At 34.7% G+C, this 60,948-nt stretch overlaps 6 protein-coding genes and 1 long non-coding RNA gene across 17 annotated transcripts in view; 3 read left to right on the top strand and 4 right to left on the bottom strand.

The window, feature by feature from the left end:
• The first annotated feature begins 234 nt into the window (after positions 1-234).
• Positions 235-984, top strand: LOC125777738 (uncharacterized). The gene has a single exon (XM_049453116.1). It carries the CDS (start codon positions 286-288, stop codon positions 907-909), a length of 624 nt encoding a protein of 207 aa, XP_049309073.1. The 5' UTR covers positions 235-285; the 3' UTR covers positions 910-984.
• An 8,242-nt stretch (positions 985-9,226) lies between these two features.
• On the bottom strand, positions 9,227-10,402 carry LOC105225366 (isochorismatase domain-containing protein 1). Of its 2 annotated transcripts, XM_011203789.4 has the most exons (4): positions 10,245-10,402; positions 9,991-10,118; positions 9,730-9,939; positions 9,227-9,600 (listed from the first exon to the last, which is right to left on the bottom strand). In XM_011203789.4, exons 2-4 carry the CDS (start codon positions 10,111-10,113, stop codon positions 9,310-9,312), a joined length of 624 nt encoding a protein of 207 aa, XP_011202091.1. In that variant the 5' UTR covers positions 10,114-10,118; positions 10,245-10,402; the 3' UTR covers positions 9,227-9,309. The 2 variants fall into 2 exon arrangements, with proteins under 2 accessions (XP_011202091.1, XP_011202090.1); XM_011203788.4 differs by having other exon boundaries at positions 9,991-10,386.
• A 1,436-nt stretch (positions 10,403-11,838) lies between these two features.
• On the bottom strand, positions 11,839-18,522 carry LOC125777674 (uncharacterized). 2 transcript variants are annotated; one of them, XR_007422341.1, is made up of 3 exons: positions 14,111-18,522; positions 13,858-14,020; positions 11,839-13,804 (listed from the first exon to the last, which is right to left on the bottom strand). It is a non-coding gene; the product is annotated as an uncharacterized LOC125777674 (long non-coding RNA). The 2 variants fall into 2 exon arrangements; XR_007422342.1 differs by having other exon boundaries at positions 13,867-14,020; positions 14,111-18,521.
• A 12,493-nt stretch (positions 18,523-31,015) lies between these two features.
• On the bottom strand, positions 31,016-33,982 carry LOC125777326 (piggyBac transposable element-derived protein 3-like). Its single transcript, XM_049451842.1, has 2 exons — positions 31,712-33,982; positions 31,016-31,635 (listed from the first exon to the last, which is right to left on the bottom strand). The coding sequence occupies exon 1, from the start codon at positions 33,376-33,378 to the stop codon at positions 31,897-31,899; it is 1,482 nt and encodes a 493-aa protein (XP_049307799.1). The 5' UTR covers positions 33,379-33,982; the 3' UTR covers positions 31,016-31,635; positions 31,712-31,896.
• Positions 33,983-35,013: 1,031 nt separating this feature from the next.
• LOC105225360 (leucine-rich repeat neuronal protein 4) lies at positions 35,014-36,665 on the top strand. Its single transcript, XM_011203780.4, is given in 2 exon segments — positions 35,014-35,538; positions 35,541-36,665. Coding segments are annotated over 2 exon segments (1,401 nt in total). The 5' UTR covers positions 35,014-35,088; the 3' UTR covers positions 36,492-36,665.
• An 8,711-nt stretch (positions 36,666-45,376) lies between these two features.
• The window catches only part of LOC105225365 (uncharacterized), an 86,951-nt gene continuing 71,379 nt past the window's right edge, over positions 45,377-60,948 (top strand). For 2 of the 9 annotated variants that reach the window (XM_019989918.3, XM_029549824.2), the window contains exon 1: positions 47,434-47,915. The gene's annotated coding sequence lies outside the window, so the exon portion shown is untranslated. The other 7 variants (XM_049453112.1, XM_049453111.1, XM_029549830.2 and 4 more) reach the window with 6 other exon arrangements.
• The window catches only part of LOC105225363 (uncharacterized), a 14,836-nt gene continuing 12,096 nt past the window's right edge, over positions 58,209-60,948 (bottom strand). The window contains exons 6-8 of the mRNA XM_011203783.4: positions 59,225-59,732; positions 58,505-59,171; positions 58,209-58,432 (exon numbers count right to left, since the gene is read on the bottom strand). Of these exons, the coding sequence (XP_011202085.2) occupies positions 58,263-58,432; positions 58,505-59,171; positions 59,225-59,732 (1,345 nt within the window). The 3' untranslated portion in view covers positions 58,209-58,262. The remainder of the gene's footprint in view (positions 58,433-58,504; positions 59,172-59,224; positions 59,733-60,948) is intronic.

The raw sequence follows: 60,948 nt of genomic DNA, 5'->3' as shown, positions 1-60,948 counted from the left end.
CATTCAAGTGTAAAAACATCTCTGAATAATGAAATGTAATAGATAATGTGACTATCACTTACAGAATAGCAATATCGTCTCAAGGCCCAAAAATTATCTCAACTTAAAATCTCAAATTTAGAGACTTGAGACTGTATCACAGTACAGAAAAGTTTCTGCTTATGGACGGGCTTTAAGGTGTATATCCAACAGGTTCAAAGAAAAATTCGTTAATCGGTTCGTTTGATATCGATAACTTTTTACACATTTATTTTGCTATCCGCATTTGTAAAAGAAGATTTGATAATGGAAAGTAATCCGTTTAGGCAAAAGCCTGTATTTCACAAGAAAGACAAACAGTTTGGAGTGTCTCGGAATAAAGTTGATACTCGGGGTAAATTGAACAAGAAGGAGAAAGAATGGGGTATACAAAAATTTACGCCAGTTGTGAAAACTCAATTACCAACCCCATGGTCAACCTTCAAGAACGAAATAATTCAGAAACAGCAAGAGGAGGCAAAATTACTAAACAATCCAAACATGGAAAGTGAAGAAGCCAGGCAGTTTTTGAAGAAACGAGATCAAAATTTTCGACGTTCGGAAATAGCTGAAGGCCGAAAAGAAGACATCAAATGGGAAGACTTTAGTGAAAAAGCACATAAGAAGAGCAGCGAAAAAAGAAGGCGTAGAAAACAAATTAAGAAAATCCAAAGAAATAAGGATAAATCTCCTTTATCGCAAAATTCCTTTCCTGTAGTGGACGAAGCAATTTTAAACAACTTTGACAGCAAAAAACTTACTTCCCACCAGAATAACAGAATTCGGAAAATGATTACCAAAACTACGTATTTGGCCCGAGGAGCACCAATTGAATCAGTAGTGAATGATTTGAAACGACGAGGGCTTAAGCCTACGAAAAAACTTGTGTGATGCATATTAAGTTAAGAATGATTTCCTTTTGTTACATTTATAAATACGCAACTTATGTTACTAAGTTAACCCGTATTCGTTTAATTATTTTGAAAAATATGTCTGCGTGTCTAAAAAAGTGTCGTTAGGTTTAAAAATATATGAGTAAGAAAGATCGGGTCGGCTTTAGTATACGATCCCACGATTTCAGGGTTAAAAGTGGTATGGTTAGATAGATCTGATGCTCCAGATTAAGAAAATATATAATTGTTGCCGCCGCAAACTTATAGTTTTCGAGATATTTGCATTTAAAGTTGAAAATTTTGCAAATTTTATCTTGCAATTTCTCGATTTCTAGTAATTATTTATTTCATATTATGCACTTTTTATGCACTTATACTTCATTACATTGTTTCTACATATTTATTTTTTAGTATTTATTTAGTTATTTGCTTAAAATAAGCATTTTATATTTTACACAAATTTCATTACATGCACAATAACAAAAGTATTCCGTGTTGACAGATAATAAGTGCTGCCATAATTACACATTTATCAAACGAATAAAAATGAATCAAAATGAATAAAAAATAAGATTATACCCCAAATACATAAATCATTGCTCCTTTTCTTCATACATCATAATTTTTGATCGGGCAGGCCACCAACGCAAAAAGGAGTTTTATTCAAAAAAAAACCTGACACACCCCGGTGTTGGATCGGCCAGGGTTATTTTTTTTGAAGCGCGGCCGAAGGCCGCCAATGCAGAAAGAAGAGGGACGCGAATGGACTAATGTTTACCCTGTTTTACCTTTGTTGTGTTGCAAATAATCATTATGATCCTTTTATTAAATTATTAGATTAAACATACTTATACGCCTTAAAACTTTTCTTATTACAATGGAAAATTTATTTCAGATGGTATTTGTTTTCTGCGTTTGAGTTTTTATTATCCATTCTTATTCGCTTGATAAATGTGTAATTATGGCAATCACTTATTATCTGTCAACACGGAATACTTTTGTTATTGTGCATGGAATGAAAATTGTGTAAAATATAAAATGCTTATTTTAAGCAAATAACTAAATAATTACTAAAAAATAAATATGTAGAAACAATGTAATGAAGTGTAAGTGCATAAAAAGTGCATAATATGAAGTAAATAATTTCTAGAAATCGAGAAATTGCAAGATAAAATTTGCAAAATTTTCAACTTTAAATGCAAATATCTCGAAAACTATAAGTTTGCGGCGGCAACAAATATATATTTTCTTAATCTGGCGCATCAGCCATATTGAACCATATCACTTTTAACCCTGAAATCGTGGGATCGTATACTAAAGTTTCCCCGAAAGATCTATGTATTATGTAACCGGACATTTCATACTCCTATTACAAGAATCAATGCCGGTTTAATACCCTCTGATGTTAACAACACTTTATTTTAATGAGGGTCGTAACCGTGTTGTCAAACCGTACGGTCGCATTTTTATTTTTCTCTCGCTAGTGCTGCTGTTGAGCATCTTCATTCTAGCGGTCTCTGTGTTATAACGCTACTTTACAGTTGTGCACAAATAACTTTTTTACTGTTAATTTCTCGTTGTGTTTATTTCTTATTATTAACTTGTGCTACATTCATACATTTTTGCATACATAAGAAGTAATATTTTCACAATGCCCCCTGGGGCCAACAATCTGGGTGGTGATAATAGGTTTGCCCTATTATCCTCAGCCCAGAAGACTAAAAGAAAAAAGCCTGAACAAACACCTTGGACCCATTTCCGGAACCCCCCATAACAAAGAAGGATGACCCCAAATACCTCGTCATTAAGTCGCGGGATGCCAGTAAACCTATTACTTCCATCTCCTGCTTCGCGATTTATAAAGCTATTTAATCTTATCAGTAAAGATATTAACAACGTCTCGTCACTTCGCGATGGCAGCCTACTCCTTGTAAAAAATCAAAAAACTGCTGATAAATTCCTTTCTACTAAGAATCTACCCGGTGCAGGTGCTGTTGAAGTTGCTCTTCATGGCACCCTTAACTCAGTCAAGGGCACAATTTATGCCCCCTTTATTTGCCAACTTAGCGACGATGAAATAATTGAAGGTCTCAAGGAACAAGGTGTCTCTGCAGTCCACAAGTTTAACAAAATAGTTAAAGGCGTTCGTGTACCTACTGGTGCCGTATTATTAACATTCAATAAATATACACTTAATAACAGAATTGATGTAGCCTGGAGAACCCTAGATGTCCGTCCGTACTACCCTAATCCTATGCGCTGCAAAACTTGTCAGCTATTAGGACACACCGCTAAACACTGCGTTAAAACTCCTTCCTGTGTCATTTGCAACCTTCCTCCTAACCACTCTCCCCCTTCTGATTGCACCAGAGTTTACTGCGCAGGTGAACACCCCTCGTCCTCAAATCCTTGCCCTAAATTTATTCAATCGAAAGAAATATTAAAAATTAAAACTATACACAAATGCACCATGCGTGACGCCATTACATGTATAAATATCAACTTCCTTCCACCCCATCCCCCTTCTCCTTCTCCAACGTGGCAAAAATGCAAACTAACAGTGATATAAATACAAATTCAAAAAACCCTAATAACAAAGATAATACTTCAATATCAAAAAACTCTAACCTCAATAATAACGCAACAACAACAAAAGCTAACAACGATTCATCCTCCACCAACAATCCATTGCATCACATAGAACTTCCAGAAACTTCAAAGAACCCCTCTTCTATACCCTCCATCCTTGAATTCTTCCCCCTCCCCATCTTTCTCTCCACTTTCCCACATCTCATCGCCCTCCTCACACACCTTATCTCCCCTGGCATCTTTTGCCATCTCTCCTCTTGCTCATAACACCTATACAACTTCCTCCTCATTTCATCTCCGTCACCCTCGTTAATGGAGCAATAACTTCCCATAACCTCACATTATTATTTTTTCTTTATCTTTCTATCCATGTTATCCATCCTTCAGTGGAATATCAACGGATACTTAAATAATTACATCGAACTCGAACCTTTATAAACTCATCATTATTTGTGCCTATTCCCCTCCTAATGAATCTTTCACTTTAAGTGATTTCAAAAGTTCACTAGTGAAATCAATTCCTCTTCTAACCCAAGAAAGATTGGGCTTACATAAGGAGACTGTCTGGTTTAACCTCCTTTTTTCCGATTTCTCTCCTCAATTCCCCTCGTGGCAATCTACTATATCCGCAAGATATAGCCTTAGAATTTGCGCTTCAAAATCAGTACAATTTTATCTGACTTCCCTAATATCAGTCACCAAATCTATCTGATGATTTAGTATTTTCTAAAATCTTATCCCTCTTATTCCATTGGTCCGGTTCTTCGGGCACGTCAATTTCTTCCTCTAACATTCCTCCTCATTGCAATACACCCACACTTACCGTTAATAATATAAATTTAATCTGTACAGATAGTTTTAAGTTCCTAGGCTTAATATTAGACTCTAAGTATTAATTTAAGCAACATTGTCAATATGTATGAAAAATACTATTTGTTACCAACATCTCCGATAAAAAACATATTGCCTGAATCTTGATTGCCTTTTTTAAAAGACAATATGGAAGACAGCTTATACTTATAAACTCTATCAACAATGATGATCCTGTTCAGCTTTTAATGAACCCAACTATTATCCCACCAGTCAGCCGAAAGCCTATGATGCTAGTGCTGCGTACTTTAGTTTATATAATAATTTGTTTATTATGTAAGCTTTAATAAAATAAAATAAAAAAAATAAAATGAGGGTGTAACCGAACATTTTATTCTCTCAAAACTTGCAAGGCCTTCAGGTATTGTCGAAACTACATACAGTGAAAAAAAATGGGACAATGGAATATTTTTTATAGCAAAAGAAACAACTAGTGGGGCAATAAAAATAATTGAATTTATCGTAAACATATTTACAAAATTAATACTTTTAATATTTTGTTTGATATCCTTTGGCATCAATAACAGCCTGAAGTCTTCTATTCATAAAATTTACCATATTTCTGGTTAGAAATATTAGACCAAATGTCCTGAATTGCAATCAGGTCGTTTCTGTTATGCATAGGTCTTTTTCCTAGTTCAGTTTCTATATGGGCGCACAAATGCTCTATCGGATTTAGATCCGTACTTTGCGGTGGGTGTGGTGTCTATTTTTTCACATTATAAAACAGCCACTCCTTGACCACCGCTGAGTGTCTAGGATCGTTATCATGCACCAGATAAAAACTACGTGGCGGATACAATATCGTTGCAGTTTCGGGCAAGTGTTGTTTCAAAATATCTAAATGCCGTGATTCATACAACACACGCAAAGTTCCTGGCCTTTTAGCTGCCATTGCTTCCCAAACCATAGTCCTACCCCCACCATATTTCCTTGTGGGTATAGACAAAACGAAACAACAAAATTTTGATTGATCGCAAAAGCAACGGAGACCTAGAATGCTTGAGGCTTTTTCCTATATTCCTTGGCGTAATTGAAACCTTTCTTTATATTTGTATTTTTTCGCGGTTTAAACCGCAACCAGTTGCTTCAGAGTATTACAGTTTTGTTGAACTAACGGTTACTTCTTTTCTGGCGTAGACACCGCTTACCTTATTATAGCCAAGTTAACAAAAGCGCGCCACTCGTGTCTTCTTTTTTTTTGGCAGTTTGATGCATCGCTCATCGTTCCATCAAATTCGATATTCGCCGTGGCCAACACGAAAAGGACCATAAATCTTTCGCAGAACCTTTCTCTCCAAAACAAGTATCGTCGACTAATCAGATGTTATCATCATCCATGCCTCTGTACCATATACTTATACTTGTTAATGCTGATTCCAAGATAGACGAAATAGTCTACAACTTGGAAGTTATGACTGTCAACAGTGACGCGAGTGCGACGACTGTTTGTTTGATGACTGGAGATATTTCGGTTTTATCGACAATTGAGTCCGTGTGTAAGCTGTACCCTATATTAAATTAAACTTTTTCAAGTAAGCTTGCTGATTTGATCGAAACAAATTACGTTGACATACATATTTGAAACCGTACAGAAAAAATTCTTCTCATGTTGAACTCACTTACCGACTCGATCAAATTCCATTGAAATTGAAAAAAAGTTACAGCTGTTCGAAAATGAGTGAAAATAATGAAGAAATTTGCTATATTTTGAAATTTTTGTATAAAAAAGGAAAAATGCCACGCAAGCCACCAATGGAATTTGTACATTTACAGAGACGATGCTGTATCAGTTCCTGTAGCACAACAATGGTTCGCTCGCTTCCGTTCTAGAATTTCGGTTTAAACTGACGAAAGTTTTATACTGATGGAATAATGTCTCTTGCGGAAAAATGACAAAAAGTGGTCGACCAAAATGGTAGATATTTATTTATTAATTTATTATTATAAATAAATATAAAAAAATAAGTTGAAGTTTGATTAGAAATAAGAAAATACTCTTCGACTACCCAATATATCCGTTGAAAAGCGTAAGGCGTTTGTAAAAATTTATGTGATTAAATTGCTAAAGACGTCGTAAATAAAGTTTAATGTGTATTTTAGAGATAAGAGATAAAACAATTTAACAAAAATCAAATTGAAGTATACATGTGCCTAAGGCATTTTCATTCATTTTGCAGGTTTGGATTGATTTTAAGTTTGCAATTAAATATCTGAAATAGGGGTGTCTCCCCCAGCAACTTTAAGTCCACTGGAAAAGGAGCTAAGCATTATACATACATGTATTGAAGGATTAAAGGGCGTTCAAAAATTTTACATGTTTTTCAGTAACTGCAGAAAATTTTTCGAATGGGATCCGAAGTGAGAGAACAATTTATACAATTTAAAAAGCGGCAGCTGCAAATTACTCTCAACAATTCCTCATGCCATAGACTTTGTATACCCAAATAAACACAGCGGCAATGCTTAGGATTGAAACATTCGATTTTGACAGCGGGTTAAAAATTAATTTTTTTAATTTATCTTAAAAATTTCTTGACGCACGATGTTTAATGCTTGTAAAATTGTAATTCGTTTTGCATCTTACTTCTATTGTACTAATTTTCGAATTTGCGTGAGAATTGACGTGCCCTTTTTATTTTTGTTGTTTATTTAAGGATGCCGCGTCGGCGTTAATGCTTTTATTTAGGTATGCCAGTAACACAGATACTGATGAATCCTGTATACAACCTCGTCTTTTGTATCGTGTTGATAAAACAGCTCACTTTTGGTAAAGCAGGTTATCGACGGTATCAATGATCTCCTAAAAGTTTCCGATCGAAAATTATTTTGATGTTTGATTTTTAATGAAAATAAGTAAGCCTATGGCCCATAAGTTATCGCTTGCACAGATTTACAGTCAGACATAATTCAACACATCCTGTACTCCTGATCATTTGTATAAATATGTATGTATGTATGTATATACAATTCTATATTTATCTTGATTGGTTTTAGATGATACAAACAACTGTTAGGTAAAAAACTAGAGTATAACATGTGAGTTTATAAAAATATGCAGTAATTAGTTACATATGTATGTATGTACATTTAAGTACATATAATAGGTGCTCTATTTCCTTGACTAATTTTTGTCCACGCAAATAATTAAATATACATACTTATGTATTGATATAAACCTAATCGTTTAATATACATACATACATATATCAGGAGTCATCTATAGTGTATTAAAAATTAATAATTTTAAATTTAGCTATTGGATGACTTTAAACCAGTTCACAGAGTAGAAATATGGGTTTGTATATGCATATGTATGTTCATACATACATATGTACATATGTATCCATACATATCTTGATTTTTAATAATATTCAGATTATACATAATTTGCGCAACGATGATAACGATTTTCAGTTGATCTTGCCAACTAAGAGGAATAACACCTATTGATTTGAAAAATGCTTAAATATTCGTATGTAAGTAAAATTTTTGAAAAATGTTAAAGGTATTTTTTCAAGACTTCAGTTAGTGCGTTATATTTTGTCGATTAATGTATTTACACTTATGCACATATACATACATACATATATGTATTATATTTAAAGGTTTTGCTACTAGTTTTCGTGGGGGCTGTAGCCGCTAATGAGGAAGATGTCCAGGCAGAGTTAAAATCGAATTACCGCGAAATTGATGCTCAAGGACATTTCAACTATGGGTATGAGGCAACCAATGGAGTGGAAGCTAAAGTACATGGCGATGTTAATGGAATTCAGGGTGAATATTTTCTTCCTGGTGAAAATGGTGAGAAGGTACGGGTAACTTATACAGCCGATTCAACTGGTTTTCATCCAAACATTGAGAAGAGCCCTTGAAAGTAGATTTTCAATAGATTTTATTTCAAAACAAATATATTCTATAAATTTTTTATATACACATTTATCTTATATAACTTGAAAGTTTTTATATTGTAGATATTTACATATATCACATAATGAAAATGTACAAATACTTATGTGTACGTATACTATATAAATCGGTTATTTGGATAATGATGATTGCAATACACACAATGTATAAATGCGTATACATATATTGGTACTGTTAAAAGTATTCAAAGTACTTTATATTCGTTCATACACATTGCATATATAGGATCAATGAGTTTCTGAGAGTACAGGTTTTGTTTTTATTAACCGGCGAGCGAAAAATGCCCAAGCATTTGCTAAAGTCAATCTACCAACTATTTTGTATGGTGGCTAATTTATTAGAGTAGAAATACTTATAGTCGAAAAAATTCGTTTCATAAGACCCGGTTTTTTATTGAAAATTATATTAAAATGCTGATTTCATCTTACATTTCGTTACATTTCTTATAAATATAAAAACCTCTGGTTTGCTCATTTAAATTAGGAAAAATTAAACAGGGTGATATCCCCGTTACTTGTATATTTCGACCGAAGCCCACTCAGCCACCAGAGGGAATTCCCATTACCTTATGTGTTCGAAAGTAAGCAAATGTTTCACGAATCTTTTCCGCTTCTTCTTTGCTAGGACTTCATAAACGAGTACAGACTGGATCTTAATATCACCAACTGTCAGCAACCACATTTAGTCGTTAAAAATGACAACTTTCACTTAATAACAGAATATTTATTTTAAACAAGGTCAGATGTTTTCGTACTTCGGCACTTTCTTTGTGACCGTCGAGATCTTGCAGTAATAAAACACCGATCAATATAAAAGTTAGAGTTCAACAGGTTCTTTCCAAGCTTAGGAAAATTAATTAGGTATTTTCTGATATCCTTTTTGGCAGTGTTAAGAATCTGAAGGAATATTTCCAAAGAATATCACAATTTGATAAATTTAAACACATATTTTTATTACTAAATAACAAGGCAACACATGATATTTAGTGCTGATGAGAGTTCGGTGAAATTTATAGTTTAGAACCAGAGGAACTTGAAAACCCATACTTAGCCAATTGCATATCCAATGATGGCGGATTTACTAGTTTTCGAATCACATTAAATTTTGGGTTGTTTTTATCGCGCAGCAAATTAAAAATTATGCTCTCACTAGTGGTAATTACGCAACCAGCTTCACGTAAGCGATCTAATGCCAAATCTCGATCCTGATTCAGACGGGAAGTGCAACAATCGGCTACAATATAAACATTAATACCGCAGCTTAAGAAATCGATTGCAGTTTGTTCGATACATACATGAGACTGGAATAAAAAAAAAGAAATGTACATAAGAGTGAAGGCAGTTTTAACTTTGAAACAACTTTCACAAGGTGGATCTTGTGTTGTTAATGAATACGCATACACAAATGCCTCCGAAAACTGGAATTTTACCTCCAACCCATAGAGTACAACATCACAAGGCTTCTCTCCGTATATTGTTTTTATTTTATTTTCCAATTCTGGTACAAGCATACTGAACTGGGTTTTACTTATAATAGCTGCAGCATGCGATATATCTAAATCAGGAACAGTTTTTCCAAGCTTTTCCGGAAATTGTTCTGACACTATAAGAGGAATTTCAAATTCTTTACCGGCTTTTGTCTGCAAACAAAACTTTTATTATTAAATCAAAGGTCAAACCAGGTTTCTTACCAATTTGTTAGCATTCGTCACTAACCCCTCGAATAGTGGAATTACTGGTCGGAATTTCTCTTGGATATCACAGAGAAGGAATAGAGTTTTTTTGGGATTGAGAAAACGTAAACGATGCGCCATATTTACTGAATTTAAATTATAAATTTAACAAATAGTTGGAGGCAAAATTGCAATAAAAGTTGATTTTACGTAAGGACAAAATATATATTTTATTTAACATGTAAATCAACTATGACTATAACACTTCTAACCTCCTCTACCGTGCTTCTAACTATTTATGGCGATAAACTATATGAGATATCTAAATAAACTTTTTAAGAAACTAAATTCTTAAACTTCGAACCAGAAACCATCGCACATAAATAAACATCAGCTGTTTAATTTGTTAAATGCTTTCAAAAATTCCTTTGTCATTCACAATTACGGAGTATCTCGGTAGGCAATAGATGTTGTCTAGATAACTCTTTTATTTCATCATTACTGGCATTATTGTGGAAATAAATTTTTCATCAGTGCTGTGAATTTGTAGTTAAAGAAAATCATCATATTTCTCTTTTTAAGGTTGGGTTGCAGCTCTCACGTTATTGCTCAAGAAAAAATTCCTTATTTCTTGAATTATAGACAAGTAAATTTCTTGACCATTTTTTAAGCGTTTTTTATATGAAGTTTTTACATTTCTTGAGAGCTGGAAACTACCCTTTAGTCATGACATTGTGCAGTTAATATTATATTGTCACTTTTCTTCAGTCTACATTTTGTAATTTTAAACAACAATATTATCCTAAGGGCATACAAGTTCTTGCTGAAGATAAAGTACTCGTCTGCTTCGTCTTTCTTATACTATGTTCGGAACGGCATTGAAAACATTTTGAAAACAAGTATGGTGTGGAATGTAAGTCGTTCGGACCGACAATTTGTGTTTTCGATGAGCTTTCACTGACAACTATCAATACGTAGATTCTCTTGCTCTTGCAAGATGACACAAAATGCAAAAATCCTATACCGAAATATGCAAGGCCAAGAGAGCACCCATTGCAGAATCTAGTGTTGTTGTTGTTTTAGCGGTTAGCTAATCCCCGTTAGGATGGTAAGGGTTGTTTGAGTTGTCATCGAGATCATCTAACGGTAGGCCCAAGAAACGTGCTGTTTCGACGGGGTCGGACCAAAGGTGGCCAGTATCATGCGGAGACTCGTTGCATGCAGGACATACATTAGGTATGTCGGGGTCGATTCTGGATAAGTAGGAGTTTAACCTGCTACAATATCCAGAACGAAGTTGCGCTATATGATGGCACGAAAATACATGGGTTTTAGTCTGACATATTTTACAGCCATTGCAAATAAATTTGTGCGTGTGTTTGTTGTGCCGTTGCGCCAAATTCTGCAATTCGTGCACCCTGCACGGGTTTTGCAAGAGAAAGAGAATCCTTCTAATCTGACAATATCAAGTGACAGTTGTATTTGTATATGGAATGTAAACAAATATCAAGTGATTAAACTAGAGCAGGCACCGATTTAATGAGTGGAATGTAAGTTTTCAAGTAGTTTTCTGCAAAAATTGTGTTTTCGTTTGACAGATTTTACATGGACGAAAACACAAGTTTTCGTGCGAAAACCAGTTTTTCCCATGAAAACATGTTTTCAATGTCGGTCCGAACATCGTATTACTCACCATTCAAACACAAAGTTGACAGATATATTTCGACTGCAGTTGACAAATTTCATACACGTTCTTTCAATCGAAATTGTTAAATTTATTTCAAATCAAACCAGAAATTGCGAAATGCACTGTAGGATATCATTCAGACTATTAAAATCTGACGAAATATTTCGCGAAACGTGGTAGCTGAACTTGTTCTCTTTTTTAGTTTGTAAACTAAGTCCTTTATAGGTCCCTCGCCGACATATTTTGAAATTCCGACTAACACTATCGATAGCATAAAGCTGTTGTTCCCACGGCAGTCGGGTCTACGTAACCAGAACCGGATTTTTATCTGGCTAAGGACTGTCAACTCGGCATAATTTTGCACATTTTTGGGTATGGTTCTGAAATCTAAAAGAATTAATAAAAAAGCCTTATTCTCGCGCCCTCACAAAAATCACCACCCCCGCTATTGTGAGGTTTTCCCTATGCTGATTTGATGTGAAAGCAAGCCTCACAATGCAAAATCGGTTTGTTAATTTCAAAATTTTTAAAGAAATTTGCAATTATTTTATTGACTGAAAGGAGGAACTATTCTTCCAAAAGAGTTATCTGTTACAAATATTTGTCTATTAAGGGTAGTTCCAGCTCTTAAGAAATGTAAAAACTTCATTTAAAAAACGCTTAAGAAATGTATGCAGCTCTAAAGAAATCTAAAATCAATAAAATGTGAATATGGCAATGCTAGTTTTGCATTGAAATCAACAACTGTTTCTTGAAGGAAATTTAAAGTAATCGTTAAATTCATGCTAAATTAGTTGAAATCATTGTTATGAAGTATCAACCAGATTATTTAAATCGCAATGAAAATATTTATATATATATGTACTTACACACAAAAGTATATTTTCTTTGTTTAATTTCTCTTGCTCTTCTAATGTGCATCAATCACAATGCATAACCTGCTATCAAAATTACTTGACTACAGAAGACTACAAGAAATAAGGAATTTATTTGTTGAGTATTTACTTGAGAACTGGAAAGGGACCTGTACAATAAATATTTAACTTACGGAGTTTTTACATTTCCTCCTAAGTACAAGCATGAATAAAAAGCCATATGTTTGTTTAAATAGTTATTTGTAAATATGTATGTATTTAATACATTTACGAATAAAAATACATTTATGTTTAAATAATACTGTTGCGAATTTACTCCTTGCTAGTTTTACTTTACTGGGTTCGTATCTCTGGATTGACAAATGAAACCAAAAGCCGTTTAATTCACTTCAACTAAATCTCTTTATTTTACAACTCGTCTACACTATAGCAGTTTACTCTTAGCACTGGTTGATTACGTTGGCGCTGCCACGGCTTATATAGCCACGCACTTCTCGCTGATGCCGACGTGTCCTTCTAGAATATTGCGTCTGGAAATTACCAGAACATAATGCTATACGGCGCCAGACGCAAGCAGACAGCCGCGGCGCCAGACTCAGCAATTGTTTAAGTAGTGCGGCGCCAGATGTCTATTGTTTCGACAAGCAGACAGCCGCGGCGCCAGATGTCTACAACAAGACAAATGCTATTCCATATACCTACAGCTATTGTTCATAATAAGGGATGCATATAGCAATACAAATACAAATAAATACTACTTTTGTAACACTATTAAGAGGGTCGCAAGTAGTGTCCCACCGATGCCCAATTTTTGGCCGATGTCGATGCCATTTTATTAAAAAACTACATGAATATTATTATGTTAATGGACAAATCTATTTAGTTACTAGTCTAACAAAAGAAAAACACAAACAAATAACATGAAAAGTAGAGAAACATTCAATATTCACTTTATTAAATAAATATTTCAGTCAAAATTACATTTCTTAGTCCTCCTCGTAGTAGTCGTTCTGCAGACTAGAAACACATATAAAATAATATTAAATATTATGTGTTAATGAAACGCAAACAAAACTTTCTGTTAATATGTCAATCAATATGAAGGTGCGAAGATAAATTTTGCAATGTAGAAATAAACTTATTCACATTTTTCCTGAGGTATTAAAAACAGCAAAAAAAAAAACAAAAATATGGAATGGAATCCGAAAAAATATAAAGAATCGGCGAAAAATTGCTGATTAATCGGTCGGACGCTAGTCACAACGTTAGCCTAAAATTATACAGTACCATATCATATATTACAAAATATTAACTTTCACTTACAATGCTTACATATATGCATTCCTTTAAAGGGTATATTAAGTTTGCCGATAAGTTGGTAGCAGCCAGAAGGAAACTTCGGAGACCCTTATTCAATTTGGCCATGTCTCTGTTCTTGAGATATCAATCTCAAATTATGCACAGGCCCGTTTCTTCGAAATCAAGTCTTTTCACAAAATGTGCCATGGGTAAGAAAATGTTACAATCTCTAAACATATTTATATTAAACAATTGAGCCACTGTCATTCAAACTCACCGGTCAAAATCAATCTCTTGTAAATAAAACTTTGTTTGTGAAGGGTATTATAGCTTCGGTGCAAGCGAAGTTAAAGTCTTTTGTTATTTTCAGGATGTTTCAGTTCTCAGTTCTCAGTTTGTAATTATGTACATGCTTCTTGGTTGCGTTAATCCGTTGCTTTTAGCAAGAGTGGGTTATTGGTCTATCGCTGGCGATCTCCAGTGATGTAGCGGCCATCGGCTCCGTACATTAACGTCATAAAAGTTAGGAAAATCGAGAAAATATTATAAGAATAAGTATATATTATATTTAAAAAAATGTGATTAATTTTACCTTAATTAAAAAAAAATATCAAAACCATTATTAATATATGCATGTTCTTAATAAATAAAACGATTACTGGAGGCATCGTTATCTTATAACATCGATGTACATAGGCTGCTATATATATTTCTGGATTAGGCAACACTAAGTGTTGCCAGGTGCAATCTGACATTTCCATTGGAAAGTTTGACATTTTTTAGCATGACATCACTCAGAACGTTTTGTCATTTAATCATGAATTGTTTTATTTACAGGGAATTAAAAAATTAATCTCGGCCAAAAAATGGAATTAACTAATATTCCATAATATAAACAAATAAAAGACCAAATAACAGTGTTTTTTAAAGCAATAATTTATTTAGCTTGTAAATTGATGAGTTTTATTATAATAAAAATTACAAAACTAAGCAAAAAAGCACAAAAACTGAATTACTCCAAAAATAAAAGCAAAAAAAAAATAATATTCGACAATTCATGTAAAATCCAAGTTTGAAAACAAAAAATTACTTTTTAATACCGCGTAGCTCTTCCTTTACTTCGGACTACTTCTTTTAAATGTCTTGGTATTGATTCGACCAACTTTCTTGTTATGTCTATATTGGGTGTATATTGTACTACTTTTCCATTAGTATCTGTTCCATTTGGGGTTTGTTCGTAAAATGGCGCTGTCTCAGCCTTCTTTCTAAATGATCCCATAGATGCTCTATGGGATTTAAATCTGGACTTTGAGCAGGAGTTATAATTACTCCAGGAAATTTATATAAAAGCCAAAGCTTTGTATTTAGTGCGGAATGCTTTGGGTCGTTATCTTGGTAAAACTGAAAAGTCGCTCCGATTCCGCACTAGTTCGTAAGTTTTCCTGTACACAATTACTTTACCATTACATCCAAAAAGATTGAATATGCTCTCATCTGCAAATATCACCTTATTCCGAAACTCAGCGGGCTTGTTTATGTACGTTTTTGCAAACCTTAGTCTTTGCAATCTATTTTTTTTAGAGATATATGGCTTTTTGCGCGCAACTCTTTCCCTGTAGTCAGTGATTTTCAAATAATTTCGAATGGTTTGGGGTATCACATCTATATTTAGGTTTTCTTGAACAGTTTTGGAGAGAACCGTGCCATATGTTTTTGGTTCTTTTTTGACCTGGTGAATCAACCAACATTCGTCTGCTTTAGTTAAGGCTTTTGGGCGACCACACCTTGGATGATTTTCAGCCGACTTTTTATCTTTCCATTTTTTTATAATATAATGGACAGTTGTTCGCGGCCTATCAACTAGTTCGGCTATTTTAGTTTCGGTTAATCCACTTTTAAATGTATAACGATCAGATTTTTGATTTCTTCAGTCTCTTTTTTTTTTGCAACGCATGTTTAACATTTCACTTATTTAATTTAAATATCGCTTCTAAATTGAATTCTGCATAACAATGTTAAAGAAAATATTCAAACCGATCGTAACTTTCACCGTTAATCATTGGAATTCGCTCTTCTGCGTAATTGTCGAATTTTTTTTTTTGCTTTAATTTTCAGGATAATTTAGTTTTGGTGCGTTTTTGTTTAATTTTGTTGTTGTGATTATCACAAACCTCATCAACTTACAGACTATATAAACGTTTGCTTTAAAAAACACTGTTTTTTGGTTCTTTATGTGTTTATATTAAGAAATACATATTTCATAAATAAATAAAAAAATACATACATATGTCGAATACTTTCTTTGACCAGTGTACATATGTATATGTATACCTTGAAAATAAAGGAAAATGCTCTTTGAAATTTCTATATTATTATGTATTGAAATCAGAGTTGTATTAGTCAATTTATGATAGGAATATATATATATATATATATGCATATATTAGGGTGATTCAAAAAAAATATTTTTTTTTTCGATTGGTACTCGGAAAAATAGGTTCCTACCCCGACACCTCTAAGAAAGCCACTCCAAAAACCTATGAGTTTCATCACTCATAATGATTTTTTTCATTGAGTTATAAAATCCATAAGAAATAAAAAATTTTCCCAAAAATAATCAAACTTTAACTATTAATATCTTTTAAACGGTTGGATTTACGAAAATATCATACGAGACCTTTTTTTAGGGCATTCAATTTCCTACAAAATCTAAGGAACAACATATTTTAATTTTTATATCAAAATAAAGATAAATTTCTGCCGAATACCGCTATCATAAAATAAAATAAAAAGAAAATCATTATCGAATATCTCTAGATTTTGTACGCTTCATGGCCGTCAAAAGAAATTACTTAAGCATAATTATTAAATGTTTACAATATTTTTATTGAAAATTATGGTTTAACGATATTCTTTTGACCTTCCATATTGCAAAAAAAACATTATTTTATATCATAACGCTGACATCTTAACAGGGCAAAAATTTTTAGTTCAGGCCAGCATTAAGCGCAAGGTGTTTCAGAGTCCCAAGTCATGTTCTCCCATCTGGACCAGTGGAAAGATTTGTTAAGTTCTTGGACATGGAGGGTCATACTGCTGAACAACTCGCTCAAAGTTTACTAGATTTCTTGAGTGAGAGTGGCATTAATATCAAGGATTGTCGTGGGCAAAGCTATTATAATGCCAGCAACATGAGTGGGAAATACATCAGCTTACAAGCCCGAATTAAGAAAATAAATAAGTATGCAGAATACATTCCCTGTCTTGCACATTCATTAAATTTGGTTGCTAAGTGCGCTGCAGACTGCTGTACAGAAGCATTACTTTTCTTCGATTTCATTGAAAACTTCCACTTAAAGATTCTACTTCAAAAATTCCGATTTTGAAACGGTTATCGGACACTAGGTGGTCAGCCAGAGCTGATGCTGCGAAGGTACTTTTATGTGGTTTTATCACTATTAAATAAGCAAGTATTGGAAGACATTTTCAATAACGTGGATCAATAAGCGGAGTGCCTTAATAAAGTTTACGGACTACTTTCAACGATGAATAAGTTTAAAACGGGAATAATGATAATTACGTGGAACGAAATCCTAGAACGCTTGGCGACTAGTGCTTCGCTGCAGTCGTCTGATCAAGACCTTAATACGGGATGCGCCCTTTATGAATTATTATATGGCTACGTCCAAGCAATGCGATCCATTTTTTCAGATAACGAGGAAAGAGCCAAAGATCTGACCTACTGTGAAGAATACCAGTAACAGACGGCGAATCAAGCGAAATACAAAGTACGACCATTTCAGCGGCTCTACTACACTCGACGTCTTTGTTGAAAATCAAACACCTGGACAACGTTACGAATTTAAGGTGTTTATTGTCATTATTGATAACGTACTGTCTGCTTTAACTAAACATATGAAAGCATATCACAAAATTGCTAGTGTTTTTGAAGTATTTTGACAGCTAAAATCTCTTACAACAGAATAGATTTTGCAAAACTTCTCTAGTATGGCCAGTGCTTACTAAGATGATTTGGAGAACAGCCTAGGCGGCGAATTAGTGCGGTTCGCAGAGCTGCTGAAAACAGATGTGGCTACTGTTAGCGAGGAGTATCTGGAACAACAACATTATAAACTTTTATTAAATAATTCTTTAGAATCGAGTGTCCCAAACTTAGAAATTGCTTTGCGAATTTACTTATCTCTCATGATCACTTACTGTAGTGGCGAACGTTCTTTTTCAACATTAAAACGTATTAAAAATGAATTAAGGAACACGATGGGCAAAAAACGTCTTAATCATCTCACTTTGTTGAATATAGAGCATGACTTGCTTAAAGAAGTCGATATTGAAAGTATTATCTCTAAATTTGCCTATAATAAATCCAGAAAAGTTTATTTGTAACAGTTTTGTTTTATGTAGTACCCTAAACTTGAGAACCTATAGTAAGTTAAGGGCCCCTTGACAGAATTTGCTACAGGCCCCGCGCTAGTTTAATCCGGCACTGCAAACTTGTAGATCTAATATCAGTAAAACCCTGAACTGTATTATTGAAATTCAGAGAGAATCTTTTCAAGATGATAGAATGTTCTTGAATCCAAACAGGGTAAAATCCGGCCTACGATTACATTAGCCCCCATATACCTAATATAGAGATTTTCGATTGTCCGAGGTTACTTTATACCGGTGAAAATATGAAATTTCTTAATGACATTAAGAGAGCGTATCTGTTTTAGGAAAATTAAGGAAAATCATAATAAGGGATATGCTACAGATAAATTATGAAAATGTGTGATATTTTTCTTCAATTTTTATTTTAGTAGACATTGTATTGAATATGTCGATCAATGTGTGAGTTACTTTCATAAAATCGCTGGGAAACATGCTCTTTAGTATTCTTAAGTAATGTCAAAAGTTAATGCAATCAATGATCGCGACTTTGTGTTGATAAAAATGTGTAATAAATTAATTAAATTAAGAGGATTTCTTTCTTAAATATGTAAGTATTACAACTGCATGTAAAGATTTTTGAACTCTTTTATTTTAACAGTAGTTTCGAGGCGCTGAAATCACTTTATAAAATAAAGTCTCAGATCCCAACAATTCTTTGTATGGAACGTGTGACTAAAACATTTTTTTAATGCTCTTGTTTTCTGAATAAAAGCAAAGGCAAGTCGACGAATATTCATTTTATTTATTATAAAAGGTTTATGAGTTCTTCATATAAGTGGTGAACGCGAGAGTTTTCGATTTCAGCATGGTGTAGCAAATTTAGTCAATAACTTCACCTCCTTACACGAAGCGTTGAAGTGGAATACTCCACTTATCTCTTCGTCTCAAATGAGCTTCACCGACGCTGCCTTTACTTTCAAACACTGCTTATAAATATGTTTGTAAACATGTGTGACTAGCAGTGTAACTACAAGGATATCATGCACATTCTTTTGTCATCTAGCACAGTTCAACGTACTAATCAAGTGTCCCAGGCATTTGCCCCAACAGCAGCCAATAGAAATGCATAAGTAAACAAACCATACTCATAGACGAGTAGTTATATAAAAGAGCCTATGTTTTTGAACATGTTTGTGTAAATACATGTGTATATATAAGTACTTATGTATGTATGTATTTGCATGCAACTTAGAAATGCGGAAGCATCAACATTCAAGTCGCCATCAGCAAACTTTTATAAGCGTTCTGTTTTCTTTTGACACAAAAAAGGACGTAGAATATTGTGATTAAGCTATTTGTACCTGCAGATTTCTTGGTCTAAAGCGTAAAAATGTGTAACCTAGCAGTGAATTTTGAGCCAAGTCAATAAATGGTACAATAAACTTCCACAGAAATCAAGCTGTCGGAAGCCGGCCCATAAACCGCACCAATTTTTTCGGGATGCAATGCTGACTCATGGAGAACGTGTGAATTGTTGCCTGACCAATAACGCATACTTCGCTTATTGACGAAGCCACTCCGCCAGAAATGTGCCTCATCGCTGAAGATGATTTTTCGATGAAGATCCGGATATTTTCAAGTTGTTGCTCAGCCCAATTCCTGAACATATGTACGACAATTCTGGTGGTCAAGCGGCTTCAGTTCTTGCGTCAATTTGATCTTGTAAGGATGAAGGCCAATATCTTTTCGCAAAATTCGCCACAACTACGTCACAGAGATACCCAACGCTTGAAAACGACGTATGAAAGACTGATTTGGGTCTTCCTCAATTGATGCAATATTCTCCTGTGGGCACTTCTTTGCCTCACTTTGCCTGTGGATTCAAATTTTTCTACTAGAGGCTCAGTTATTGATCTCGTAAAAATTTCGGTTTCGTTCGAATTTAACTCTTCCTTACTTTTTAAAAAATGTTTGTAAAAAAAATATCAACAAAGTTAAATACAGATGTTGATATCATCTTTATATTATATCTAAAATAATAAAAATAAGAGTTTTCTATGCAACATTTCCCTTGTTGGTGCATATCATTTAGTGAATTTTCACCATCCGTTAAAGTGAAATAAGCAATTGCAAAAGTACATACATTTTCATTGATGGCATGAAATAAGCATTCGCCTAGATTAGATAGATACATATGTACATATATATACAATACTTACATACATGTAAATAAAGTACGCCTATTCGTAACCATTTGCAAATGTGTAAATATGTGTACATGTATGTATTTGTCCTGGTCGTGAAAGAGAATTGTTCAATTGGTTTGCAACAAATTCTTGCTTAGATGCCATAAAGGCACACCGCGTCGTGTGAGTTGTGGGGTGCACTTGTTATTTATATGCATTGTTGCGACTTGGCTTGCGGGTCTTATGAGTTTTCAGAATGTGAAATTGCGAACTTCGGTAAGAATTGGCAAGTGAATTCCTCCTATATTTCGTGTAACGCATATACATAAGTTGTTGTGTGTTGCCACTGATACTTATTTTCATTCCATAAACTTGGAAATGGTTTTCTCGCCCATCAAGGTAGTGAGCGCTGTGCAGAGTATTTAAAAAAAAGGCGAAATGTGCAACATATAACATAACAAGTAGGGAAGACCTAAGTTCGGATCTAACTAAACATTTCATGCTCTTGCAACGCGCAACGATCAAAGATGGGTAATACTTACCTTTACATATGTGTTGGCAAAATAATCTAACATTTTTCGACGAAACCGTGAATGAATTACGATCATATACTCTAACTATATAAGTATCTGCGCCAAACTTAACCGAACAAGCTACCTTTAACCCATTCAAGCCCACTGTTACATATATGTAACGCACTGCATTCAAACTTTAAGCGCTGGCTGAGATTGTATTATACGTGAAAAGGATGAAGTCAGAAACCACAGCGGAAGCCAGATAAACTATGAACACAATTTTTATTTTCCCTTGTTTCTAATCTCAATTCAATTCCGGTTCGCCGTGGGCTTGAATGGGTTAATACAAAACGTCAATTAGAAGACCGCAATTAGTGACATGACAATAAGACCGAGGTCTATACCAACTCGAAGAACGGAAATGAGCATTATAATATTACATATTTTCGGTATAGAACTAAAGTACATCCAATATTATGCGTTCAGTTAATTATGTTAAGGTATTCCACATATTGTATTATGCAATATTATATAATAAGGCCAATTGGAAGTTTGAAAATCTTTTATTAGGTATATGGGAGATAGGTGTAATTTTTGGCATTTCTACATGTTATTAATAGAAATAGATGCCCTCTGAATTTCATTAAGGTAATTCACATAGAGGATGGAGTCATGTGTAGAAGTTCACGCAAGTGAGGAAAGTTCTCTGATCGCCATTCACTTGGGAGTGGCCAGAAACGATTCTTTTACATATGACTCAAGCAGCTCACGACTTCCGGTCTTTGACCAAGTATCCTCTGGGTAGCCTAAGAACATCCGTTTAAAGGCGAGCTAAAGTGAGAAGGCGAAATATCCCCTACTTAGGGTTGTGCGCTGGGTTTGGGACCCGCCACGTAAAAAAACACCCCCAATGAAAATCAACCAACAGCCTCTTTTGATGACGACCATGGCAAATGAAATAAGGACTACGAATTAAGGGCATGCACCTGGAATGTCCGGTCCTTTAATTGGGAAGATGCCGCTGCCCAGCTGGTTGATGTCCTCGTGAAAATATAGGCTGACATCACCGCCGTCCAAGAAACGCAATGGACGAGACAAGGACAGAGACGAGTAGGTCCTTGTGACATTTACTACAGTGGCCATATAAAGGAGCGCAAGTTTGGTGTTGGATTCGTGGTGGGAGAGAGACTCCGTCGCCGGACGAAAGAGAAGGACGATGTGACCAAAGATGCCTTTTATGAGTGCTTGGAGCGCACTTATGAGAGATGCCCCCGCCACGATGTCAAAATCGTGCTTGGCGACTTCAACGCCAGGGTGGGCAAAGAAGGTATCTTTGGCACTACGGTCGGCAAATTCAGCCTCCGCGAGGAAACATCCCCAAATGGGTTGAGGCTGATCGACTTCGCCGGGGCCCTAAATATGGTTATCTGTAGTACTAGATTTTAGCATAAGAAGATACATCAAGCTACCTGGCTGTCTCCGGATCGAAAAACCACCAACCAGATCGATCATGTTGTGATAGACGGAAGACACGTCTCCAGTGTTTTAGATATGCGTGCGCTCCGAGGTCCTAACATCGACTCGGACCACTATATTGTTGCAGCCAAAATTCGCACCCGCCTCTGTGCAGCAAAAAACGCACGCCAACAAACACAAGGAAGGTTCAACGTCGAGAAGCTGCAATCACAACAGACAGCCGAACGATTTTCTACTCGGCTTGCACTCCTGCTCTCTGAGAGCACTCGTCAACAACTCGGTATAAGGGAACTGTGGGACGGCATTTCAAACTCCTTACGTACAGCTGCAACCGAAACCATTGGAAAAGCTGGTACGACGAGGAGTGCCGTGTCGCAGCGGAGAGAAAACAGGCTGCCTACCTCGCAACGTTACGATCGACCACAACACGTGCGGGATGGGATAGATACCGAGAGTTGAAGAGGGAAGTGAGACGTATTTGTAGGCAGAAAAAGAAAGAGGCCGAAATGCGTGAGTAAGAAGAGCTTGATAAGCTGGCCGACAGGGGTAATGCTCGAAAATTCTACGAAAAGATGCGGCGGCTTACAGAAGGTTTCAAGACCGGAGCATACTCTTGTAGAACCCCCCAAGGTGATCTAGCCACCGATGCCCAGAGCATACTTAAATTATGGAGGGAACACTTCTCCAGCCTGCTGAATGGCAGTGAACGCACAACGCCAGGAGAAAGCAAACCCGATACCCCAATCGATGACGATGAAGCAGACGTTCCATTGCCCGACCATGAAGAAGTTCGAATAGCAATTGCCCGGCTGAAAAGCAACAAAGCGGCAGGGGCTGATGGATTGCCGGCCGAGCTATTCAAACACGGCGGCGAAGAACTGATAAGGAGCATGCATCAGCTTCTTTGCAAAATATGGTCGGATGAAAGCATGCCCAACGATTAGAATTTAAGTGTGCTATGCCCAATCCATAAAAAAGGAGACCCCACAATCTGCGCCAACTACCGTGGGATAAGCCTCCTCAACATCGCGTACAAGGTTCTATCGAGCGTATTGTGTGAAAGATTAAGGACCTCTCCGAGCCGTTCGATACCAAACGAGGTTTCAGACAAGGCGACACCCTATCGTGCGACTTTTTCAATCTGCTGCTGGAGAAAATTATCCGAGCTGCAGAACTGAATCGAGCAGGTACAATCTTTTATAAGAGTGTACAGCTGCTGGCGTATGCCGATGATGTTGATATCATCGGTCTTAACACCCGCGCCGTTAGTTCTGCTTTCTCCAGACTGAACAAGGAAGCAACGCAAATGGGTCTGGCAGTGAACGAGGGCAAGACGAAATATCTCCTGTCATCAAACAAACAGTCGTCGCACTCGCGACTTGGCTCCCACGTCACTGTTGACAGTCATAACTTTGAAGTTGTAAATAATTTCGTCTATTTAGGAACCAGTATTAACATCACCAACAATGTCAGCCTGGAAATCCAACGCAGGATTACTCTTGCCAACAGGTGCTACTTCGGACTGAGTAGGCAATTAAAAGTAAAGTCCTCTCTCGACGAACAAAAGCCAAACTCTATAAGTCGCTCATAATTCCCGTCCTGCTATATGGTGCAGAGGCTTGGACGATGACAACAACCGATGAGTCGACGTTGCGAGTTTTCGAGAGGAAAGTTCTGCGAAAGATTTATGGTCCTTTGCGCGTTGGCCACGGCGAATATCGCATTCGATGGAACGATGAGCTGTACGAGATATACGACGATATTGACATAGTTCAGCGAATTAAAAGACAGCGGCTACTCTGGGTAGGTCATGTTGTCCGGATGGATGAAAACACTCCAGCTCTGAAAGTATTCGACGCAGTACCCGCCGCGGGAATCAGAGGAAGAGGAAGACCTCCACTCCGTTGGAAGGACCAAGTGGAGAAGGACCTGGCTTCGCTGGGAATATCCAATTGGCGCCACCTAGCGAAGAGAAGAAACGACTTGCGCGCTGTAGTTGACTCGGCTATAATCGCGTAAGCGGTGTCTACGCCAGTAAAGAAGAAGAAGAAGAATTCACATACCATCATCAATCTACATATGTGGAGTAAAGTTAGATGGACTGCCATTGTTGACAGTAATAACTTCGAAGTCGTAGATAATTTCTCTCTTCTTCTCTCTTGGGACCAGTATTAACACCAACAACAATGACAAACAAAAGCCAAATTCTATAAGTCACTCAATATTCCTGTCCGGCTGTATGGTGCAAAGGTAAAGAAAGATGACAACAGCAGATGGGTCGACGTTACCAGTTTTGGAGAGAAAGGTTCTGCGGAAGATTTATGGTTCTTTGCATGTTGGTCACGGCGAATATCGCTTTCGATGGAACGATGAGCTGTATTAGACATTGACATAGTTCAGCGAATTAAGAGACAGCGGCTGCGCTACCCGCCGGGGGAATCAGTGGAGTAAGACTTTCATTCCGTTGGAAAGAGCAGGTGGAGACTTCGTTTGGAATCTCTAATTGGCGCCAAGCAGCGAAAGGGAAGAAGAACGCGAAGAACGAAACGATGTCTACCCCAATCGAGAAGAGGAAGCATAAAGATACACTGTTGTGAGTAAAATGCGCTCTCTCATTTTTATTGAGATACCTTTTATATTGGCCGATTATTCCGGAAAAAATCAACCGGAAGTTCGAAAATCTTTCTATTAGGTATAAGGGGAGGAAGGAAAATGTTGACCTGATGCATGCTATACAGACATACTATTATCAGGAAAATATTCTCTTTGAATTTTAATAATATATCTTAGGCTTTTGCCGATATTTTCGGTTAAAACATACCTTAAAAGGTCTATTTGTGTAAAGTTTTATCTAGATATAATAATTTATGCTTGATTTGTATACTGGAAGGTGCAACAATCAGATATATAAATGATCAGTCGAGTTGAGTCGTTTTAGCCATGTTCATCTGGCTGTGCGCATATATGTATGTATATACATGAAGTAGTCCCTCAGTTCTTGAGTTATCGATATAAAATTTTATATGCGCACTTTTCTCAACAATAGGCTGCTTATTTTTCGGAACCGCCGATATCGGACAACTATAGCATATAACTGCCATACAAAATAAACGATCGGAATAAAATGCTTGTGTGGAAAACTTTTAATTTAACGACGTATCTTCAAGAAAGTGATTATAATCGAAAGCAACACAGTTTCTGTACAGAATCAGAATAGAGCTTTGATACCGTTTTATGCTGTAAAAAATACACCTGTGAAAGGCAGTGAAGCCGAAGTAAACTTTTTTCTTGTTTAACATAAAGATCTTAGTGAATGAATATAATTGCAATCACGCACCTATTTTATATGTGTATTTATTCGTAATTCATTTGCTGTTTATACATATTGTATGGTTTTAAACTGGTTTAATGGTTAGCATGGCATGAATCAATTATGTACATATGGTACATTCATTTAATAATCGCAACCGATTATTAACGATGAACGGATTAGAGTTTCCATGAAGCTTTACTCGCTGTTATCATAATGCGTGTATGTTTACAAATTCGTGAGTTACAGTTTTTAAAAGCTTTTAACTTTAAAAATGGGAACGTAATTGCACAGGTGAATCCTTCATTAGCAAATAAAATACCTGAATGCTGACGGAAACTAAACGTTTTGTAATTTTAAATAGAGTCTCCAATTTGAAGTTATTTTGTTGTGTAACAGTTAGTTCTGTCGATAATGTTGTAAGTATTACACTTTCAGTAAACAACGATTGAAGGTGAACTGAACGAAATTAAATTTTGACGTGTGGTTTTGTTAGTTAAAGTGAATTTTTTGCTATGTTATATATTCATGTCAGCCGAACGGAAGATTGATTGCGCTGACTGTTGTTTTACGCTCCCGCCTGTTCAAGTATCTTGGTTTTTGGGTGCTTCTCTGAGAACTTTTCTTGGAATCTAACACTTGACATACTATGTAACCCGTCTCAAATTATATTAAATTTTAGACCTAATTGTGTACATACATACATAGATAAGTCTGTTGACTTAAATATGCCCAAGTCTATTGGCTTGCTGTCAAATTGCGCTGCGTAGACTGGCGCTTACGTGCTTGCCTAAGTTCATTCGCTGATTTATAAATCGCAGATTAAGCTAACATTTCACTTTGGAGGCCTCTCCCTCTATTGTGGGCTTTGGAGTCGAAGTCAGACGAAAGTACTTAGCGTAAAGTATCTTAAGTAAAATAGGCAAGAAAATGAACTCGTTGATAGGAGTGAATAGAATGACTAACAAGTTAGACACGGAAAATAAGAAAAACGAATCAGCTATGCACATACACATCTAAATATGTACATATGTATACAAAAGTTGTTCAACTGAGACAGGCTAATCCTTCAAATAAATTGTACAATATATACGCAACGTTTTTTTTCTGTTAGGAGACTTAACCAACATTATTTATGCATATAGAACGTATGTATGTACAATTACGCACATATACGAAGGGATCCGGTTGTGTCATTCTACATGTGTTAAGATGCTAATATGTACATAAGTATGTATGTTAGGCATAGTTACTTAAGCCCACTACAAAAGTAGTTACGACATTTGGTGTAAGGCTCTGAAAGCATATCATCGAACAACTCCTTTACTTAATGTAAGTATGTGTATTATATGTGATACATGAGTTAGTGTAATATTTTTTTCTCACATAAAATGTATATTTTTCCAAAAACGGACCTCAGTTAAAGCAAAAGTTACATACTTATCTATATAAATTTTAACGAAGAACTTTGTTCAACTTCAAGATATTAATTCGGGTTAAAATCGAATTAACGGAATGAGAAAACAACTCGCTTTGTGAGATGGAATTTACGAAATAATTTAGAGTGAACGGATGGTTAGATTCCACATTCGCTACGAACTTAATCGATTCAGAACAATTTGGGCAACAATAATTTATATTATTTTATTTCTTATAAGATTGAAGGCGTTGTGATAAGTTGAAAGCGTTTTGTCGATTTGTAAGAGTCTTATTATCGAGTATACAGGGTTTGTCCGAAAGTCATAGGATTGAGTTGATTTTAAAACAAGTAAGGAAGGGCTAAGTTCGAGTGTCGCCGAACATTTTATACTCTCGCATGATAAAGTGATAATGAAGATTTCATTATCCGTCATTTACATATTTTTTTATTTTACTGTAAAATTAATTAGATTAGTAGTTCCTGAGGTATGGTTTTTGGTCCATAAGTGGGCGACGCCACGCCGATTTTCAATTTCTTCCGTAAAATTTAGTATTTCTGACGTTTTTTGTTAGTCGGTTAACGCACTTTTAGTGATTTTAAACTTAACCTTTGTATGGAAGGTGGGCGTGGTTATTATACGATTTCTTCCATTTTTGAACTGTATTTGGAAATGCCTGAAGAAAACGACTCTATAGAGTTTGGTTGACATAGCTATAGCAGTTTCCGAGATATGTACAAAATGCAGAAACACGTGTAAACTTTGATGACTACATTCATGTTGATGATGAGTTGGTGATTACTGGAAGCCTCAATGATGATGAAATTCTGGGTTTCGAAAACATCGACGATGAAAACGATGAAACATTTGAAATTCCCTTAGTTTCCACAAAGGTTGCGAAAGCTTCAATTGAAAATTTGCGACTTTTTTTCATGGCATCAAATGTTGAAGACACTATTTTTAATGACATTGTAAACATTGATAATGCCATAGATAAAACACGCCAAAATAATGTCCGTCAAAAACATATTACGGATTTCTTTTAAAATGAACACTTTTCTTAATTTTTTTGTACAATTTTTAAAAATACGTATATATGTATATATATTGATTGAATAACATATGTACTTTATATTTTAAAATTTAAATACATATGTACAATCATTTCTTGTTTTTTTATGGAAAATTGAAAAAATAAATAAAAAAACTCTATAATTCGTATATTCTGTATGTTGCCTCTATAAGTTGTATAACTTGATAACTTGAAAAACTCCATAACTCTTATTTAAATTGTGGTCCCTTGCAAATACGAGTTATCGAAGTTTCACTGTATATTCAAACAAAAATTGACAGCACTTATGGATTTCATTATAAAAATTGATGTTTTTGGTGCCTTGTTGAATGTACTCTGTGGAGTAGGAGAAGCGTGGTTTGCCTCATGCTCATATTTTGAATTGGTTGGTTGGTGAATAAAATAACACCGGATGATGTCATTTTGGCAGAAATTCCCGATGCAACGACATGTCCAGAATTGTTTAATGTCGTTGTTAAAAATATGATCCATTGCCCATGTGAAGAGTTTAACGTTCATTCGCCATGCATGGTTGATGGGAAGTGTACGAAACGATATCCAAATTCAAAAAAATCTTGCGGTATTTATATTGAATTTTTTTTTTAATTGAAATTGAAATGAATTTTTGATGACTCATGCCCTGCTCTTGACCGATGTTACGGCTGCTACTATGCAGGTCTCTTTCGACCAATTCAGCGATTTTATCGCAATTTTCGACGACAGGCCTTTCCAAAAAGGTATAGCATGACCCGATGCGACGAATAAAACTAGAACTAGCGAAAATACCGCAAGACTTTTTTGACAACCTAATACAGGTATCCCTCGAATAGCACGGTACTTGAGTTGCACGAAATCTCGAATAGCACGGTTAAAAATTGCGACAACCCTCGAATAACACGGGGTTCGAATTACACGAAGCCGCGAAAATTCCTTTTAAAAATTGAAATTTAAGGATCCTCCACCTCTTCAAGGAAAAACAAATCAATCTTTGAAGAGTGACAGTGGTTGAACATATGTAATTTAAAAATTATTGCGTTTATAAAGTTTTACCTTTTAAATTTCAAATAACACGATTTTGAATAACACGGAACCAATTAACCGTGTTATTCGAGGGATACCTGTAATTTGCAATATAAAAACTGCTAATCTCCGATGCATATACAGCGAAATGCACGAAATTTGTGTGCATTACTAATTTGCATTAATATGGGTCAAATGCGCAAGTTAATGCATATTAAGCCCGTCAATGCAAATTAGCGCTGTCGTCTGTCAGGGCTCTAAATCAACCACGGCTTTGTAATGGTACAAGATCAGCTGTTAAAAAAGAATGGGAAATGTTATTGAAGCAACGATTTTGACCGGGATTTATTTATTATTTATTATTTCCCGGATTCCAATGATTCCATCTGATTTGCCGTTCGAGTTTAAAAGTTCGCAATTTCCGGTTCGTCTTGCTTTTGCCATTACCATAAATAAAACGCAAGACCAGCCTTTGGGAATTTGCGGCATAAATTTGAAATATCCGGTTTTTTCGCATGGCCAACTTTATGTTGCTTGCTTGCAGTTGGAGAGCCAGCGGTTTTATTTATTTATATCGAGAACAAAAAAACAAAAATATTGTTTACCATAGAGCAGCGTCTCCCAAATGCCGGGTCGCGACCCGGTACCGGGTCATCAAAATAAAATACCTGGCCGCAACCTACTATCGATCGATATTCGAAAGCGGAGATAGACTCGCGCGCGCCCGCACGTGCCACTCACCGCTGACTTTGCCAACACGAACGACATCCGAAGAAATTTTTGACTTGATTAATGATTATATCAATAAAAATAACATTGAAGGGAAGAAGTGTGTGGGATTAAGTACTGATGGCGCACGAGCAATGTCAGGCATTCGTACTGGACTTTATCCAAGGATAAAAGCCATAGCTCCGGAATGTATATGGACGCACTGTAGCATTCATAGAGTAGCATTAGCCATCAAAAAAATACCCTTACCCTTGGCAGCAACGATGCAAGAGTGTGTAAAGCTAATTAACTTCATAAAATCTCGTCCACTTAACTCAAGATTGTTCTCTGTTTTGTGCAAAGAAATGGGAAGTGATCACGAACATCTTCTTTTACACTGTGAGGTGCGATGGCTGTCAAGAGGTAATGTCTTAAAAATGCTTATTGAATTAAAAGAAGAGGTTTTTTTGGAGCAACATCCCCCAACAGCTAGAGATCTAATATTTGAAATCAAGGACAGATTTCATGATGTTAACTGGTTGGTAAAAGTGGCTACATATCTGATATTTTTGAATTTTTAAATAATCTAAACGTGGCATTGCAAGGTAACAATGTAACAATATTTAAAGTGAAAGACAAAGTGGAAGCTACAAGAAAAAATCTTATAATGTGGTTACAACGCGCGGAGACAGGGATTTTTAAAGCATTTCGTAATTTATGTGAAATACAAAAGAGTACAACATTACTGCATTGCCACAAGACATCTTAACTCAATTTAAAGAACATTTATTAGAGCTGGTGAGGAATCTTCAAGAATATTTTCCTCCAATCGATGGCAACAAAGCTTGGATAAGAAACCCATTTACATTCAAGTTAGATTCCGAAACAAATGTGCCAGATTCAGATGTCGATTCGTTCATTGACACTGATACAGCACTCGAGGATACATTTGACACAAGACCATTGATTGATTTTTGGTTATCTTGTCGTCAAGAATACACAATACTAGGTCATCAATTTTTTTAATGACGTGGGTGAACTCTTACAAATGTGAAGCTGGGTTTTCAACACAAGTTTACCTTAACCCTTTGTTTTCATTTTCCATATTAGTGGTGGAAAAAAATCAACCGACTTGTTATGTTTCCCTTTAGTGCTAAATAGTCATAAATTGTAAGAAAATTAAAAATAAAATAATCATTATAGGTTTTACAGCCCCCCAAAAATTGTACGATATATCGTACAAAGTTCACAAAAGGAGTAAACATCTTTTTATATCTGCTTATGTCATTTATTCATATTTTTGAATTAAAAACACAGTTAACAACGCAAACCTTAAAATATTTTTAATATTTTACTTAAAAAGGCTTATAAATTATTATAAACTTTTTTAAAAAATTTATTAAATTACTTATATAATGAATACTAAATTAAGGGAGGTACAATACCATTAGCGATGTATGTAAGTTTGTGGAAAAAAATATATATATATGTATCGTAAGAATATTAGTTTAAACTTTTATGATAATTTAAGAAACAATTGTTTTCTTTTGAAATGCACAAATGAATCTTACACTTAGTGCATATAAAATATGTACGTCTACGGCATCCTATGTTCTTGCACCTCGTTTGACTTGTTTTGCCGTCATGAGCAGGAAAATGGTCAACCCGATCTTCAGACACTTCTTTTTGCGGTCGTGTTTCATATCTGAAAATAAAGAGAGAAATAAATATATTTTTTTAAATTGCATAAATGTAGTATAAATATGAAAATTGATCAATACCTTCTTACTTTACTGCTTGGTCTAACGTCGGAGTTTATTATAGACATTGGACGCCCTCTTTTGCGAATAGTTGCCGCTTTCTCAAATAAAACAAGCCTGTTTGCAACTTTCATCCTAAAATCATGCAGCTTCATTATGTCCTTTGTGGGAATATTATGTCTATTGCAATCCTTTTTGTATAAAATTCAAGATGATACCAATGCGAAATCAATGAAGTGCGAAGTGATGCGAAGTGTCCATTTAGAAGATTTCAAAAAAATTCTATAGTAACTTATTAACTGGTCCAGCAAATCGACCCCACCCATCGATTCGTTATGTTCCTTCACAATTTTCGGTCTTTTTACTTCTATTGTTTTTTTGGTCTTTTTGCAAAATCGTTTAGCAACATCTTGTTCCCCAATCGCTACAAAGTTAGAGGCTAAGTAAATAGGCTTATTATCCAGCCATTTTACAATGCAAATTTTTCCATCCGTGCTTACCAAACAGTCAGACGATCCTCTTCCTTGCTTCAGAAGATCTTTATCAGATACAAATGTAGTCCGACCAAATCTGTTAACCCGAGCTGTTCCTGCCGCATTTATATTCCTTTGCGATAATATTTCCAGTAAGTTATAGGAATTGAAAAAATTGTCGAAATACAGATTATGCCCAGATTTAGTCAACCTTTTACATAAATGAAGAACTATTGCGGAAGAAAAGCCTACCGTGCGGACTAAATTCTCGTCGAGGTTAGTATTTTTGCCTTGATATAACTCGAATTCATATGGAAAACCTGACTTTCCACACAGGACGTAATTTTTAATACCCCAGGGATTGGGTTTACCCTTTTGGTATATTTTGCAAGACAATTTTCCTTTAAATGGAATAATTTGTTCATCGATACATACATCTTCTTCCACAGGTTCCTCTTGGCAGCGTTTTCTTATTGTTTCAATTAAAGGACGAATTTTGAAAAATTTGTCATTGCAATCAGGTGGAATCATCAGATTGTCAATGAAATGTAGGTTTAGACGTAACTGTCTGAAGCGTTTTAACGACATCGTGTTCTTAAAAAGCTCTATCGAAAGTGTAGGATCCCAAAATGTTGTCTTCCTATCAAGCCGCATGCAACCCATGGCTATTTGTAATCCAATTAACATTTTCATTTCCCAACTTTGAGCTGGTTTAAAACCCGATACTTTATTTTGGACAGCGTATAAATTTGTATAGAATGTCGTTTTCTCAAAAAGTTCGTCAGGGAAAAATTGTTCAAAGTATTGGTAGGGCTCCAAAATATTTAATACTTGTTGAAAATCTGGTTCAAAATGAAAGCCAGACCCATTAAATTTCCTTCGTTTCCATTTAATTTCCGCTTTTGAGGTTAATACCAAAATTTGCTCAGATAATATGTCTCCTTCCAGCTCTAAATCCTCATCAATAACAATGTCATCAAAATTTTGTACGTTCAGTAAACTCACGTTGTCTAATAAAACTGAGGAACTATTATGTAATACATAATCAATAATTATTTCATCATCTGGATGAAGTTCCCCCATCAACTCTTCATTATTTGCTTCACATGCTTCATGGTCATCCTCCAAATCAGAAACATTTGGATCGATTTCATCCAAAATTTCCAAAATCTCTTCCTCTGTAAAAGGCTTCATTTTACAAAATGTGCTATGCATATACTTGCGCCTCCAATCTCTGAATGATTAAAAATTTGTGTCATAAGTAAAATTTCACATTAACAAGAGCGATTGCTTGTCATATTTCCCAGAAAAATTCGCGTTTAAAATTGAGTTGAACATAACGATGCAATTGCTGCTAAGTCACAACCGTTCGTGACTTTTGTGCGATTTATCGACCAAATAAATTATGTGCGATATGTTGTACATTTGAGTTGCCTAACTTTGTACGATATATCGTCCACGTCTTTTGAGCAAGCATCTATTTTATTTATGTGGATAATTTTTAATTACTATATTTTCTTAATGATACAATATATATTACTTTAACAAACCTGCCTTAAATTTCATTATACTTTTTCAGCAAAAATTAAAAAAAAATAGATTTTTGATTGTACTTTAAAGAAAATGAAAATTTACCAAAGGGAGCTTGCGACGAATTCATTTTCCTTAAACATTTTATATGAAGGAAATAAAATTTTATATTTCCTTAGGTAGCGAATAGTTCAAAAAAACATAAGTTGACATTTCTTCACAAAAACAGTGCTCAACTTCCCCAAAAATAAATTTATAAACTAGCGAAAAAATTTGTACGATATATCGTACAAAGTTACGCAAAGGGTTAAAAATAAATATCGAAATCCGATCTCACAATAAAACTTTCAGCAATTTCAGCAAACTTGAACTCTATTATTAAAAATAAGCAACAGCTACATACTTCGCACTAAAAAGTGAGTACCAAAGATACCAAAATATTATAAATTAATATTAATAAAACATTTCTCTTACTGTTATTAAACGTGTATTATTTCATCTCATGTAACCGTCTTGAGTTTAATATTATTAAGTGGGTCACGAAAGGACAGTGTGAAAATTACCGGGTCATGGCAAAACTAAGTTTGGGAAGCACTGCCATAGAGCGTTGAACTAGATAGTAATAAAATCTTTCAATAAACAAATTATGTATATTGCAAAAGCAGTAATTTTATTTCATAACGCTCTACAAAAGCGGGGGGGTTTAGATAGTTATGTATAAAAATTAATCGATTATCCCAGCCGAAAGCCTCCGATGCTAGCGCTGCGTTATCTTTAGTTTATGTAATAATTTTATTGTTATGTAAACTTTTATAAAAAAAACAAAAATAATAATCGATTATTTTGTTAGATAAGAAGATTTGCCAACAAGTGGATGGCGCCATCCATTTTAGATTTACTTACACAAGTGATTGGATACTTTTAAATGGTTAAGAAATGGTTACGAGATATAAAATGACACACTTGTATATACATATGTACACGTACATATGTGTTTTTAGGCTAGCTGTGTAGCTAGCTAGCGGCGCTTTTAATTTCTTACTATGTTCTAGAATTCAGCACCACAGGTTAGTTAACAAATACTTCTTCATAAAAATTATGATTAATGAAGTGCTATTTGCCAGTTAAGACTCAGTATTAATGTTATTTTCACATTGCATAAATAAAAAAATGCATTCCATTTCTTATCGTACTGGAAAAGAGAGTTTGCAACAATTAACTCTCACAGGCCACTGATAACAATATAATATCTCGATAAGCTAATCTTATCTTTTGGAACGGTGGAAATATTGGAAGCTAGAATATTACACATGGGGTGGAACTGAAAGCAGTGCTTACCTTTGCGACAGTCGAAATAGATATCAGCATAGTTTCGTAGCTTTGTAAATATTTGTGATGATTTGCCGGCAACTCTATTTTGTTATACTTACATTGGCATTGACGCGCTGCGTCATAGCTGAAGGTATCGATGAATTCGAACTAGAACGATTTTGTTATCCTGAGCAACATAAAAATACCCGCAAATCTTGTGAATGTAGTAATGAAGATTCCCCTCCCTGGGGAATACGCTCCATAAACATAGATTGTAGTTACAAGATGATGAAAACAAACGATTTTTCTGAAGTACTGCCGCTCTATGTGAATACTTTGGATTTATCGTGGAACAAAATGGATGAAGTGCCCACATTAGCTAGTGACAGTTTGCGTGTGTTGAATGTTATGCACAACAACATTACCGCATTAACCAACAAAAAATTTGTCAAGGTTTCTAATCTCCGTGAACTCTACTTGGGCTGGAACAGTATACAATCAATCGAGTTGAGCACTTTCGACGAGTTAGCACAGGTGTGCAAGTACTGGATTTATCGCACAATAATGTCCATACGTTGGGCCTACAGTTGTTCCGCTCGTTGATTATACTGGAGACTTTGGATTTGTCATGGAATCGACTATTAAACCAAACTGAGGGAATTCAAGACCAGGACTTTTATCGTACTTTTGGTGTAAACACGAAACTTAAGACCTTGCGCATGCAAGCCTGTAGTTTAAGAGATCTGGTTTTACCCGAAAAGGTGCCACTCATAAAATTAGATTTACGACGCAATTTGCTGGAAAAAATTCCAACGAAGCTTCCTATTACTTTGGAGATACTTGATATCAGTGCTAATCTATTCCAGAACATTTCGTCAGTGATTACAGCTAATTTGTCATCCACGATGAGTGAGTTATTGGTGGAGGATATGCCGCGTTTGCAGTCTGTCGAAGAGAAAGCTTTCGAAACACTGATTGGATTGAAAAAGATCAGTTTTCAGAACAGTCGCCGTTTAACAAAGTTCAGTGGCAACGCATTTGGTTCTGATGTTGGTCGCTTCCCAGTGCTACGAACACTGATTTTTCGTGGCACTTCAATTGGCTCATTTAATTCTACTTTGGAGCCTATTTTCAAACAACTCACCGAGTTGGATTTCAATGGTGTACCGCTTATCTGCGACTGCGAATTAGTATGGATCAAAGATATACAATTAGAAACCAATGGTCGTTGCTATAATCCCTCCCAGTTACGGGGAGAACCCCTAACTAGTGTCGATAAATCAGAATTCAGTTGCCCTCAGTGGCCTCACTGGGTCGGCGGTCTTTTCATTTTCGGGCTTATATTGCTGTGTACCGTTGGAATTTGTGCAGTAGTTATGTGTCTACGGCCGAATAGGGGTGGGGTTATTCTACGTCGGCATGTGGGGTCAGGCAGCCCATATGCCAGAGTTACCATTGAACCAAATAGACAGGAAAACTATTACTGATACATACTATTACTAAGTTTAGTTAATAAAAATGCATCTGTATGTGCATAGGGGTTTAAATGTATTAATAAATATTATATATGATATATTGATATATATTTGGTTAAGTATTAGCAAATAAAGTATTAATACGATATGATTAATATAATAAAAATGTATTTATTTCAAAGCATATACATATATTTTCTTATTTTACGAACATAAATATGAAATTTAGTTCGCATTTGTATCTTTCTGATAACGAAATCTTATCTTTGTGTATACAGTCCAATAAGTGTGAGTTCATTGTACAAAGGTTTCCCAGTGAAACCGCACACTTTGTATCCCTGAATATTCCTCCATGCGACTGACTTCAAGCGACATCTCTCAATATTAAAATATACACGTTCTTCAGGACACAGTTATGTAGTTGGGCAGCTGTATCAATAACTGTGTCCTTAAATTAAATTGGGGGAAATTTAAAAAAAAGTTACAGCTGTTCAATTATGAGTGAAAATAATGAAGAAATTCGCTATATTCTGAAATTTTTGTATAAAAAAGAGAAGAATGACACGCAAGCCACCACTGGAATTTGTGAAGACTACGGAGACGTTCGTGTAGCACAACAATGGTTTGCTCGCTTCCGTGCTAGAAATTTCGAAATTTCGATTAACACTGATGAAAGTTTTACACTGATGGAATAATGTCTCTAGTGGAAAAAATGGCTAAAAGTGTTCGGCCAAATGGTATATATTTGTTTACTTATTTATTAGTATAAATAAAAAAAAAAAAATTAAGTTGAAGTTTGATTAGAAATAGGAAAAGACTTTTTGACTACCAATATTTTGTGTATGTTATTAATTTATATTAGCTGTCTTCGAGCCAAGTGTTACTCTTAGTAAATCAAATAAACTTAATTATTTATATTGAAGATTATGTACTCACAAACTTGTATTGATACATTTTAATCGCGTCAACGAAAATTATATTAAGATCATCTTTAAATGAGAAATAACAAAAATTGTCGACAGCATAACCAAGAAACGAAATGATGATGAATTAATGTAAATAGTGAAATGAAAAGCAAATTTAGACTACTTGTAAAATCAACACCTTATTTTTCTATAAACGAATTTGAAGTGCGTGTGGTTTAGTGTGCACTACATACCTACATTCCTATATGAATATACTATGCAGTATGCCATATTCGATTCCGAAGAAGATACCATATTCGGCTACGGGTTAATAGTAAATGGCTCTGTCTATTATGTCTCAATTGATATACTGTTATTTCAGACAATTTAACTCGTTATTTTATTAATCAGCCGTATTGAACTTCTGTTATAAAAAAATCAATCATATCATCCTTTGAAAATTATAATAGAAATAACGAATAAAATCTGCATACATACTATATTTAATTGCTCAAAAGTTTTGTTTGTGATATATTTTAAATTAATGCCTCCTCTATTTCAATTCAATGACTATGAGATCTTTCAGTTCTTTGAACATATGTATACATATGTTTATATGCACGTATTCATACATATGTACGTCTGAGTTTCTTTCGAAAGTTTTTCTCTATTCAGTAATATAGTGGAAAATTAAAATTATGCCTTTAAATTCATTTCATTTAAATTGCTCTCCAATGGCCGAGTTGGATTTTCTTCGCGAATCGTCTGAAAAGGAAAATATTAATTTTTCTTGCGAAACGTGGGAAAATCGCTGCAGTGCTTAAGCGAGTAACTACTTGAATATTAATGATTCGAAGGATACCGCATTCTCGGAGGCTGGGCTGTGTAGGTTGCGAGCACAAAGGGAAAAATTCTAGGGTGTGCACTTTTGCCAGCTATTCAGTTGTGCGTGTGTCAAGGTGGGATAATTTACTCAAGTTTGGTATCGACAAACGCTTCTACTATAAACAAAGCAACAGAGAGATGTTACAAGCAATTTGCTGTAATTCAAGGACGACAGAGTTCAAGCTGAAACTTGTGTGTGATTAGTGTGCGTTTTTGCTCGCTAATTCGAAAGGCATTTCTTTTGCCACTGTCAAATCGACTGCGATTGACTAATGTTTAATGATTTTGTTTAAAATCATGAGTTGTGTTAGAAAACCCTTTATTGGCGAGCTGAACGTATTTTATCGTCCAGCATTACAATAATGCTTAAAACTGAATGAACTTGCAGATAAGATAATAAGTTACTTACATCTATTTGTACAACCATCAAACAGCTCGCGCCAAGGAGTTTTTCAGAAAAATTACAAATCTTCTTCAAAAATTACCATTTCTTCGTTTTTTATAGCCAACTTAACTTCTTAACGCGCTTTCTAATTTTTGCATCGGTCATCGGGAGAAGTCACTGTTTTTTTAGTATTGTTGGCTGCCATTATATTTGCAGCAGATCTACTGTTCCAGAGCATAACCTACATACATATATTAGAGAAGTGATTAAAACGGTCTTACTAGACTTACTACTTAGTCACTGTCCGTGTTCATTGGCATCGAGTTACTTCATGATCAGACTACTATTTTTGTCTTGTAAAGCTGGTAAGCTTACAAGAAAAGGCATCATTCAGTACTATGGAAATATGTGAAGCTTTCTTCAGTGTTTGGATTCATAAAGGTATGTCTTCAGACAACTGTGAGGAATCAGCCAAGCTAAGATAACTCACATTTTACATCTACCTTTTTTTCCAAATTTTTATATTTCTCACAAAAATTGGTATCTTCTAGAACACCAAATTGGAAGAAATATCAGTTTCTTTTATGAAAAAAGGAAAAAAGGGTGGATCTTTTTATATTAATTATAAGTTATATAATACATAGTTGATTTCATTCTGGGGTTGTATGTATGCCCACATAAGTACCCTGCCAGCCAAAAGTGGTTAAAAACTAGTAAAACAGTAGGTTTAAAAGTAGTAAAAAGTGGTTATATTGAAAGAGGCGCGAAGATTCTAACCACTTTTCCCTTCACACGTACGTTTACATGTGATCATACATCTCTGTTGCGCTCATTCAGCGGTGTCATATAAAAAGTATATCTGTCCTGCTCTAATATCCCCAATCGACAGCTGATGTAGGGTTGAATTTTTTCTTTTTAAACAGCTGATGCAGCGTTGCATTTTTTCTTTCCTAATTTAAAATATTTTTAAAATTCTAAACATTTCAAATTTAATTTTTTTTATTTTTCTTTATTATTAAAAATTTTTTACAGAATTACAAATATGTGCATATGTTCAATAAAAAATTATTAATATCTGAAAATAAAGATTAATTATATAAAATGATAATAATGCCTGAAAGAAAATAGTAATATTATTTGATTATTTAAAATATAAAACAACATTTGTTTTCACATATTATATTGGATTGTGCAGGCCGCCTCAAACGCATAAAATACATACTTATGCACATATGTAATTATTTTTGCGTATTATATTGGACTGCGTAATCCAATTTCAAACAAAACACACTTATTTTCACATACTTACTTAACAATTTATATTTGCTGCTTCTGATGATATTGCTGCTGCTGCTATTTACAATTCAGTTCTGATTTCCAATGCTTTAAAAACAAATGAAGTAACTATTTGCAAATTATTTAAAAAAAATCACATAACAATCATTCACTTACTTTCTTGTTGTACGAGCCTCCTTTACGATGGTACGGTCACGAATAACATGCGTCGTTCAATCGGTTTTTTATTACCCTTTTTGGGATTTTCTTTTGGCACTATTGACAATTATGTTTTCTTCGCATTCATTCAAATAAATCAAGAAATGAAAGGAACTTTTTTTCATCGCATTTAGGTAAACAAAAAATAACCCGAAAATGTGCGTTGGTGATAGTGCATAGAGAAAAAATGTGTAGTTGCATTGAAATATTTGAGAAAAATGGTTAGCCGTGTTTGGCAGAGCATACATACATACATACATATATCTGAGAACTTAGGTGTGTGAATTTATAGATGCATTTGCACAGACCATTTTATTGCCACCGTTATTATTCGAGGTTATATTTATTTTATTTGTTTTTTAGTAAATGTACCGCAATTGAAGATGGAATTAGGATTGTGTGTGTGTCTTCATCGCTCGCGATTTGCGTTTCTCCTTCAAATTAGATGCTTTAGGTTAAACTGAGTTCACGCTTGTGGAGTGAAGTGACTAAGCTCATGGGTTTGACAGGCGACACAAGATTAGTTGATGTTTTTTTTTTTGTGGACAATGAAATTGTAATTAAGCAGATTAATTGAGATTCTAATAAGAGCGCATGAAAAAGTCTCTGTTCAATCCGAGATGATGTCATTGTCTGTATTGTCATTAATGTAATGGCGAAGTTAATTTAAGACATAAACTTTAATGAGTATTATGTACGTAAGTGGCTATTGCCGAAAGTTTTGTTGCATTCGGCTTCATCAAACATTAAAGTGCAGTATATACTTATGATGGTTTCCTTTCCTAGTGAATTTGATTTTGGACATTAATCGTATTTGTAGACACTACCAAAGTACATACTTATGTACATATATAAACTTCCATCCCTATTATAACATCCCTTCTGGTAGCACTCATTTTCAGTTATTTATCATTCGAAAGTCATGAAGCTCAGTTATTCAATTCTCATCGAAGTAGGAACTCAAAGGAAAATCTAAATACAAATGCTTTAATTTATTATTTAAAATTTTAATATACGAGTATTGTCACAATATCAGAAAATGGGGGAAAATTACTCTTGCGTATATCGAATAACTTGGTAACACTATCTGAGCAAGTAGGTTGCATTAAAAAGTTTCGTTGCAACATCTCTTTTTAATGAATAAAGGGTATTCTTGACTTTATTAATTCGAAACATTTGCATGGTTCACACACCAAGTTACAGCACAATTTTCATACTCTTACAACCAGTTGTAGTTTTTTTCACCGTTAGGTTATACGTATAATCTAAAACTAATCGAGATAGATATAGGGTTATATATGTATATATAAATGATTAGTATGACGAGAAAAATTGAAATCCGGTTGACTGTCTGTCTGTCTGTCCGTCCGTGCAAACTATAACTTGAGTAAAAATTGAGATATCTCAATGAAACTTGGTATGCTGGTTCTTTAGTACAAAAGAAATTCGAGCTCGTAGATGGCCGTAATCGGACCACTGCCACGCTCACAAATCGACATTAACCGAAAACCTATGAAGTGCCATAACTAAGCACTAAATTTAGATAAAAAACTCATTTTTGGCACAGGGGATCGCAGTAGAAAGGGACACCTGTGGACAGAAATTTTTGAAAAAGTGGGTGTGGCTTCCGTTCTCTCATTAGTTTAATACATATATCTCATAAGCCACTAAAGATACAGCAATGAAATTCACCCAGCACGGATACTAAAAGAATTCCTATCGATAGTGTGAAAATAAAAGAAATCGGATGAAAACCCCGTTCTCTCATCATTTAATTATAACGGTACTGTTCAAAACTACTAAAAGCACGATAAATCAATATCTAAGTGCACTAGAGACGTAAAATTTGCCGCTGGAATTGTGCTTGTGCTTTATGGGGACCGGGATAAAAATAGCCAAAGGGCGAGGCACAGCCCACTTTTTGGTGAAATTCCATATCTCGCGACTCGACCAAATCGATTTCGACAAAATTTGGTAAGTGGCATTCTTTTCATATTCCTATATTACGTTGGGAAAATGAGCGAATTCGGATAATACGTATAAACACGCCTACCTCCCATATAGTACGATTTTAAATTCCAATTGATTCGTTCAGTTTCCAGTACACAAATCAAGAAGCAATTAATATAACGGGATAAAACTTTGCACGAATTGTGCCACCGTATGACCAAAAATCGGTTAAATCCAACAAAAACTGCTCCAGCCCGGTACTTACAGTTGACTCTTGATCGAAAATGTAGGTCAATGTGTGAGATATATAATTGAAAATCAGGGACAATCCTTCTCTGACAATGATATGTCTGTATGTCAAATATAGGTTGAATTAGACCAACACTTCCCTTAACCCCCATGTACCTAATATAAATATTATGCGAGTTATCTAAACAAAAATTTACTCATAAGAGTGTATATTTGCGCCTAAAATAAATAAAATTTGGTAAAAATTTGGCATAGCTCCTATATAACTAATATCAGGCTTTTAGAACAACCGGCTGACTTTACTCTATATGATTGGTTTTTTAGTAACATGTTAATAGTATGTGGTTTTGGGAATAATAAATAAAATCTGGTCTATACAACCCCAACTGTCTGTCAGTATAGGAGTTATATTTAGTATATGTATATATAATATTGCTTGGATTTCGATACTCAGGTTGACGTTTTACACCATAAGGAATTTCCTTGGCTTTGATTCTTGTAAGTTGCAAGAGTATAAATTGTTCGGTTGCACCCGAACTTAACCCTTCCTTACTTGTTTTAAGTTAATTTGTTGAAATATTGATGATTCCAACAAATAAAATATAGTCATCAGAAAGAAGAGACAAGGGCGCCCAAAAATTACGACGGAGAGAGTTGATAAAAGAGTTTTGGATATTTCTAATTCTCATCCGATCAAACCTGTTCCAAAAATTCGCGCACAGCTTAATATTCGAGCAAGAGTGCACACCGTCCGTAACAGATTGCGCAACGCCAATATCCACGATATAGGAAATGATACAAGCATTTTATGAAGAGTGCTTATTAAAATCTCCAAATGTTTGGCCTAGAGTGCTCTGAACTGATGAGTCGATAATTAGACTTCGTTATTAATATGCCATGGTTTTCGCTTGGAACCAAATAAAAACTGCGATAAAGTGCACCATACTCATAGTTAAGTCGGTGGAAAATAGCGGAATGGTTTGGGAACGCTTATCGTCGAATGGGTCTGGCAATATGGTACCGGAAGGTAAAGTTACTGTAGCAGTGTATTTAAATACATACTTTAAAATTGCACGCCATCCTCGAGAGTCAACGATTGACTTTCTTCTTCAACAGGGACACCGAATACGCTAAAAATTAATACACATATGTGTACATACATACTTGTACAATATTTATGCATATCTACATATGTATTTTATATTTTTAATTTATTTATTTAAGAAGTCGAAAATGTATAATGTGTATATTATAACATTATATGTAGATCTGAATATGAAACATTGTACCTGCGTGTGTGCGCATGTGTGACTCGAGTGTAGGCTTCTCACTACTTTGTGTGTTGCTTTAGTTCAGGTGGTGGCCTTTGGTGTGCAAGCATTCAAACATTTGACAAAAGCAAAACAGATAGAGTCAAGCATCAACATTACAGACAAATTTATCTCTTAATATATATATATAAATGTATATATATACATATGTATATGTATATACGGATATGTTTGTGGCAACTATGACGGGTGTTACAGTTTTGTGGCGCCACTTTTGTGCACGCCCCACAAAGGTCCTTCTTGTCCAAATGATGTTATTGGCTCTCTTCTCCGAATTTGTTGATATGACTGTGAGTAAGCTGATGACGGAGATAGAAGGATAAAGAGAAAATATTTTATTTATAGGGTAATGCACTTAAACATGTCGCTTCTTCTATAGCGTAGTAAAATCTTGAATTTTACGTTTGTTAAAGGAATTATTAGTCCGATAGAAGAGTATGTATTTTTTGGTGGAAAATTACCTTGTGTTGAGAGAATTCCATGAGGTAAAGACGTGATTTGGTCATAATTCGTTAAAAGGGAAAGTTATTAAGTCATGGAATTCTGGTTGAGGAACTTTCTTAGACAGGGTCAAATCTAAAAAAATATGATAGATGGACAATAGCCCGCTAGATTGACCATGGTAACACCCGTATGACCCGGTGAGCTATCTTTGGGAAATAGCGCTTGGAGCATTTTGTTTTTAAGTGTATGTATGTAGATCACACCTTGGGAATCCCAAACGGCTGATTGAATATACGTTGCCTTCTTCGGAACAGGTTCGCCAAGCACAATTCCCAAAGGGCCAATGTACAAATGTACCAAGTACAGACGGACGGACGTCACTCTGTCAACTCTTGTCGTCATTCTATATACTATATATACATATGTATGTATGCATTACTGACTTGAAAATATATAAGACCGGGAAATTCCTATATATGCTGGGGAAGCTTTGTATTGAAAATATATATATAGTATATATATATATATATATACATATGTATATAGTATTTTCTTGACTTATAGTGGATGTGTAATTCATATGCCATGGACTAATAAAATGCTCCCAGGGTATCATCAAGGTACCTCACATACAATTATTATTTACCAATCATATAGACTAAAGTCAGCCGGATGTTCGAAAATATTTATATTAGGTATGTGGGGGCTCAGGAAAGTATTGATCATCTACAAACTCGATCTATCTTTCGTTGTTCTTTCGTAGTTCCGTTACGATATCTCAATTTTTACTCAAGTTATCAATTGCACAGACAGACATACGAGCCGAATTTCAACTCAACAAAAATAATCGAATCAAAACTTATGAAACATTTTATTTACCTTTTTTTCAAATGATTATGACATGCTAATTGACAGAAAATTGCTAAATACTGCAAAAGCTATTATACTATAAATTATAAAAGATTGCACAGTTACTCTTTCTGACAAGTGATTAATTCAAGTTTAGATAAAAATCAAGATTTTATTATTCAAAAAACACCAGCATCTGATAGAGAGGCAAATCAGACACCATTAAAAACAAAATTTTTATATAAGAAAAAAAAAATTTAAATGATTTGGAATTGTTTCGATTAGATCATATGTATCAAAAGGAAAGATCAAAATTGAAATTAAATTAAATAATTTAAAAAATTTTCGAAACCAATGAAATCAGTTAACATTTACAGACAAAACATTTAAATTTATTACAACGCATTTTAATAAAATTGTCTGAAGCTCTTACATTTAGACAAATGCGAATTCCCGAAAAAGAAAGCCAATTATCTTGGCATTGTAGCTCCCGATGAAATCAAACCAAATTCCTCAAAGTCAAAGGCCTAGTTTTATACCCAATTTAAACAAAAGTAAAGGAGTTCAGAGGATTCCTTAGATTAACGGTTGATTACCGTAAATATATTCCAAATTACGCTGACCTAGCAAAACCCATGACCAATTAAACAAAAATAGAGGTTAAGAACTCTATTTTGTATAGGCAAAACTATTATGCCATGTAGCAACATGTTGTTACAAGGGTATACAAATTTTAATTTGTTCGGCTTGTACTAAGTACTCGTATTTACATATCTTTGGATTGTTCGTTTAAATAATGTCTTCAAATATAAAATATCATGTTACTTGAATTAGGCTAAATCAAAGGAATCATATGTGTTGTTCTAACTACGCTTAACTTATTATATTGGGACAATAAAGTGGTTATCGCATTTTTTATTTGGTTTAAGGGGCTATACCAGTGTAACCCATTTTCGTGAATTTTTTTTAAAGAAAGTCCTCTATCGAATATTTCGAAGTTCTTTGGATATAATCAGGTTTATTTTCAGTTATATTTTTAGATTTTTTATATCATAAAAATGTTGAAAAATAACGGAGTCATGGCTATCTTCCGAGGTGCCAAAAAAAGTGCCCCACTGCTGACATGATTCCGGCCGAACGAGCAGCTTAAACAAAAATATTCAAAAAGATTAAGTAAAAAATTTTCGCTTTTTAATGCCAAATTGACAATTTGCAATCAGTCAAGAAGATGGTAGATTTGAGTAGTAAATTTATTCAACAATACTCTGTTTTAATTTGAAGCTGATCGATCAATTTTTCGTTGAGTTATGATGTCAGCAATTTTGAAAAATATCGTTTCGAGAAAAACATATAAGCCGGCGGTCGTTCTTTAGATCGCTGCCATTTAAAAACAATTCAAGATACGACTTTGCCGATTTCACACGATATAAAATAAACTATCGAAAAAACAAAAAAAAAAAAATTATTTGCAAGTGCCCTTAAGGCAGTTATGCAAACCATTTATGTTAGTATTAGTAATTAAGTTTAGAGTATCTAAAGTAGGTTATTTATGATCCCACAAAGTACTCATAATAGTTTTGTTCTCTTAACGGATTATTGTTGTAGCAAATAAGCACACCTGTCCGAATTGGATTTAATTTGATGAGTCATATAACAATATTTAATAAATAACATTTGACTTCGAATGCTACTTAATTTAAACCAAAAATGTAAATATCTTAATGAACTTGTGCTATAACTCTTGCCTTTCATTACATATCAAAGTATTGTGCATACTATAAGTTATTAAATTGGTGCTTCAATACTTGAAATTTACCCAAGTACATAAAGGGGAAAAAAATCTTCCCCATGTATTTTCCCTGCAGTAATTGATTTGAATTGAACCGTTGCAAATGTAAAATTTACAAGTAATTTGCATTAAATTACTCACATGCCAATTTAGCATATTAATTCTTGAGTATTTATTACGGTTATAATATCATCAGCCGGATACCTAGAATATTATTACAACAAACGAATGAGCAGAGGCGAGAGAGAAGAGAGCGCGCAAGCGTAGCAACAAAACGCTCAGCTGGCAGCTGCTGAAAGGAAAGAAAATCGCAGTCGAATTTTAACAACATCAGAAGTCGATTTGGGGTGAGATGTGGGTGAAAATTCTAGCCATGTGGCGGTTGTTTTTGTGTGCCAGTGCCCTAGTGCCATTTGTAGATTTGGCGGTCGGTTCAGCCAGTACAGCTCTCCGATTCCGAAGCTTGTACGTGACTTAGCACTCCGAATTCTGGCCTCAGTTACTCTGGTCGTGGGTGCAAATGTGTATGAGAAACAGCATTCACTTCATATCTGTGCTGGTTATCACTGCGGCATCTCAGTCATCTTTTAGCGACGAAGGAGTGCGGTTTGTTTTAACGGAAACGTGAATTCGAGTTAGTGGCTCTGGTGTGAGCTGTGAGTAAAAAAATGAAAAAGGCCTCGCCTTGATTCAGTGGATATACAACCCTAAATCAATGAATTGCTGTTAATGGCTTTTAAGTGACAAATAAAACTGTGCTAACAAAAACAACCGAAACTTGGCAAATACAGCTGAGGTACAGCAAATAAAATTAATACTCTTACCGTTGTTAGTTATTTGGTAACGCGTCTAGAATGCAAAGGTGGCAGTGACAGCCCAAAATTGCCATAAATCAGCACATAATTAATATTAAAAGTCAAGTGAAAGGTGTATCACAGCTCTTTCCATTCTTAAAAAGGTTCACTGTAGTATTTGGATGCCTCGCGTGACCCATGAACACCTGTACATGAGGAGAAAAAAAAACACGGATTACATACATACATATTTACATTGCTATGTAATTGAAAAAACTTTCTTCCATATGGCAAATATTAAAGCGTTAGGCGTTCCACCAGCTGAGAATTGATACACAGCACATTTATTCATATCGTTAATGTATGTATGTATGTAAGTTAGTTGATTTATATGAAATATTTCATTGCACAATTATTCAAATTTACGTTATTTTTGAACAGTTACAAAAATGAATGGATTAAACTCAAATTTGTATTTTATTAATTTATATTATAGCTCATAGACTAAATTAGTTTTATAACTAGATTTTACTGGTCGTCGGCGAAAATAATATTAAAATCATATCGGCCATAAATCCAATTGAAGAGGCTAAATTTAAAATGTTAAGGTGATGTACGTCGCCCAAAGATTGGAGTTTATTAAATTAGGAATCCGAGGTTTGGACCAAGGTCTAAACCGAATCCAGTCATTAAGGTATTTTACTTACCATTTCCAATATATGTACATATATACATATTCTCAGTAATGTCAACTATGTAGATGTTTGAAAATCGTGTTATATGGGGTCTAAGGCATGTTCTCACCGGACTTTATCTATTTTTGGCATTGCTACATAATATTCACAGAAAAACGTGCTATCTGATTTTCATTGAGGTCATACTCTGACTAATATAGGCGGAGTAAAGTCAACTATATGTTGAAAATCCTGCCAAAATATTAGTTAAATGGGGTCTAGACCAAGTTTTCACCCGATTTTATCCATTTAGACATACATAAGCAAATGGAGCTAAAGATATGCACGTATGTACATACTGTTATTAGGAAACGGATTCTAACCGAATTTCTATAATATACTTCACATATATATTTTCGATAAAAGGTTCACTGTAGGAACTGGGGTCCATATATCCAGTACATAAAGGGCTGAAAGGTTTTGGCCCGATTTGGATCATTTTTAAGTTGGCACACTTCAAGGAAAATAAAACTTTACAAGCAAAATATCACAACTCATATAATATAAGCTGTTGGACAGCAAATATTTGTAAATAATATATGTGTAAATAAAATATACGCTTAATGTTTACATATTTAATTTAATTTACATAAGAGTTTTGAAAATAGCTAAAATTAATTTATAGTATATGGGAAATATTTAAAAATAAAGTTTGCGGCTTCCGTAGTTATTGACTTACCAACAAGTGCGAAACGAATAATATTTTCGACTTAAAATTGGGTGCGATGAGGCTTCTATTACAAAATTTAACTAAAAAGAAAATTATTACTCTTACGAACAAATTGGTGTTGTTGTTGTCACAGCAGGAATATTCTCTTACACTTTTTAATTTAGCAAATGAAATCTGTCCCCCATCTATCCTCTGTCAAGTTTAATCATTCCTTTAATTCATTTAAAATCATATAAAAATCCCTGTGACGGTATTTCCAAACTGCACCTGTCAATTCTTAAAATACTAATAATTAAAATCCACCACTTATGTAGTTATATAATTGAAAGAATTTGTTATGCCAGACCCATTTTCGTTTGCCACTCTTTAAAACCCCTACTTCCTCATTTATAAATTTTAACTTTTTGTTTGATGATGAAAATATTTTTTTTGTTGGCAAAACAGCTTCAAAATTAGTACTATTGAAATTATGAAATATTTCATTAAACAAGAAAAATATAAACTTCGGTTTCACCGAGGCTATATGTCTTCTGGGTTTTACAATCTTCTTTGCCACTTAATATACCCTATTCAGGACATTAAAAAAATAATTTTACCTTTTTCTTAATAAAGTAATCTGACAGCATTAAATTAAGATACAACAAATGCTTTTAATGTCAACCGCTAAACAATAAAAAACTGATAAGGCAATAGAGAAGAAACAATTTAAAAACGACCATGATGCAAAAAAGGTGCCATTGAGTAGATAAGTAAAGACCCTATGGTGAAATTTCAAATTTTTATGGAAAAATACCAGAATATAGTTACTACAATTGATCTAACCAGAACAGCATCAGATTGAAAGTTGGTTTAGAAAGCTTAATAATTCTCTTTTGAGCTGATATGATATCGAGCCATTTGCGCCCCAAATCTCGTATTAGTTATTTCCAAGAGCACTAAAGTGGAAAAATACTTTGCCACGTTGCCTTGCTTAATCTTTTCAAGGATATCTGGCTCTATAACTTTCCTCTACCTTGGCAAAAGTTTGCATTGGGTGTCCCCTTTCCATCCGACGCAAAGATATTTGCGCCATTTCTCACGGGAACCCCTGTTAATCTTATGTTAGTAATCTGCAAAATGCCTGATTGCTGTCTTCAGGTTTTATCCTTTTCGCCATTTGGCAGGAAGTTAACTTGCGGGTCATTCAAGGACCACAACTGCTACTTTGGCCACTTTCGAAATTTATGTCAGCTGTATGTGTGTATGCGTGCAATTCCACGCTTTTTATGTTTAAATAAAAATGAATGTAGAAAATAATACAGCCAACTTTTTTGTAAGCAAAAGACCGAAATACAAATGTGTATTGTAAACAGCTGATGCGGAAAGTTTAAACCAAGCGACGGCAGCGAGCATACCGAACATCAGGAACGGTTCAGTGAACATTGAAACGTTGAAACTTCTTTCTCGATTTGCTGTTGGTTCTGCTATGCATTTCATGTTGAGTAGGTGTGGATGTCAGCTTTTTGGTTGTTGATTATCGTCACCTGAAGGACTGTGGTCTGTAAGTTTTGCATGTATAACAACCATAAGAGTCTTCACATTATTAACAAAAAAGAGAAATTCACCCTCTCGGCCTTTCTCAGTCAGTCAACAGCATTGCCATTGACGTTTTATCGCTGATCCATCAACCGAAAGTGGCACATACAAAGATGCCATAAAGAACCTGGCAGTAATATGGTAGAGCAAAATGCAAAATGTTGACGATGACTACAGACGTGCACATTCATTCAAACCAAACTAGTCGTCCTTATACTTTGGCGCAAAATGTGGTCTCGACTTGTGGCAGACGCAATTAGAAATTCGTAATAAGTATTTTTATGATCTCACTGATGTTAGCAGTCGAGCGCAGGGCAGGCAGCTAAGCAGATGAGTGTGTCTCTCGACTGCAGGCAGCCAACAGCCGACAGTTAGTTCGTTGTATTCCTAATTAAATTTGACGACTTAAATGTTGCAATGAGCGGACACTTCGCAGTCACCATCGGAAGCTCGAAGGAAGAACGCACGTCCACTGTTTAAGCTAAAATATATGGGTTTACATTAATCAGCGTGGCGGGCTGAGTAGATTTATCCATGTCCGTCTATTTGTCTGTATATACGTGACTAGTCCTGCAGCTTTTGAGGTATCGCACTGAAAATTTGCACATGTTTTTATTTCACCAAGAAGCTGTTGATTTTTGAGGAATTGCAAGCCAGCAATCCACTATAGGACTGATATCAATTGAACAATTTATCGTTCAAAACCAAGTTCTTGTGCGGAAATCTATTTTACTAGATACTTATCTTCACGAAATTTGGTGCGGATTATTTTCTAACAAAACTTTTCAATCTCTGAATGTATTGTTTACATCAGAATGCTATAGCATATACTCCTCAAAATTAAGAGTGGAATACGTTCTCAAGCTCGCTTTAGTCTAATAGCAATCCCTTGGCCACAATGTATGCAATATACTGATTTTTGGCTAACTGCTTGACACTACTATATTTATAATGGTCAATATGTTTCTTATTTAAGTTTACCAAATTGATATACTTTTTTAACCACAAAGTGGTTTAGCGCTGAATATAAATGAATGACAAGTATTCATTTACTATTTAGCCACATATGGTAATTGCTAAATCTTTACTTTATTCTCAGGGCTTTGACATTGCTTTGACCCCATAACTATACCATTCGATTCCGGCAAGTTTTGTAGGTAGCAGTGGTTACAATTTATGTAAGCTTAACCGAACTGCTCGATTAAACTAATTTTTTAAAAGCATTACAATCAATAAAATATTTGTATTAATTCAGTTTTCCGAAAAAAATGCATTCAAGTATCTTTTTCGGGCAAAACATATCTTATGTTGTTTGAGGTAAAATATTGGACACATACTTTTTTATTTCGATTGAAAATCAAAAATTTTTTGCGTAAACTAAGAAAAGTATCTCATTATACTAATAACTCGTCGGCCTAATGTTTACCATTTTTTTCCCAACTTTCCACTGAGATGATTCAACGCATATATTTATTCCACATTTTTATAAAAATAATTTGCTTAAGTATCTTAAACAAAGAATAGCGGAGGAGAACCCCTATATTTCGGTTTCTTGTACCAAATTACAGCCTTTTTTACCTTATTTCGTGGCTTATGCTTCAGTTAGTGACCGACGCAAAACAGTAGACCTAATCAGCTGATACGACCTATCTTATGAGAGCGCAATGTGATTTCACACTCACCAATGCTTCTAACATCTACTGTATGTGGATTTCCACGAAAATTGGAGTTTTCTCATAAAAATGCGTCAGCTCATTACTGAATGCAAACCTGTGTAAGGTTTGCCAACCTCGATATTTTGTGGTAGTTAAAAATTAAACTAGAATATATTTGAAATATTTTTAAATTAACTAAAAGTCACAGCCGAATACAATTATTTATAAATCGGTGGACTATTTTTAATAGGTGTATTTTAGTTTTGATCTTTTACATTATGAAAATTGTCAACTAAAAATCTAGATGTGTATCAAACCTTGTAAACAAATTGTGCAATTGAACACATGAGAATAACAGACTTTTATAGTTCGTTGTCACTACGGGCACAACTTTTGACAATTTCTTTTGTTACGAGCGGTAAGTACAGAAGGGGGACGTTGGTCACTAACTGAAGCATTAGTTTTAACCCAATGATATTTCTGCTGAAATGCAGTTTACAAGCAAACACCAATGTATATTTCATAGTGCTTGAAATTCATTTATGTGGTATGCTCTCGAAACCTTTCCAACAGGTTAGATACAAAATAAACTTGTAGTAGCAACATAAAACAATTCTTTTTGAATTTCAATATTATGTCTCACATATTAACCGAAATTTACTGTAAAGAATCAGCCGTGGGGGGGAAGAGAACGTTATAATTTCATGTTGCGAGAGTACAAATATTGCAGATCATCAGTTTGTGCCTATTTTATTGGTTTCTTTAAACCTCTAGTGTTATAACTTCGCACTTCACCTTAAAAAGTAAAATTAGATAGGTAGATGGTTAGTGTAGTACAGATACGTTTCATAGCTCGTGATGTCCATTTTTTGTCCGCTCATTTTAAACTTATATTTAATGGTTTCAATAGCATTAATCTATCCACTCAATAATAATAATGCTCGAAATACTTGCTCGGCATATGATTGAGGTGCATCATTTATATATATAAAAAACTGTACTTTAAATGGAACGTTGACGAAGCAGCCTTTCAGAACAGCGGAAACCCTTTGCACAAGAAACGCTTTAAATATGAACGCTGCTGTTATTTTCAACGGAAGGCTTAATGCAAAATGCGTAAAGCCTTAGTTGCACGGATATTTATGTCCTTAAGTATGCGTGTATGCAAAATAATTTGCATTTATGTACATGTAGATATCTCGTCCTTATTATTGCGCATTCAATCATCAGATTGGCGAATGACTGAGTTGTCATCAGCATGCATTGTTGGATTTATGAATATGTACACTGAAAATTTGATTGCACCACATCTACAATATTTTCAATGATATCTCAAAAACTGAAAGACTAGTTAGCGTATATACAATGGGACATGGCGTCACGCTTATCATTTATATACAATACATACATACTTTATATATAAGTACATAGGTCTCCTTTTCTTCGGCAAGGTGGCAAACTGTACAGGATATAATTACTAGTTTAAGATGCTAGCGGATTATACTCTTAATTGCCGTTATGCTTGCGTTGTATACCGAAAAAAAAAGTTTTTTGCGGAAGGCTGCAAAAAGTCAGTCCATTTTATGTTTTTGAAAAGCACCGTTCAAATTATTTGGCAGTATTTCTTAAAATTTTGTCAGAAATCGGAAAGTTGACAAAAGCAATGGCATTCGTTACCATTTAAAATACTTTTAGTTATGTTTAGTATTATTGAATTAGTTTGTACGTTCGCCGTGATTTTGCCAAAAATTACAGACTGTTTTAGTATTTTTGAAGAATCCGAAATGATTATAACGGAGATATTGAATTGAGTGTCTCGCATATACTAAAATATGAAACTATAACGGAATTATTTGAGAAGTATATTTTAATAAATGTAAAAGAACAAATGTGTGGAACGCGAATGAGTGGCCGTCGCCCCGGGCGCAACGTCTTGGGGGCGGCAAAACGATCTTCGCTGTTTTTTAATATTCAAAGAAATACTTCAACAATTTTTTTTTACAAAATTAACAAATGTTTGAATCAGTAACGACTTTCGTGCTTAAGGTATGTAGTATGAGCGTGGATTCGTTTATTGAATGATTTTTTCCATTTTCAAGAAACATTTGTAACAAGCCTCGTATACAGACAAAAAATTCCGTAGTTTCTTTAACCCAGGGATGGGCACATTTTTAGCCCGCAAAGTTAGCAAAGTGCGCACGGGGGCTAGATGAGGGGAATATCAGTTTACGGAGAGAAGGGCATAACAAGTTGAGAAAAATTGCGAAAAAAATGAATTACATTCCTCCGTAACTTGATGTTCATCGCAGAGTGGTTGCGGCAATACTGACATTGTACACAAATTTAAGGGTGGAAGTTTACTTCATATCGGAATTGTACAGTTGTGTGAACAAAAAGGCGTAAACATAATTTGCAGTGTTTAGAGTTTCGCATTAAAATTTGTTTTTATTTACCTTTGCATGGTGGGAAATCTTAATCACTGTTAGGAAAAAAAATATATATATGTTATGTTATGTATCTAAAAACAATTTTATTTAATAAGAAAACAGCATATTTTAAAACTTCACAACACCTTATGGTTGTTTCTATTTTGTTCACACCACTGTACATGTGATAGATCAGTCAATGGTGGTGGAAAATACGTTGCTCTCATTTGTAAATATGGAGTGGTAAAACGTTGCTCTCACTTCCCTCTTCATGTTTGCCCGCGATGATCCCCTCACCTAGCCCTCAAAATGTGCACTCGTGCCCGCACGGGCAAAATGCCACTGAGGGCTAATGTGCCCATCCCTGCTCTAACCGAACATATTTTGAGAAACCAACGGATATGTCACAGTTGAAGCATAGGGCAAACTGTGAGAGCGATACATTGCGACGTAAGAGTGACAAAAAAAACAGTATCTTTATTTTTACTCTGTCGTCGCGACGTGCCACTCTCACAGTTACCCTATGTTTTGAATGTAACAAATACTTCTATTTCTCCAAATTTTCAAAAATGATATTTAAAAACTTCAATTCGGGCAAAAATTTCTGAAAATTTTGTCAAAAGTGTACAAGATATAGGGCGAAAATGGATTTTTTCTACGGCTTTTAATAAGATGTCTTGAAAATTTACTATCAATTTCCTCAAAAACCGTATTGTGAGAATTTTGGAACTTCAGAATTTGCGTGGTTTCTAGTTCCTAAAAATTCACTTTTGTTCGAACCACCTCATGAAACTTGTAGGTAGGTAGATAAAAGGTAGTTGTAGTTGTAGCTACGCCACTGGCAGTGTCCTAATTTTGGCACTACCATCTACTATAATATGAGAATACTAGATAATATACGCTATTGCCTGCGGTAGCTGGATGATATTCTCTCGCAAAGTTGAAATTGGTATTCTGTTGTGGAGTGGCAGTTGCTCACGTGCAATTAAAGCTGCGTAGTAGGGAGTAGATTAAACTAGATTATACACCAAGAAATAAATACTTTAAACAATAGAAATGCGTGTATGTAACTAATGCCTATACAATGAAAATTTTTTAAACCAATTTCAGCCAATTATAATCAGCTCTTCTGGATGTATTGCTGTATTATTTTACTATTCTTTATTACTATGTTATATCATAATTATGGGTGAAAGAAGTTTTATAAAACTTTAATCTTAAGGGATCGTCTCAGTGTGAAATTTTCGAGAAATCGATTTTTTTGTTGCATTATCGGATATTATACACTGTAGTAAACATTCTCTCGAATTCATTATCAAAGTTCAAATTATTACAATCGCTACAGCGTTTCTTGCAGACGAAGAATTCTTCGATGCCAAAGTTAACGGAGAATTCTTCTAAGTATTTATGTATAAAAAGGAATGGTTTTCTTTTAATTTTATGGCTGAGTCTCTTTTCCTTTTTTCCTACAAAAAAAAGAAGAAACCGTATATAATTATCAATTTCCATCAATGATAAAAACACGAAAAACTTACCAAACAGTAACGCATTAAAGTGCTTCGCTTTCTTCATTTTTAATTAGTCTTCTCATATGCCTTATCGAGAATATTAATATTATTTCTTTATTCGAAATTTAAACATAAAATTAAATTTTTATTTAAAATAGCAGCTCACCTTAACACAACCAACTTTCTGCAAATTTTCTTCAAAGAAAAATGTAAGCGGGGAACCATTATCCCGCTGGGCTAGTTCCAATTTGGAGAGAAAAATTTTAACGTCATTCGTTATCACGCTATGAAAGCTTTTATTGTTCTATCGAAAAAAGGGCCAAATTCGATACTATTTCTTCAAACCGCCGCCATTTTGCTAAATTTAAAAAAAAAAACAAAAAAGCTTCCATAGCGCGATAACGACTTTCCCATTGATTAATAATCTTTTTGACATTTTTGTTGCTTATCAAAATTGTGGCCGCAATCACATACACGACCTTTTCAACGCATAATTTCAATACTTTATTTAACTATGACATATCCAATAAATGAACATAAAAAATCATTTTGTAGATATTCGTAATGAATGTATTTGTTTAAAAAAAATACGGCCGATTAGTTAATTTCAACATTAAAAAAACCGAGAAAATCGCGAGAAAAGAGCCGTGGAATATGTCTCTTCTCATCCGCCTGAAGGCTGCGCTTTTGCATGGATAATGTTCCAGCGTCTCATCATCCTGCGCGCATGCCCTGCATTCCAGCCCGCTTGGCACTATCTGTTATGCCCACAATTTCGGCTTCAAAGAAGGAATTGGAGTAACTTAGGTTGTAGCTATATTCAATGTATGGAATACTACAGAAAAATCCCACTCCTGTTTCTTTTTCACCCTCTGGCAAGGAATGTGTAGATTTCGGCGTTGGAACTCTCGATCCCTAAACCATTATCTCAATTTAGTTTCTAGTCGGTATTTTTCTCTCGGTCAAATTGCCAGCTGATGACGAGATAAATTGAAATCCGGTTGACTGGTATGATGGTATGAGAGAACTTTATGGGAGCTGGTGTGGAAATTGGACGAAGGGTGAGGCACCGCCCACTTTTTGCTGAAATCCCATATCTCGGCACCCGACCAACCGATTTCGATATAATTTGGTACGTGATATTATTCTTACATTCCTACGTCACAGTGGGAAATCGGACTAAAACCACGCCTACTTCCCCTATAACACAATTTTAAATTTCGCTTGAAAATGTCGATCAATGTGTGATATACATAAGTATATAACTGAAACTAAGGGATAATCTTTCTCTTATAATGGTACTATGTCTGCATGTCAAAACTGGGTTGAATTGGACCAATAGTTTCCTTAGCCTCCATATACTTAGTATAAAGATTTTCGAACTTCCGGGTGACTTTACTTTCTATGATTGGTTTTACACCTTAAATTATTTCCCTGGCTTTGATTTTTGCAAGCTGCAAGTGTAAAAAATGTTTGTGTGCACCCGAACTTGGCCTTTCTTTACTTGTTATTACAAAATTTTGTTGCACTCAATGTAACTTATTTAAATAAATAATCAAATCTTGAAGAAAGAGAAGACGTGCGACAAATTGAATGTTGTGAGTGAATCTGCTACGAGAACCATTCTGTTTCTCAGCTCGTGGTATACAGGTGCGGTGTTGTCGTTGAGTGATGTATGTACATACATATGTGGTGTATTGTTGTGTGTTATATTAGGGTATTACTCATTTAAACACTGGAAAAAATTTAACGCCCAATATAAAAATTTCCAAAATTAAAATCACGGAACTCAAAAAAGTCTCGGTGCTGGATCGGAGAAGGTTATTCTATGAAAGCTCCGACGTAGAATACCGATGCATAGGCGTGTTTTGGGCATGTTGAAATTGGGATTTTCAAGTTTGACCCTTTATTTCCGCATTTAAATTTATTTTAACTTGACCCTTGCTTTTTATAATCCAAATATTTTCGGCTGAAATTATTGGCCAGAAAAATAAGTCATTCGTGACCAAAACATATGTAAAATGGTGTCTATGGTCGAAATTACCCAAGTTAGGCATGTGATTGAAGTCCTTGATACAAATAAAAATTATTTTAAATGACATATTTAATGGAATTCATATAAAAAGAAAGGTGAATAACTTTAAGAGTTCCTTGGAACCAATTTCATCCAAAAGCGTTCTTTTGGTATTAAGGTAAATCCGGAAATGGACTCCATTAAGTTTTCGCATGTTTTCTCTGTCCGCGCAATTTTAAAATTCAAGATAATATGGTAAATAATTGCCTTGACCTCCATCAGTGCCAGCCGATTTCCTGATAAGCATATTCATAAAACATTTAATGAAATTCGCATATTGGTGATGATATTTTCTCATATCTTCTTACCTATACACATTCTGGGACCCACACCGAACGGTAAATAGCTCATTGGATTAATTTTACTTTTATTTTCATCAGAAAATCGTTCGGGATCAAACTGGTTCGGATTAGGATAGTATTCGGGATCACGATGAATGCCAATTATGGGTACAAATATATTGTCGCCTTTTTTAATTTTAGCAATAAAACTCCCTTTGTCGTCCTTAAGACTATAATCCGCGGAACAAACACGATCTGTTAAGGTTACTGGTGGCCATTTACGCAAAGACTCCGAAATAACCATATCCATATACCTCATCTTCATAAGTGAATCGTAGTTTAAGGGGTTTCCGTCCAGTGAATTTTGCGTATCCAAAATCTCTAAGTAAAGTCTATCTTGAATTTCGGGGTTTTCAAGCAACTCGTGCGCTGTGAAACATAAACAAGCGGATACGGTTTCAAATCCGGCAACGAAGAAGAGCGTACACTGAGCCAAAAGGTCTTCATCAGTAAATTCAGCATGTTCTCCCTTCAAATCCGATGTTTCCTCTTCATAGTGCTGTTTAGCTTCCATCAATAGGTGTATCATATCGGGGCGTACAATTTTGTGTTCCTTTCGGTATTTCATAGCATCAATTACCAAATGATTGAAGTAATTAAGGATTTTATCATCAAATAATTTTATACGTAACACCTGAAAGACAGAACCAATCATTAGTTAAAATTTAAAAAATATGAGGAACTTACCTTCATCACTTTCGGAACAAGTCCAAATAAAATAGCTTTAAATAAAACGAACCCAGTGAACTCAGTGACCGCTTTTCCGGTCCGATAGAACTCGTTGTTTCGATCATTGAATGAATTGATTCGTATGCCGAATGCTGTGGATGCAATAGCATCATTTGTGAATCTTGTGAAAAAATCTTTCATTTCGATGTCCACATCGTTATTGTCACTCGCTTGAATCTCACTGCTGATATAGTTAACCGCTTCAATCACACATTCGTTGATCAGCGTAAACATCAAACGCATTTTGCTTCCCGTGAACGCGGGTGACAAACAATTTCGCATTTCGCGCCACTTTTGGTCTTTCAAAACGATCAAACTTTTCGAGAAAAATGTTTCGCCGCCATCTCCTCCCACAGAATTGTGATTTGGAAATGAATCAAAGTCTTTTATACCCACCTTTTTGATGAGTTCCAAGTCACGAATGTGAATGTTGCAATCACGCATCGAATAAATTCCATAAATTTTACTGGAAATAATCAAAAATAATTTATAGAATGTGACAGTTTTCAAACTATCGATAGCGTTACTGATAATATCGGCGGAATTGAGAACATATTAATAAGGGTAAATTGGTTTATAAAACTGCTCCATATTGATTCTCCAAATCCTAATAAAAAAGTTTGAAATTTTAAATTGTCGATAATTTTTTATTATTACTTACATATATAGTTTTCATTATATAGTATGAGCATTTTTTTAATAATATGTATATTTTATTCAAAACATTAAGTTAAACATCGCTGTTTTAGACGTAACTCATTTCTAATCGAATCAGTCTTCATATTATCTAAAACATTAATCAATTACTAACAGGTTGAGACAAAAGCGGGGTTGCAATTTAAATCGTTCAAGTGAGATATACGATTTCTACAATATTCGGCAAAGGGGCTTATAGTATGAATAACAATATCATTGTCCAATTATCAGAAATTCTGATGTCAATACTAAAAAAAACTAGCATATTCTGTATAACTTGTCACGAGGGCTAGTTCTTATTCAAATATAAATAACAATAAGTAAGGAAAGGCTAAGCTAAGTTGTACTTCAACTGTTTATACTCGTACTCTCGCACTTTGCGAAGATCAAAATACTTTAGGTGTTGGCAAAACTTTATAATACAAATTCTTGCGTGACAATTCAACAAGCGTTATTTGGTGTAATCGAATGGATTTCAATAATATTTATTATTTATTTACTTGTGTATTTATTATATGTAGGTCGAAGACCCTACTAGTTTTATTTGCTTCCTAAATATTTATTTTCAATTAGGCCCGAAAAAATGTTTTCACTCAGTCACACACTGATCACACAAATCTTTGATAACCCGGTAATTTTCACGTAATACACGTTTAATAATAGTAAGAGAAATGTTTTATTAATATTAATTTATAATATTTTGGTATCTTCGGTACTCACTTTTTAGTGCGAAGTATGTAGCTGTTGCTTATTTTTAATAATAGAGTTCAAGTTTGCTGAAATTGCTGAAAGTTTTATTGTGAGATCGGATTTCGATATTTATTTTTAAGGTAAACTTGTGTTGAAAACCCAGCTTCACATTTGTAAGTGTTCACCCAAGGCATTAAAAAAATTGATGACCTAGTATTGTGTATTCTTGACGACAAGATAACCAAAAATCAATCAATGGTCTTGTGTCAAATGTATCCTCGAGTGCTGTAATAAAT

This window comes from Bactrocera dorsalis, chromosome 3, assembly GCF_023373825.1.
Source record: "Bactrocera dorsalis isolate Fly_Bdor chromosome 3, ASM2337382v1, whole genome shotgun sequence".
In the NCBI taxonomy this organism is placed as follows: Eukaryota; Metazoa; Arthropoda; class Insecta; order Diptera; family Tephritidae; genus Bactrocera; species Bactrocera dorsalis.
This window is presented reverse-complemented; position numbering and strand designations above follow the sequence as displayed.

What these genes read in the sequence shown, in the direction of transcription:
- LOC125777738 (XM_049453116.1), top strand. Translation starts at nt 286, where the DNA reads ATGGAAAGTAATCCGTTTAGGCAAAAGCCTGTATTTCACAAGAAAGAC.
- LOC105225366 (XM_011203789.4), bottom strand. Translation starts at nt 10,113, where the DNA reads ATGGCGCATCGTTTACGTTTTCTCAATCCCAAAAAAACTCTATTCCTT. An exon ending in TGACGAATGCTAACAAATTG is followed by an intron (nt 9,940 to 9,990) that starts GTAAGAAACCTG and finishes TTTTGTTTGCAG; the next exon opens with ACAAAAGCCGGTAAAGAATT. An exon ending in TTGTACTCTATGGGTTGGAG is followed by an intron (nt 9,601 to 9,729) that starts GTAAAATTCCAG and finishes TTTTTATTCCAG; the next exon opens with TCTCATGTATGTATCGAACA.
- LOC125777326 (XM_049451842.1), bottom strand. Translation starts at nt 33,378, where the DNA reads ATGCATAGCACATTTTGTAAAATGAAGCCTTTTACAGAGGAAGAGATT.